The following is a 60,948-nucleotide window of genomic DNA, read 5'->3' on the forward strand; positions in this document are numbered from 1 at the left end:
GAGACTGATAGCTGTTGAGAATGACTTCTTTTTTTTTTTTTTTTAATTTGCATATCTTTTCCAACTCCGTTCTGACATGGCCTGCATGTTAAGCAGAGCTATATTAACGAAGGATTGGCATTATGTTTCATGGTCCCAGTCCCACTTGAAATGTCAAGTTCTCCAAGCAGACAAAATGAGGGGCAGGTACTTTTTCTTTGACGACTTGATATTCTCTGCCTTTCATTGTGAGGTCCCAGGTCTGAATCTCAACGGCGCATGGTTGGTTAAGGGTGGAAATTTTTCCAATCTTACAGGACAACATGTGTGCAAACCTGCTTGTGCAAGAAACCCCTTCATGTGCATCTACAAACAGAAGATCAAATACGCATGTTAAAGATCCTGTCGGTATTCGGTGGGTTATGGAAACAAGAACATACCCAGCATGCACCCTCCCAAAAACGGAGTATGGCTGCCTATGTGTCAGATATGTAAAAGCCCACTCGTGTACATACAAGTGAAGATGATTCTGCCTTAGCTGCATCCGAGAAGTCTAACTTTCTCAATTACTTTTATTCACCAATGTGCAAGCAGTTTCCACATGTTTGATGTATTGATATCCTACCAGTTATTTCCTCCCTCCTCACACACACACAGCAATTTTATTGGATGAAATTATTCAAGAGAACAAGTAGATTCTGGGTAAGAGGGGGGGCAGCTTCAATGGGTTGGGATGGAACTTGAAAGGTGACAGCATCTGTTGTCCTGCACTTGCTAATGTTGCTGCGTTAATTTGATAAATTTTGTTCTGCAAATTCAGGAGTTACTTTCAAGTTTCACAAGGTCATTTTCGTTTGAGCTGATTGCCTAAATGACAAGTATGCTTACAAATGTGTACCACATCGAAGTAAAATGAGTGCATCTAACACTTCTAGCCTCAATTTGATTTGTAAATTACATGATAATCTGAATAAAAAGCACAGTGGACATTCTGCCTGCACACTTGGACAGACTGTCCTGGCAAAGCACTTAATCATCTGTCTAAAACTGGGCGAACAGCTGCAACATCATCTGCTTGAACTCAGCTTTCCTTTCTTACCATGTTAACTTAATTATCACACTGAAGATATTTAAAAAAAAAAAAAAAAATTAAAGAGCAAAGTATGTATGCCAGCAGGTTTACAAAGTCTGCTGAACCTGAACAGATTCAGTTTTCAGATATATTAAGCTCATTTGAAGCCCCGAAAACGGAGTATGGTTGCTTACATGGCGGGGTAAGAATGGTCATACACGTAAAGCCCACTTGTATACATCCAAGTGTACGTGGGAGTTGCAGCCCACAAAGAAGAAGAACCCACTTTAAAACTTTAAATGACAAATTTCTTTTAAATAATAGATACTAATAGGAGGAGTTTGTATTATACTCCATGTTTGGTGTTAAATATACTTACCATGTCAAACTGATGCAAACTAGGCCTATTGGTTTGCTCTGCTTGGCCAAATTTCGCGCGGCTAACAGTGAAAAGACGGGCCCACCCGCTCTCAGCCAATCAAACGCCTCTAAAAACTATAAGCGCTTAATCATTCCGTGGCCATGAACAAAAATGCCCCATGAGAACCACGGCGGAGACGCGGGGACGGACGGGCGGGCATTCGAGTTTGACATGGTAAGTATATTTAACACCAAACATGGAGTATAATACAAACTCCTCCTTTTGGTGTCATATACTGTACCATGTCAAACTGATGCAGAATTTAAAGCAAATGGAGGAGGGCAACGCCTACTGGTTCATATGGGGAGCCCTTGTAACTGAGACGGCAGTGTTAGCCGCGACAAAGGAAATCCCCTTGGAACCGTCAGCCCTGGTCATACGGAAATTCCTGAGGTAGAAGTTGATGAAGGGATTCTCAGACCGCCAGAAGGCTGCCTCCAAGACATGCTGCGTTGGCACTGAGTGCTGGAAAGCAGCCGAAGTAGCTATGGCCTGCACTTCGTGTGCTCTGGGATGAAGACAGCTGATATCCCTGTGTGCATGAGAGTAGGCTCTACGAATGACTTGGGAAACCTGGCGGGAAATGGTGCCTGCAGCGATGTCTTTCTTGTAATTCTCATTGAGGGAGATGAGCAGACACCTCTGAGAAGAACGCCTATGGCGAGACCTATCCCAATAATATTTGAGACATCGAACAGGACAGGTGCCTATCCTCATCATCTTGGGCAAGAATATCAGACAAAGGTCTGACCCTTGGAGAGGGGGAAGGAACCTCAGGGTCTTGGTTCTTAGCCAGAAACTCTGGAAGGAAACGAATAGTGATGGAACCATCTCTGTGGAAGGCCAGATCTTGTGGCATTCCACTAAGCCCATGCAGCTCACTTCTACGACTGCCTGTGGCCAGCCACAGAAGGAAAGTGGTCTTGAGGGTGAGGATGTCAAAAGGAATAGTCCCCAATGGGTAGGAAGGGCTGTTTTCGAATGAAATCCAGCACCAGGAACAAGTCCCAGAGGGGCACTCTTCTGGGGTCTCTAGCTTCCTTCAGAGGGGCACCCCTAGCCACCTCTCTGAGCAGGCAATCCGCTTCAAAGGCGGAACCACCTAGCTGTTTGCATTGTGGTACAGAAGGCAGACCTGTACCCTCGCACAGAACTAGCAGACAGGATGAACCGAGGAGCAGAGAGCCAGAAAGTTGGCCAGCTGCATGCTCGTAAGGTTCGTAGGGGTAATGCCCTGAGCTGTACACCACCGCAACCATTTCTTCCAGCGAAAGTCATACAAAGTCTCCGTTCCCTGCCTCCTTGCTCTGGTGACTATGGAGAGGAGGTCAGAGGAGGCACACCCGTGGGTCAGCACAGCCGACACAGAGGCTGACCGAGGGGTCGAGGACTTCAATGGTGATGCTGACAGTTCCGACCAAACAGCAGCCATGCGTGCTGGTGGAGCAGTTGAGGATTGGAATGCGGAGTGCCCGAGCGAGGCTGCCTCAGCAGATGAGATTTGGTTTCAAGTTCCAGGGGTGGGAACATGTGTCAGGGACTGAAGGTCCGGAAACCAGGTCTGGGCTGGCCATTTCGGCGCAATGAGGATCGGCTGCGGGTGTTCCAATCTGTCTTTCCGTATCACCTTGGACAGAATTGGAAAGGGAGGAAACGCGGAGGCAATCAGACTGCTCCAATCTAGAGAGAGAGCATCCACTGCCCACGCTTCTGGGTCGGCAAACGAAGAGACGGAAGTGGGAAGTCTCTTGTTGAACAAGGTCCACCATCGGCTGAAACCACTGTTCCCACACCCCCTGAAGGCTGTCCTTGTCCAGGGTGCACTCTGTGCGTATGACACTCTTGGACCTGCTAAGAGCATCTGCCAAGAAGTTGGTTTTTCCTGCTCAGTGTCTCGCTGAAAGTGCAATGCCCTTGCTGTGGCACCAACGGAGGAGAGCCTTAGTCCGCATGGAGAGGTCTGCCGAGTGCGCTCCCCCCATTTGTTCACATAACATGCGACCGTCGTCTTGTCCGTGAACAAGCGGATGGTCTTGCCAGTGGCCTCCCCCATAAAGTGCAGGAGAGTCCTGCGAACTGCCTCCAGTTCCAGAACATTGATGTGGCATAGGCGCTCCTCCGGGGACCAAGTCCCTGCTGCATAGAGTGAGTCCATGTGGGCTCCCCAGCCCAGGGAGGAGGCGTCTGTGAAGAGTGCCACCTGAAGAGTAGGTGGGGCTAAGGGCACCCCCTGTGTCCGAAGGGGGGTGATTAACCACTCTGATGTCACCTCGAGGAACCACTCGCCCAGACATATCTGGGTATCCCATGGCTGAGTGCTCTGGGACCGGCGTAACCTCAGTGCCCTCTGGAGAGGGCACTTGAGAACCCTGTCCAGGGGAATGAGAGGTGCCGTGGACTCCATCATACCCAAGAGGGAAGAAAGTGTCTGCGCTGTATCTTGGGAGGAGTGGCGCCAGTGGCTGAGGAGGCCTGCCAGACGGTCCCAGTGAGACTATCATAGACCGCGTGTCGAATCTCATCCCTAAGAAGTCGAAGGACTGACGTGGGGACAGTTCGCATATCTGCTGGTCCATGAGGAAGCCCAGTTGGGAGCAAAGGTCTAGAAGTCTGGCCGTATGACTCAGGCACAGGGCCTGCAACTGGGCCAGGATAAGCAAGTCATCCAGGTACACACAGAGACAAATGGATTCCGAGCGGACGATGGACACCAATTCCCGCACCACCTTGGTAGACAGGAAAGGGGCAAGGGACAGACCAAATGGGAGGGCCGGGAACTGGAACCCCTTGTCCCTCCACACGAACCTCAGGTACCGACGGGATGCCGAATGGATGAGTATATGAAAATAAGCATCTTCCAGATCGATAGAGGTAGGCCAATCACCTTGTTGGATGGTCTCCCGAATCTGTGCCTGTGTGTCCATCTTGAATTTGATTTTGGGGAGGAATTTGTTGAGGGGGGACAAGTCCAAAACTGGTCTCCACCCTCCCGAGACCTTTGGAATCACCAACAACCAGCCGTAAAAACCGGGGCCCGGGTCCGAGAGTTGAGATATAGCCCCATGAGGAGTGGGTGCGATATCTCTTTTTCTAGGACGCTCTCCTGCTCCGTCGAGCTGGGCACCTAAGGAGGAGGAGTGGATCTTAGAGGGGGGAGGTCCTCCACCCAAGACAGCATGTACCCCGACTCTAGCACCGACATAATCCCGTCGTTGAGTCCCAGAGCACACCACTGATGTGCATGCCGGGACAAGTTTCCTACTTGGAGGGGCTGAACGACTGGCGGTGCTGAATCGGGGCCCAGTCATTGGGGGTGCTGCCTTCTGGCCTTGGGCATGGCCGGTCGGCTTGGACGGACCTAAGGTGGTTTATTCCTCTGCCACTGATTCAGCACACGCTGCCTTGACAGGCGGCGTGGTATATGGAGGGGCCCTGGTGTCCGGTCTCTTCAATGGCATAGAACCCTGGAGCCCATGAGAGGTGTGGGCCAAATATGAGGCCACCTCCCTGTTCGTCTCTGCCCTGTGGCTGACAAAATGTGGCGGGAACTGGCCGAAGAGGGAGTGCTGCTGTGCTGGGATGGACCGCAGGGCAGCCCTCTCCTCCACAGGAATGTTAGAGAGGCTGAAAATGGCATCACGCCGCGCTAGCACAGTATTGAAGTGAAGGCTGGTAGCTGTGTCTGCAGCTGCCGTGAGACCAGATGCTACCCTATTGCCAAAAGCGTGTAACCTCTGGTCGGTGAAGAGGCCCGGCAGGACAGAGGAAGGAGACCCCTTGTCCTGAGTAACCGGACACTGTTCCCACAGCTCATTGGCCCTGTGAAGGAACGTGTCGAAGGTGTACGCCGTGGAAACCTCGAGGGGGCAGCGGCAGGCCAATTTGTCCCACTCTGCTAACGTTTTAAAGGATAGGTTAGCTGAAGTGGGGAGGGTGGTGCACTGTGAGACCAACATCCTGTCCTGTGCGGAGGGCTCTGCTCCGCTGTAGGCAGGGTGGTCCTGTGTGTACCAGGACCACACCCCTCCCTTGGAGGAATCTTTAAGAAACTTTCCCGGGGAAAAGACGCCCGGGGCAGAGAGGGACTCCCTGCCTGGAGGAGGGATGGAAGCAGCACCCCTGACAGTGCGGGCTGACTTATTAAGCCATACCTGCACCATTTCTGGCACTCTGAGTTGCCTTGTGGTTCTGGAGTTAGAGTCACATGGCGTAAGGAGGGTCAAGGGTAACAAAGTAGCCTGAGGGACTGATTCGGCATACGTGACCCTATTGGGGAGGGTCAGTTCGAGCTCGGCAAAGTCCGAGTTTGGCTCAGGCTGGTCCCTAGGGAGGCACGGGCTCAATCTGTCCCCCCTGGGATGTGGGCGAAGAGTGCTCATCTGCTTGTTCGTCCTCATCCGAAGACATGGGCTCCCACTCTTGTTCGCAGTCCATCCACTGCTGGGTGCCATCCCAAGTGGATGTACCCACTGGGGCGTCCTGTGAGCTGTGGTCAGCCCAGCGGGATGAGCTGGGACGATCCCAAGCCGGGACCATGGCCGCCACTGTTATGTCCTTGACACCTGAAGCGGGTGGGGAGCGTGTGGACCGTAGGTCCAACCATGCTTGGGATGGTGGGTGCCACACCTTTTCAGAGAGGGCGTCCCTGGATGCAAGAGTGACCCACGAGTGCTGTGTGGGGACAAACACCCACTCATCTCACTGTAGGACCGAGGGCTGGGTAGGTGGGGACTGCCGGCTCCGCCGGGCCGAGTAGGGCCCCTGGGCAGCCGTCGGTCCTGACAAGGAGGCCGTTGTGACCGTGGAGGTCGCCTGTGGGTTGACAGAGGCCCGATTTGTGGACAGAGTGGCAATATTGGTCGAGGAGCTCGACCTGACCGACAAGAAGTCGATCCCACTTGTCGGGGCTGTGTGTGTCACCCTCTGAGATGTGCTGGGTTGGGTCCGGTGGGGAGCGGACAAGGGGCTGGCCCTTTGTGCTCCCGGCAACCCAGTGTGCACCCTAGGTGCGCCCCAGTACGGGTAGAATGGGGGTAACTACCCGTGGGCACCAGCCATACTGTGACCCAAACCCCAAGGGTCACTGGTGCGTTGACCTCCATGAAGGGAACAACCTGGCCAAGTCGGAGGGAGGTCAGGTCCGACTTGGGTGTCAGTCCCGCCCGAAGACGAGTGGGCTGACTGCCCGGAACCGCCTGACACGCACGGGCCTCCCCCAGCAGGGGAAACCGGCCGGATAGCGGGAAGACCTGCAGAGCAGGTTGCCACGCGCCCCGAATCCCCTCCCGTGGGGAGACTGGGGTGGCTTGGCCCGGGGTGGGCAAAGTAGAGATCCCCCCCCGGAACCAAATTTTTCTCCCCCACCAAAAGGAGGTGGGGGAGGGGGGTCGACAGAGGAGGGAGGAGGGGGAACAACAATGGGGCACGTGAGGGCCGTCTCCGAGTGGGGACCCGGGTAATGGCCGGGCGCGGCCTCCCCTTGGGAGTCCGCGCCTAGCTGCGAGTCCCCACAGCACGGAGATGACTTGCCATTCACCCTTCTCCCTGCCTCGCGCTGGGACACCTCGGGAGGCGACGCTCGTACCTCTTTCCCCCCGGTCCCCTTCATGACCGTTTTACTGGTACGAAAGTCGCCTCCGCGATCAGCGTCTAACGACGCATCGCCGCGGTCCGTATCAGGAGGAATCATGAGCTCCGGGCCTGGGAGAGTCTCTTACCGAGTCTCAATCCCAGCATCATGATCCCCTGCCTTCGTGGTATGGCACACGAGGCATGGAACCCGCGCTCAGGCACCCAGCGAAAATCCGACCCCCAACAGAGAAAGGAAAGACAGGATCGACTTAGAGGCAGAAAAAATCGAACAAATCGAGGGTGCCGAGTCGAATCGAGTACACAGAATGTAAGAATACAATAAACACAAGCTGCATGCAACAAAATAAGGCCAAAAGGATACGCTGAACAGCCGAAAAAAGCGTAAGACGAGACAGAGCGTAAACCTGACAAGATGGCGTGGAGAGCCTTGGCCAAAGGAATGCTTAAGCGCTTATAGTTTTTAGAGGTGTTTGATTGGCTGAGAGCGGGTGGGCCCGTCTTTTCACTGTTAGCCGCGCGAAATTTGGCCAAGCAGAGCAAACCAATAGGCCTAGTTTGCATCAGTTTGACATGGTACAGTATATGACACCAAAATTTTCTTTAAAACACAGTACACAAACTCAATGACCACAAAACCCTACCTTTTCATTTCTCTTGACCCAATAAATGGCTTTTTCTTTGACCATGAAATAACATTTATCCTGAATCTACAGGGCTTTGAAGATGTCAGGAGCTCAGTTACCATTTCTTAAAACGAAGCTGACCACAGAAGTCATATCAGACATCACAGTAAGACAAAAAATGCACAGTATCAAAGTTTGCTGACAGATTGTGTCCCAGAGTAATGCTGGCTGCCCCATCTTCCCAGCTGTCACACTGACAGTACTCCAGGGCAGCTCATCACAAGCTCCCCATACACACCACACCAAGGCCTTTTCTCTTGCTATCCACTTCCAACTGCCAGTAGTCTACCGCAAGCTTTTCTCTTATTTTGCTGCCTCCTTTCACTATTTCAGGTGCGCATCTCTCATGCTGCTCATTTCAAATACCTATACACAGACGCACCCTTGTTTGTCTGCCATGCTCCTAGTGTCAGTTGTCTACACAAACTTTCTGATACTTGATCACCATGAGGTGGCACCACCACCAGAGGAGATCCTACACTGCTTTCGAGTCATTCTGGTGGTGCTCAGTGCTTGGTCATGGAGCCATTTGAGTGAGTAACTCCTTAGAAACAAGACCACAATGTCCTCACAACAGCAGTCCCCTATGGATCTGCTGACATCACAAGACTAGGAAGAAGCCCACTTGAGTCATGTGAGTGGTATAAGGTTACATAGGCTTTTTATTGTTTGTGTTTTGTTTTGTTTTAATTCATTAAAAGAAGTCACAGAATCATAGCATTTGACCATTGCCAAGCTTTTAACACGCTGCACCCCAACCCGGCATTGCCTTCACATGAAGACAAAACATTTGCATCTTTAGATAAAACGTAACGGCAGTCATAACACTGCCCTGAAACCCTGAAGGTCATCTGTTACAACACACAGCTGTCACTGACCTATCATGTTCTACACTGATCTACACCACCCTTACATCATGAAATATCTGGACAGTCTGAGGCATCGTTCAGTGCCAAGTGAAATCTTGCCTACCAGAACTGAGTCACTGCTGATCCTGATCAGAAGATTCGACACAGCGGATACCATCACTCAATACGCTAAGTGAAAGGCTGCTAAACAGAACTGGTACAATCCACATTTATTGCTATTCTGAAGTACTGATGACAGCAGGAGGTGCAACATACATGGATCAATCTGTTCACTCTGATGCCTCTTTAAAACAGAAACTGAAGCCTTCTGCTGTATGAAATCTGAAGTGCTTAGCAGTAAATATTTACACACCACAAAAAAAGCATCGTTTAGGCACTTTAAACTGTGGTCAATGTTTCAAAAACAAAACCTGAACTTGGGTTTCTTTGCAACACAATTTACCTACAACATTTACAACTTGGACCATAAAACAAAATAGCAACAAAAAAAAAAAAAAAAAAAAAAAAAAAAAAAAGAAGCATCTAACTGGGAATTTTTACAAGTTATATTTGTATTTATACATCTGAGTATATGAATATGCAAATGTGATCATTTTCAAATCATGGAAATAAAAGGAGAACCATGTTCACGTGCACATACTACCTTGTGTTGGAACACACCCATTAACTCTCTGTCTCTCAGTGTCTCTGTCACATACACATACACACACACATTCTCTCAAATAACTGAGGGATAAATGTGTACTGTCATATGAACATGTTGATACAAGTTGTTCGAATACACAAAGTCAAGCAGCCTGTCCAATAAATCTGGCATGCAACGTAACAGATTCATCACAGAACACATAACAGTGCATATTTCTCCATCACACACACATACACTGACCACAACATAGTATATATCTGCATTCTCACTTTGTCAGATTTCATCAGTCTGCAAACTGGCTTGTCATTTTGGCCACCCCAAGCCCGGTAATTCATTTTGGCCTGTTTCCTTTTTTTCTCCAATTAATATTCATTTAGTCTTTTCCTTTGATTGTGTTTTGTCACAGCACCCATCATTCAACAACTTGTGTCCAGATCACTCTCATCTGCGAGTCACAAAAACTGTTACATATCTGAAATAATTCAAAATATGAACCATCCAACTGCAATTTGCATAAAGGGAATACAAGATTTATGAATATAAAATCTTATCTACATTTTTGTCCTTATTTAGTAGAAAGCTGAAATAACTGCACAAAATGAGGACTGTTCATGCATGCTCCAAGTTCATCCACATGGTTAGGAATACGATACACAACATACTTAACTTATCTTTTCAACTTGCATAGTATTGCGACAGGAAAGTGACCAAACCTCCACAGCACAAACTGAATGCATATAAACATTTTTTATGAACTGAAAAATACTATTTTAACTGAGTTTTGCAGCAGTTGAGACATAAGTTGATGAATCAACATATGCAATGAAAATCACTGAGACTGCAATGTTTTCAAAATAGTAAGCAAACCCAAACTCGAAACACATGTAAAAATAACACAATAAATAAGAGACTGGTGCAAAATTATCTTTTTTTCTGAGCATGTCAAGACCATGATAAATGGACACATAATTAGGCAAAACAAACATGACAAGTGTTTCAATAATTACATTATGACTGATGAACAGCCCTTCATAATTATCAGTTATGGATGAATTAAAAAGATAATAAACGAATACAGACATGCCAGAAATAAATACAGGTACATCATAAATGAACACACATATTTCATAAATCTACTTCCCTGTAAAACCAGCTGCTATAAAGGAAAAGCGCTTTCTTAAGTTGTGTGGAGCTTAAACTAACAAGCTTAGAGTTTGAAGTTTGAAGCCTGGGAAAGACCATTTTTATAATATTCAAGTTCTCTTCCAACACAAGTTTGGTTTTGCATACTGCTCTCTCCATTTTACTATCTATTACTCCTGATAAAAAAAAAAAAGTGTATTATTATCAAAGTTATCAATAGTAAAAAGTATCATGCGGCTGGCAATTTTGTTGAAAACTGCACCTGCCTCATTTTGTTCCTTAAACAATATTCATTCTTTGTGCAGATTTGTGCTTTGAGCCTGGCAGTTGATCAGGACAGGTGTACAACTCAATGTCCACAACAGCAATGTACCCCACGAATACCTCACTACTTCTCAAGTCAACCTACAACACACTACTTTTTGGCCTTTTATTCACACAAAAATAGTAACAAGATTAAGTCCCCATATATACATAGAAAAGTAGAAACATGTTCTAAGACTTGATTCACACATTCGCAGGAGGCACTTTTACCTTGACCACAGACTTTCACACGTTTCTGCGCAAAAAAAAAAAGGAAAAAATTCTCACAGCTATCTCCTTGAGTTTACCAGGAAACACAAACCAAATACATAAACCAAAGGAAAACATGAACTCTATGTGGTGGGAAACTTTGTGTGTGGACACAAGTAGAAAAGTTGAATGATATAAACACACATTATATTTTGAAACCATGTCCGAGTGACTTCCCAGCCATCAGAGACAACTGCTACTATTAACTACAACATCCACGTGGGTCTGACTTCAGTGAAGTCTGATGACAAGTAATTTGAATGAATTTCAAAGTTCCTGCACATCATTTGCAAGCACGTGGAGAGATCAGCCTCCGATTTCAACAGGTTTCAAATTTTCTTCTTGCTTTTAAGTCAAATAATGTTCCCATTTCACAATGTCAAAAATAAAACTTTACAAAATGCTGAGTTAGGTTGTCTACTGCATGACTAAATCAGCTTTTTTCACGACTAACACTAAAATCCATCAATCCCACAACAAACAAAAAAATACCTACAAAAAAAGCTAGCAAATCACAAGTTAAGCTTGCAAAATAAGTGCATGTAAGATTTCAGTGACAATCATGTTCATCTCTTTCCAACCAACAAAATGAAAAGGTGTGATAAATCATAATGTACCATGAATCCAGGTGTGAAACGCCCTTCCTAGTCAGGTGATTCCTGACACTAAACTCACAGCCAACTGCCCAACTCAATGACGTCTGACATGATTAATTCCTGAGACAGCCTACAACTGACCTCATGGACCCACTGAGTGACACCCCGCAAGGAACAGGTACACATAGAACTTCCACTTTTAAACAACACAAACACAAATTGTCATGCTTCAGATATCATATCACAACAAAGGCACTCAGAAAAAAAGGACAGCTAAATACCTTTTTTAAGTCTAACGACACAATTCTTTTTAGCTTGTTTCAAACACACACACTGAAGACTTACTCTGGTGATTTTTTAAGCTTCAAGAATGTTTTAACAATAATGCAAATAAAGATGTTACCACTCTAACTTTCTTCACAAGAAGAACGAGCATATTATCTGCAGCGAATTAAATAAATCCACCACTGTGACATACAGCAAATGATGTGAAAATGGTGGTTAAGCTCCAGATTAAGAACAGGGCTCCATTTTCTGGGGATCAGAATCAAAACTCTTTTTCATGACCGTACAACCTAAACTGAGGTCAAAGTTAAAGTAATCAGTTAATCAAACATATTTAAGATATACCCACTGGTCCAAGCCATGTTTATCAGTCCAGCAGTTTGTGAGAATTCCACACACACACACACACACACACACACACATGACACACAAGGCTCCCTTTAGCATAGTTTCTTCACCCTCAGTTCCAAGAACTGAAAAAAAAAAAAAAAAAACGAAAGAAAAGTAAAAGGATGACCATCCAGTACACATTCTGTCATCCTCACACAACCCATCCTTTGTACACAATCTGAATGATTTACATGTGTATAAATCATGCAGCAGTGGACCAGACAAGAAAGCCAACCACTGAATACTGACTTCCAAGTGGTCAGGAACTTGCCTTACCAGATGCATAGATTCCAATATTCATCAGAGTAGTAGAATACACACAAAAACTTACATTCCTTCTCAAGAACATCATATATTAAATCTGTTACAATTTCAAATCAAAACTGGTACATCAATTTACATGTCAAATCAACATTTACTGAAGCTTTACAATAATATAATCATCTTCTGTTTCTCTTCCATTCAGACCAAAATTACAATATATACATTTATCTTGTTACATTCATACAGAACTTAGAATATATGATTAATTTCTTACATTCATTTAGATATACAGGTACACAACATCCATTTCCCAAAAGGTTTTCATGCATATTCAATTATCGTAAGTAATGTATTTTTTTGCAATAAACAAAGCCTAAAACAAACTCCATGAACATGATCACCTTATTTACTCAAACTAGTGTGCCTTCAAATTAATTGGGTTTTTTTCTGACATGTATCAAAGAAGCGCATGCAGATGCAACACACACACACACACACACACACACCTCTACACACACACACACCTACACAAACACAACCAAATCATAATCAATTCAGATGGACTGTCAACACTTGTCAACAAAACAAAAGATGTATCCAAGACTTTCTGCAAGGTTGTTCATTCCTAGGACTTTCCCATCCTTGTACAGTTTGGATCAAACAATGTTTGATCATGCAAGAGGAAGAACACGGAGGAAGAGTTCACTTCTCACGTTATCATCAATACATGCCTTCCCCTATCACCCTGACTCTCTCCCTCAAAGAATTAAACAGCAAAAACCACAAAAAAAAACAAAACCACACACACAAAAAAGTGCTAGTGTTCATGCATACTTTGGGCCATATTTGTATTTGTATTTCTTTTCATCACAACAGATTTCTCTGTGTGAAATTTGGGCTGCTCTCCCAAGGGAGAGTGCGTCGCCATACTACAGCGTCACCCATTTTTTGTATTTTTTCCTGTGTGCAGTTTTGTTTGTTTTTCCTATCGAAGTGGCTTTTTCTACAGAATTTTGCCAGGAACAACCCTTTTGTTGCCGTGGGTTCTTTTACGTGCGCTAATATACCCATCCTGCATAGCTGCACAGTAACCACACACGGTTTTCTCCTTTGTTGATAACCTTGTGCAACAGTGTAACTTCCTCCGCTAACCCTCCTCCCCTCCCCACATGGAACCAATGCAGATGAAACACCTCCCCTCGTGGAACCAATGCAGATGAAACACCTCCCCTCGGGGAACCAATGCAGATGAAACACCTCCCCTCGGGGAACCAATGCAGATGAAACACCTCCCCCTCCCCACGTGAAACCAATGCAGGTGAAACGCCTCCCTATGTGGAACCAATGCAGATGAAACACCTCCCCTCGGGGAACCAATGCAGATGAAACACCTCCCCCTCCCCACGTGAAACCAATGCAGGTGAAACGCCTCCCTATGTGGAACCAATGCAGATGAAACACCTCCCCTCGGGGAACCAATGCAGATGAAACACCTCCCCTCGGGGAACCAATGCAGATGAAACACCTCCCCCTCCCCACGTGAAACCAATGCACCTCCCCACATGGAACCAATGCAGATGAAACACCTCCCCTCGTGGAACCAATGCAGATGAAACACCTCCCCCTCCCCACGTGAAACCAATGCACCTCCCCACATGGAACCAATGCAGATGAAACACCTCCCCATGAGGAACTAATGCAGATGAAACATTTTAGGAATATAAACTTTCTACTTGTTAGACACAGAATGGTCTTCTAATAACAATGATCACATTATACATATATGTATGTATGTATATATGTATATATATAGATAGATAGATAGATAGATAGATAGATATAGATATATATAGTGAACTTTCACTGTTTTTTGTTTCATTTTGTTTTTGTTATTTTTTTAACTGATAATTGTACATTCAAGTGAGGCTGGTAGAAAGGATATCTGCCGACTGAAGCCCACCCCTCCCCCTCCCCTGCCTCCCTCTTGTTTCCTCTTTTACTCCTCATCAAGAGAAGTGTGTGCCTTAAAAATGATGTCAAAGTTGGCAGGAACTGGTACTGATTTTTTCCACTCCCTCCCCTCAACTGACCACATTCCATTCAAGAAGCAAGTTTACCAATGACAATGAAATGACACGGCATGATGTAAACATAAATGCAACCATTTGTTAAAAGAAAGGAAAATTGTATTCAACAATCTTAATTTTGTTTTCCTAATTTGGAGAATATACATTGAAGGGGGGGGATGAGGATGGAGGAGTTTCCTGTAAATCTTGAAAAAAGGAGAAATGCGCAAAACCGAATTACTTCTTATTATTTTCATAATACAAAAATAGGACAAGTAATCCTGGAAGAGAACACTTTTCACACACAGGAGACTGAGGAAAGCCTGCCACACATGGCAGCTTTATGAAAGCATGTTCCCAACATGTGTGCAAGTCTAAACATGACTAATGACTGCTGACCTTCCCATGTCAATCCACTGTGGTCGGCTGGGCTCTTTCATCCAAGCCAAACTGAACTGACCTGATCCAAACCTTCCACTGGAAAGCAGTACCCAAGAAGCAGGAAGCAAGGGAGACATTGCCATGCTCCTCTGCCTCCCGGTCTGTGATGGCCATGCAACACTGACAGCGTGTTGTGAGCTCAGTTCACACCTGGTCACTCTCGGCAGGAGTGGTCAAGTTTGTTTGTAGGCTGGGAGTACAAGTCACCAGTCACCGTTTTCTGAGAGGGGTTGAGTGATGGCAGGAGTGGGAGGCAGTATTAAAATCATTCCGTATCCAGTTTACACGCAAGAACGTTGACAAGAGATTCAATCACATCTGTCAGCACTGTTAACATATGCCTGTCCCTAAACATTACTTTTAATGTCACATATTTACCATGACTCACCAGCACTGTTTTTCATAGTGTTGCAGTATTTTCAAATGCAAGTCACTGAAAGACACCATTTCCAAGACCTCTATCAAAAGCATTTTTCTTCTTTTTCTTTCATTTTTTTGTTTTTGCATCACTAAAACTATTTAAAAAAAACAGGTGAAGTATTTCCAGAATGGAATCATTATTTTCATTTCATTTTTCTATTTCTCTATTTGTGGATAATTGAAATTTGTCATTTCCAAGAAATGGGAGGGGGGGGGGGGGAAATTATATGTCACACTGCATGAGTTGAAACTATTCACTTGGTATTTATATCAGTACATTCAAATCACCTTTAAACAAAAATTCCTGTTTCTCTTCACTTCCACATCAAGATTCTATAAGCAGCATTCAAAAACAATGACACATAACAGAAAAAAGCAATAGTGAAACAAAAAAGCATAGCCTGCACCTAACTCCCACTTGGTTCATATACAAAAATTAGAAATATTCAGCAACAAATCTATTACATCCCTGTATAAGTTATCTGACTAGCAAACTTTCATATCATTGAATAATCACAATGGTGTTAATAACACAAATATCAATATTAAACAGAAATCCCGCTGAATATTCAAACTGGGGTAAATAACACAAATATCAATAATGAACAGAAATCGTGATATTTGTTAAAAATCTATGTACGTCAAAACACCTATTTACTCTGGCATTTACACACCACATGAAAGTATGTAAATTCTGACAACCATACAGACATAAAAATGCAATGGTTTAATGCTGATCATAATCTATCATCTACATGCTGGAATTTGTTTTCTTGAGACCAAGACTAAAGTAAAACCCTGCAGCAATTTGAAATAATTTAGCTTGACATGGCTATAATCCTACATTCACTGTTAGCGGCTAGCCTCAATACACATTCAGAATTATTAAAAATAAATGAGATTTTCCAGACTTTGTTCGCTAGATACTTCTTTTTTCAATCCTACTCTTTGCAAGTGAAATAAATGATAATAAATCTTGTTCCTATTTATGAAAAAAAAGAATAGATTTGTGTGTGTGTGTGTGTGTGTGTGTGTGTGTGTGTGTGTGTGTGTGTATGTAAAAACCCATTGAAATTCTCAAATACTGCTAAAAAAATAATTCATGAATGACAGTTAATGCCCCTGATCAACTTTTTAGGACAGTGTTCAGGAGGCAAACAAAAACCCTTTCCATGCTAAGTCTGCAACTATTGAAACTCCCAAGGAAAATCACAAGAAAGATAAAGCTGCAGGCCCTTTTTTTTTGTTTTTGTTTTTGTTTTGCATCAGAAATGCAGACACCACGCACCAACAAGACATGAATTTCAACAACACTCAAGTTACACGACGGTGAAAATATAACAGGTGGGAAAATCCTTTACAAGCAGCACACTAAGGCAAAGTTGGAACCATCATCATTCATCTGTATCTCAGCTGCCTTAATTGTCCTCAATCATCCACAGCTCCATAATGTAACACATAACTGTTACGGGAAACTGGCACTCACAATTTCTCTACATAAAAAATGAGGATGAGTGGATGGATAAGTGATTCAAACAGAAACGGTGTGTGTGTGTGTGTGTGTGTGTGAATGCATACATATACCTGTTCTTCAGATGTTTTTCCAATAATCACACAAAATGAGTTGATGAATAAATAATTCAAAGAGAAAAAAGATTTTAAAAAATGCAAACATGCTCACACATACATATATACCTGTCACGCAGATGTGTTTCAAATATCACACAAAATAATGAGTTCCAGCCACAACAAAACTTCTTTAGAATGTTCCAACTGAATACAGAAGAATACAGAGAACAGTCCACTGCCATTACTTGTCTAACCAACTGTGTGTGTCTCGGCACTATGAGTCATCTGCAGTCATCCAGGGCCCTTCATAGACATCTTTGCTTTACAGTCCATACAGTATTTGCATACTTTTTGATTGGCAACTTCATTCATTTGTTGTTTACACTAATTTAATCAAGTGAAGGATTTTAATGCTGATACACATTTTTCAGTATATGAAGTTTGTAAGCCACAAAAATATCACTGATGAAGTCATTTTGACTCCACCACATATTAGTGGTAGTTCTTTGCATGATGCTTTGGAGACACACACACACACACACATACACACACACATTGGGTATTTTTGTTCTTTCAAAGTAACTGCTTAGAAAAAACAAACAAGTGATAATCGAGAATGTCCATATACAGCTTACTTTCTTTTTTTGTTTTGTTGAAGTGAGTTATAACTTCTTTTTTTCCCTTGCAGTTCATGTTTATGCTCTTTGGCACATGATCTTTGTCACATGTTCACAGCTCACGTCTCAATATCAGTGAGTTCATGCTCTTTTAGTTCTACACATCTTTCTTAAAATGTTCCCGACTCATTATTTCTGAGGTATTTCATTTAATATAAAACTCACGGGTGCAAACCTACCTTCAAGATACACAAGCTTCAAGCAGTCGCTGCCCTGATTATTTTCTCTTTCAAAATAAATTAACAGATAAACACAATTCTTTAAGACATAAAGTGTGAGTGCTACCTGTCTTCATCTATATTTCTGAAATGTGAAATGACTGTCAAGTGAAGTCACTAACACGCTTACAAGTAGTGCAACATTTAAAGTGATAGTGAAGATAAAAATGTCTTAATGATTTATGTTCTGACAGAAACTTCCATTTCTTCCATTATCTGTGTAATACTATTTGATATATTTCGAATTGTTTCTGTTAATCATTCAATATAACTGTGGCTTTCTTTATCAGGAAAAGCAAGCAAGTAGCTAACACAAAGATGGTGACAACAAACAGAGACGACTGTGTTATTCTGTCAGGTTGACAAAGGAAGATGTGTAAATCAACTGGAATGGAAAATAAACATCAGCTGGACATTCAGGCACAGGTGAACAGGTGTGACATACCAACAGTGCTCAGCTGAACCTGCAAGCTTTCAGCCACACATAAACCTGACAAGAACTACTCATATATGCCACAGCCAGTCCATACTGTAATTCAGATGTTGTTTTTCAAAGCAACAGTTAACGAAACAACCAAAACCATAGCTGTACAACTTCACAAACTATTACAATGATATGAATGTGAAATGAAAAGATATCACAATGTTTCATGTCTAATACTAGATGTGGTAGTGCCACACTCAAGTCCTGTCACGAACTATTCCAGTGCTATATATTTTGGGGTGTGAAAGGCTATAGTCCCTCATCACAGAGCAAAGAAAGCCAGCAATAATTAAAATCTTGATCCTCGGTAAGCAGACCCCCCAAAGTTCTGCATAAACAATAACTGAATAAGCTGTATGTCAGAATAAAAAAGATCAATACATATCAATCATAATCAAATTTGAGTAACCTTTCATTACAAATGTCAATAATTCAACCATCCAAATACAAGTATACACAATATGCATACATTATCCCAATCTTTATACAGCCGCTAAAAGAAACCAAAATCATATATTAAGCTTAAAGCCTTATAATCTAATACCTGAAAGACGAAACATGTCATGAACTGGGATCCCCAGCTCTTTACCACTCACAAAAAAAAAAAAAAAAAAAAAAAAAAAATCGCTGAAATACTGAAGAATCCTGGAAACAGTACCGCAATATCAACCACTGTGATAAAGAACTGGCAATAAAAAAAAATATATATCAAGTCTTCAACCTGTGGAATGCAACAAGGTAAAAAGGAAAGAGTCACAGCCTGACGAGTCATATGTCCTTGAAGGCAGTGGGAGCACTGTGCACCTGTTTCGCCCACAACAGGAGTGTCATCCCCACCCTCCCATTCTCACTGCTTCACGTTGCCAAAGGATGAGAAAGCCTGGTCCGTACGCTGCTGGAATGATGAGGGTGTGGAGCTGGCTGGCTGGGCTCCCATCATGCCACTGGTCATGGGCCCCGAGGGCATCCCCATGCCGTAGCCTGAAGGCATACAATGACTCTTTGTCACTATGGTTAGTCTTCACTGTTAACGTCATGTCACCACCATGCCGTAGCCTGAAGGCATACAATGACTGTCACTATGGGTAGTCTTCACTGTTAACGTCATGTCACCACCATTCTGTAGCCTGAAGACATACAATGACTCTTTGTCACTATGGGTAGTCTTCACTGTTAACGTCATGTCACCCCCATGCCATAGCCTGAAGGCATACAATGACTGTCACTATGGGTAGTCTTCACTGTTAACGTCATGTCACCACCATGCTGTAGCCTGAAGGCATACAATGACTGTCACTATGGGTAGTCTTCACTGTTAACGTCATGTCATCCCCATGCCATAGCCTGAAGGCATACAATGACTGTCACTATGGGTAGTCTTCACTGTTAACGTCATGTCACCACCATGCTGTAGCCTGAAGGCATACAATGACTGTCACTATGGGTAGTCTTCACTGTTAACGTCATGTCATCCCCATGCCATAGCCTGAAGGCATACAATGACTGTCACTATGGGTAGTCTTCACTGTTAACGTCATGTCACCACCATGCTGTAGCCTGAAGGCATACAATGACTGTCACTATGGGTAGTCTTCACTGTTAACGTCATGTCATCCCCATGCCATAGCCTGAAGGCATACAATGACTTTGTCACTATGGTTAGTCTTCACTGTTAACGTCATGTCACCCCCATGCCATAGCCTGAAGGCATACAATGACTGTCACTATGGGTAGTCTTCACTGTTAACGTCATGTCATCCCCATGCCATAGCCTGAAGGCATACAATGACTGTCACTATGGGTAGTCTTCACTGTTAACGTCATGTCATCCCCATGCCATAGCCTGAAGGCATACAATGACTGTCACTATGGTTAGTCTTCACTGTTAACGTCATGTCACCCCCATGCTGTAGACTGAAGGCATACAATGACTCTTTGTCACTATGGGTAGTCTTCACTGTTAACGTCATGTCACCACCATTCTGTAGCCTGAAGACATACAATGACTCTTTGTCACTATGGGTAGTCTTCACTGTTAACGTCATGTCACCCCCATGCCATAGCCTGAAGGCATACAATGACTCTTTGTCACTATGGTTAATCTTCACTGTTAACATCATGTTGTCATGTCTATGCACTGCCAGGTTTAACGCTCAGTCGCTGTAGTGGTGAATGATCAGTAAGTACAGCATCTCACCATTAACTTGATAGTTTGCAGCGTGGGATACAGCACACACACACACACACACACACACACACACACACACACACACACACACAGAGTCTTCCCACCTGCAAATGAAAGCTAGGCAAAATGACACTCATGAGCTGCTTCTATTTACAGTTTTACAAGTTTTATCTTCTTTATCTTTATCAACCTCAAGTAACTTGAATCATCAGAGAAAGTTATCCACAAGCCATTTGTTTGTTTGCTACCCTTCCTACCTTCCTCTATCGCATACACGCCTAATATTCAGAGAGAACGTTCACACCCAATATTCATAACATTTACAAATAATATTCCTGACATTCACACCTAACATTCCTGACAGTGACTATCACATGCACACCTAATATTCAGAGAGAACGTTCACACCCAATATTCATAATATTCACAAATAGCATTCACATCCAACATTCCTAACACTGACACCCCTAACATTCCCATTGCCCAAGCATGGAACAGACCAGGCGACCCCCAGCACTAACCCATGGACTGGCCCATCATGGGTCGTGGCCCCATCATGGTCATGCCGCTCGCTGGTCCCTGCAGGTTCATGGCCGCCATGCCCTGGTTCACTCCCGCCATGCTGCTTCCCATCATGCCTGGCTGCATTCCTGGATTTCCCATCATGCCTGGGTTTCCCATCATGCCTGGGTTTCCCATCATGCCTGGCTGCATCCCTTGGTTTCCCATCATGCCTGGGTTTCCCATCATGCCTGGCTGCATCCCTTGGTTTCCCATCATGCCTGGGTTTCCCATCATGCCTGGCTGCATCCCTTGGTTTCCCATCATGCCCGGTCCTCCCATGGTGCCCTGAGCCATCATTGGTTGAGTTGCTCCCGACGGTGCTGTCGTCTGCCCGGCCATCATACCTTGGTTCACTGAAAAAAGGACAGGATATCCATCTTTACTCCACTACCGTACTCCCTGCTGGCAAAGAGTGAATAAGAAATGGTTCTGCACAAAGCACTTTTAACTGCATTTGTCATGCCCAGTACATATTGCACACACTTTATATTCATCAGACATATGCTTTTGTGTAAACTCTGAATATTCGGGCTATGTGACAGAACATTAACTACACAGATGTAGGTAAACTAGGCATCACAAAAATGTTAAAACCCTTTGAGTGCCATAGTACGTACTACTACATATGTGCACAATGACATTACCTATGACATCATCAAAAGAAGGGAAATAAATCTGTAAGGCTGAAAGTTCACACACGAATCAAGAGTGGTACATCCTCAGAAACAATTTTATCAGTTTTCGGCAGATCGTTCTGGATGTTAACCAGTTGAGTGCCTATAAGACGTCAGCTGACGTCCTAAAGAAGTGTTGCCATAGTGCCTATAAGACTTACGTCATGCATGTATTTTGATTTTTCCTTTATAAAAGTTTGGTACAATAATATAAACAGACTGAATGGTTAATCTAATGTGTCTGGATTAAAACATGTTATTTGAGTGAGCATTTGTCAGATAGAAACCCCTTTTTTTCTCAATAATAATTGAAACTGGACCACTTGGACGCACATGTAAAAAAGGGTTTGCCACACATGCCAAAAAAACATCAAACACTTCATCAAGTCAGCGGATTTACACAACTTTGCAAGCTGTGCTGATGATTATGTAGGAGTATGACAATGAGGGACAGCAACATTCAACACTTTCTTCAGTCCATCTATTCAATCTGACATCATTTCTGATCAAGTGATGATCATGGTGACTAAAGTGAAGGCGTGGTACTTTCACGCAATTTGAGAAGAGGGGGAGGAGAGATAGAAGAGTGGTGTAAGACAATACGTCGAAGGCCAGACAGAGGGCGGGTAAGGGGGCAGGGCACTGACCTGTCAGTCAACTGTCTTTTCACAGTGATCAACTGCCAGGAATGGCAACAGCCAATCATCCACAATTTCCTTCAGTTTCAGGGATGACAGACGCTAGACGGGAATCACATGGTTTTGGGGTTGGTTTTTTTTGTTGTTTTTTTTACTTTTTCATGCTTTTGTCAATGATCAGTTGACCAAGTTCTTTACAGAGGAGACAAACCAGATTCACACCAAACACTTTGTCGGATCAGTTACAAACAGGAGGAAGGGAATATTACCAAAGTACTCTCTCCTCTAAAGTGGGATACTCGGTGTAAGAAAAGCTTGATGGTTCACTCTGTCTCTGTGAGAGCATGATTGACTTTATCTTGACCGAACCTATATATGTCATTGCGGGGACAGTTATTCACTTACATGACTACACATGCAGTGGTTATCATAAACTTGCAAGCTATTTTACTTTCTTTTACAGGTTTTTATCACACAATGAGCATTTATTTCCAGCTGTGTTTTTTCTTTCTTTCTGAGTATCATTCTGTGGAAGTGAAAACAGAATTTTTTTTTAATGCATAAAATTATCATCTTCACTTTGAAATGCCTGAACAGTTATCTAGAATTTTTTTCAGATAGGGCGAAAAAGCCCAGATTTAGAATCCACATTCATTTTCCCTCACAAAAATGTTTACTTTCACTCTGTATCTCCTGTGGTTTTTGAATGAGAATTCTTTAAATTTATTAGCCCTGAATCCCCAAAATTCATGGGCAAGGGGAGACCACTTTTTACATAACAAAATTCTCTGGCACTGAACTGGTTAATGTAAAGCATCTGCACAGATCCAGGTTTCCCCAAAAATGTCTGTGAAAAAAATGTCTCTGTGAAGATATCCTTTATGTATGAACCTGTTTATTTTGTAAACAAGTCATGTTTTAGCTTATGCACTGAACAGATCTGGTTTACAGCAATTTTCGTCATGTTTAAAGCCGAGCTTAGTAGCGGTCATCTTGTAGGTATTTTACCGCAGAAATTCTGTTTCAAACTGTATTTCTCATTTTCTGTTAGAGGCGTGTTTCTGATCTGGACAATTCTTACAGTTCTTGGACATCATCATTGTCTGGTGTGCTGTTTACACACAATGTTCTAGGCAGTCTCATGTTTGTTCACGGAAATGTAAACCAAAGGCTCTTTACACTTAACTTTTAGCAGGTGTTATTTCCCATAAGTTTGACTGAACACATCTTTCAGTTGTTGAAAATCATTCCCCATTTATTTTTTAACAATTCTGGCCAATCTTGGACTGATATCTATGAGTCTTCTAAAAGATTTTTCTGGCCACTGACTGCTTCATGATCAATCATTCATTCGCAACACAGTGAATCATAAAAATATAAGAATAAAAAAAAATATGCCACTGACTGCTTCATGATCAATCATTCATTCGCAATACACTTAATCATAAAAATATAAGAATTGAAAAAATATATACATATTAAAGCAGGTCATCAAAATGCAACCAAATGCCGATATTACAAGACAATTAACTGCAACTGTGGATCCCACAAAGAAATATACAGCAAGTTGCAGCAAACAAAATGCACTTCTTCCACCACCAGAACACAAAGTGTATTCCTGCTCACATGCGCCTACATACACATGCATACACTTCCTGGTCGTCATTTTCCCACCCATATACAAATAAAGGTCACAATGAATCGAGTAAGAAAATGTTCAGTTAGAATGAACATGGTGTCATACATTGAGAAAAGAATCAGAAACAAACTTGTTTTATGTAATTAGTAAATTTATGTAATAAAATCATTTGCATTATTTACCCAATAAACTGAATAATAAATTCAATATCTTCTGATTAATATGCATGAGCAACTTGCCTCTAGAACAAAAAAGAAATGAGAAAAAGAATGAACCTTTATGATTTTACACTGTACACCTGCAAGCAGGAAACACAATGAACTGAAACTGAACAGTGAAAAGAATGCTCCAGGGTTCACCCAGGGTGGCTGGACAAACAAGAACAAAGGTAAGAAAAAGGAAAATGGGAGTTGGAAAAGAATATAATCAGCACACTCATGCATGGGAAATGTTTCCTGATTTCCACTACAGTGTAGACACCTCTAAAGTGCTATAATTTATATCACTGGAGCTTACAGCAGTCATCAATGAAAAATGATGATAAATCGCACCGGATGCAACTGTAACTTGCTGTGTTTTAGTGTTGAGTGCTGGCCTAGTGGTAACACGTCCACACAGGAAGCGAGAGAATCTGAACACACTGGTTCAAATTCCACAGTTGCCAGTATTCCCCCTCTGCACTAGACCTTGAGTGGTGATCTGGATGCTAGTCATTCAAATGAGACGATAAACCGAGGTCCTGTGTGCAGATGCACTTAGCGCAAGTAAAAAGAAACTGCAACAAAAGGGTCTTCCCTGGCAAAATTCTGTAGAAAAGTCCACTTTGACAAGCAAAAAAATTGCAGCCAGGGAAAAATACAGAAAAAAAGGGTGGCGCTCAGTGAAGTGACATGCTGTCCCTGGGGAGAACAACCATAATTTCACACAGAGTAATCTGTTGTGATAAAAAGAGCAATACAATACAATACAATACAATAATGAATGAACAATACATTATTGTGCAGTTTACACAACTGCACCTCTATTTTCTATCACCATTTTGGCGCAACACTACAGAGACTGGAATTTGCACATGCCTAGTAAGACACTGCTTCAGGAAAATGTGGGGATGTGACTACTGCCCAATGGGTGCAACAGCCATGATGTCGGAGCACAATCCTGGTATTGGTGCCTGGTGGACTAAGGGCGGAGATTCTTCCAATCTCCCTGGTTCGACATGAGGAAACTTGATAGTGCCTTAATTCCCTTTATGGTTATACACATGCAGAAGATCAAATATATATGTTTAAGATCCCATAACTATTCAGTTTGTAATGGAAACAGAAACATACTCCTCATACACTCCCAAAATAGAAGATTGGCTGACCATATGGCAGGTCTAAAAATGATCATACATACATGTAGATGCCCAGTCATGGAATGGAATACAAGTGAGCATGGTAGTTGTAGCCCATTAATGCAGAAACGACTTGTCATGTTAGCTACTTGAATCACTGACATTAAAATAATATTTTTAGCTGAGATTCAGAATAATTTTACATGGGCTAGATTTCTCAAAGTGTTTGACAACAACAAACAAAAAAATCCAAATTACTGGTGCAGTAAAACAAGAAAAAATGCCCCAAACAATGTTTAACACAGAGAATTTAAGTGTGTGATGACAGTGCAGTCAGAGAACTTTTAACCCATTTCATCATAAGTAATTTTCAAACAGTGAAGTCAGAAAAACAAACAGTAACATTTCTTTCCAGAATGGACTGTTGTCAGCATTGGTGTGCACGCTGTAAAGTAACTGATGAGGCATGTGTGCAGGATAATTCCAGTTTGTATGTACTATGACAAACAAGAGAAAACTATAAGTGTGCTTCAAGACACAAGTTCCTTGTCCTGCTGTCTCTGTAAGCATACACTTTGATTATGGAGAGCACAAGGTGCCATAAGCAATAAGACATCTCCCTTCAATTAAGAAAGTTAAGCAGACAAATCAGTTTTCGTGCACAAGAACTGAAAATGCTGTTTAAGATGCAAGATCCTCATCCTACTGTCTCTGTAAGTCTACACTCATGTCACATGGGATGTCCCTTGTGACAATGGATGCAATGTATAAAATGCTCTAACATTCATTGGGTCTGCAGCAGAACCTCATGCTGTTTATCATATAATCACTGTCACGACCATCACAGAAAAACAATAGGTAAATGTTCATAACAGAACATTTCTTCTTGTCTGGCGGATATGTAAATGAAAATGAGACCTCAGCATTTTGTAAGGTTTGTGGCGTACATGGTTCTTTGCATTACTTTCCATAAAATTTGCTATAGAAAAGGTTTTCTCAATCTTTCAACCAGTTTTTAAGGAGATAAGCGTGTGTGATTGTGATTCTTTTTTGTTGTTTTTACAACAGGCTCTGGCTTTTGTGTGAATAAAATCCAGCAAACTATGCACCTGAAAAGATTCTGTCATATTATTTCATCTGATGAAATAACATTTGTAATTCTTAAAAAAATATCACTTATAAAACTGACAAATTCAAATGAAGTGAGACAAAAACATTCCCTTATGCTGCAAAGGCCAGGCATCCTAGACACTAGAAAAACATACTTCCAATACTTTGTAAACAATGGTTTAAGCAAAAGGAATAAATACGTTGAAATCATGCATCTGAGATGAACACTGAAAGTATCATCAATGCATTTTGATCCTTTACATGAAGAAAAAGTGTTTGGCGCATGAGATGAACACAGAGTATCATCAATGCATTTTGATCCTTTACATGAAGAAAAAGTGTTTGGCACATGAGATGAACACAGAGTATCATCAATGCATTTTGATCCTTTACATGAAGAAAAAGTGCCAGAGTATCATCAATGCATTTTGATCCTTTACATGAAGAAAAAGTGTTTGGCGCATGAGATGAACACAGAGTATCATCAATGCATTTTGATCCTTTACATGAAGAAAAAGTGTTTGGCGCATGAGATGAACACAGAGTATCATCAATGCATTTTGATCCTTTACATGATGAAAAAGTGTTTGGCACATGAGATGAACACTGAGAGTATCATCAATGCATTTTGATCCTTCACATGAAGAAAAAGTGTTTGGCGCAAGTCACAAAAGAGCATTCCAGTCCCCCCAAGCTACTCATGACAAAAAGTAACCACCAATACATGACCAAAGAGAATGATCAGCGCATGCACTTTGGGAGTGTAAAGGCAGGTGATAAGACTGCCGGACATGCCCAAGAATATCACACAGCCGTACACACCTGAACTGGCTCTGAACAGGAACCACCTTACATTGCCTTGCATGCCTAAATACAGTGTGTAAGTGTTAGCAGTGTCATCACATTGTCTCACATGCCAAAACAAATCTGTAGCCTCTGTTATTACACACAGGCCACTTGTCACTGCCCTGCATGCCAAAGCACAGTCTGTCAGCACTGACATCACAGAGAACACCTTACAATAACACAGCCAAAGCACAGTCTGTCAGCACTGACATCACAGAGACCACCTTACAATAACACAGCCAAAACACAGTCTGTCAGCACTGACATTACAGAGACCACCTTACAATAACACAGCCAAAGCACAGTCTGTCAGCACTGACATTACAGAGAACACCTTACAATAACACAGCCAAAGCACAGTCTGTTAGCACTGACATTACAGAGAACACCTTACAATAACACAGCCAAAGCACAGTCTGTTAGCACTGACATTACAGAGAACACCTTACAATAACACAACCAAAACAAAGTCTGTTAGCACTGACATTACAGAGAACACCTTACAATAACACAGCCAAAACACAGTCTGTTAGCACTGACATTACAGAGAACACCTCACAATGACACAACCAAAACACAGTATGTTAGCACTGACATTACAGAGACCACCTTACAATAACACAGCCAAAACACAGTCTGTTAGCACTGACATTACAGAGACCACCTTACAATAACACAGCCAAAACACAGTCTGTTAGCACTGACATTACAGAGAACACCTTACAATAACACAGCCAAAACACAGTCTGTCAGCACTGACATTACAGAGACCACCTTACAATAACACAGCCAAAACACAGTCTGTTAGCACTGACATTACAGAGACCACTTTACCATAACACAGCCAAAACACAGTCTGTTAGCACTGACATAACAAAGATCACCTTAAAATAACACAGCCAAAACACAGTCTCTTAGCACTGACATTACAGAGACCACCTTACAATAACACTGCCAAAACACAGTCTGTTAGCACTGTCATCACACATAGACCACTTTACAATAACACAGCCTTCCATACCAAAACATGCAGTCTGTTAGTGCTAGCACTGTCATCACACACAGAACATCTTGCAACAAAACAGCTTCCATGCCAAAACACAAAGTCAAAAATGTTATATACAGACGCACCTTACAGTAAGACAATCTTCCATACCAAAACACAGATTGCAATGTTACACCCAGAACACCTTACAGCAACATAGCCTTGCATGCTAAAACAAACTGTCTGATAATACTGTTATACAATCTTATAGAGTCTTGCATGCCAACACTGTTTGCATTATTGCAACACACAGACCACCTTACAGCAACACAGCCTTGTCTGCTAAAACAAACTGTTCACACTGCTATAATACAGACAACTTTACTGTCTTGTATGCAAAAATTTGTTTGCATTATCATAACACGCAAACTACCTTACAGCAACAAAGCCCTGCATGTCAAAACAGTCTGCCTGTTAACACAGCTATACACACAACTTTACAGTCTTGAATACTAGAACAAACTGCATCATTATAACACACAGACCACCTTACAGTAATACAGCCTGTCATCCCAAAACAAACTGTTAACACTCTTATACACACAACTTTACAGTCTGAATCCCAAAACAAACTGTTAACACTGCTATACACAGCCAACTTTACAGTCTGAATCCCAAAACAAACTGTTTGCATTATTATAACACACAGACCACCTTACACAGCCTTGCATGCCAAAACACAAACACTGTCTGCAGCTTCAAACAAGGCCTCCAAGTATATAACCAAACTGATTCAAGTAATTTCCAGTTTGCAGAACACATCAAATCTTTGGCACACTACAGGCAAAAACACAATGGCACAAAACAGGACATCAAGACAGCAAAAACCACCACAAATAACAAACAAGCAAACTGTCATGCGCAACACTTGTCCACAAAAAAAACAGGAACAAACTGTTTCACAACAAAGAAACAAATCTAGACTGCACTCTGTCCGTGCTGTTGAGGGAAATGGTACACTAAAGCACTATGATATCATTATCATGTAACTGCCATGAGTCAACCCCATCAACAACAAAATCAAGAAATAAAGTGGAAAAATCAGACTATGCTTCCAGACTCAACCAAGAACAAGAAAAGAAATGAACTAATCACCAATGAAGTGTGTTGCAGTAATTCTCATCTGCAAAAGGCACTGACACAGACTAGATAGCTGGTGACAATTACTGCGCTCTGCTGGAGATCACTGACATTTCTGGAATGCAAGGCACTTCTGAACCCAATTTTAGAAGAAAAAAAAATCATTAAAAAAATCCTGCAATAAGGCACACTTATGTACTAGCCTGTCAAATTACGATCAACCTGGCAAAACTCGAGGACACTTAAAAACTCACAAACCCTGGCTTAACAAAACTAACCAACTTTCAACACAGTTCATTTTTGCAAGTACACAAAATGAAGAAAAATAGACAGAAAAATAGACCTTCTCACTCATGAACTGAATTCATCATTATTCAGCGACAAGCCCAATAATCTGAAAATAAACCTCTTCCGACAGGCTGCCATTCAAACTGAAGGTGGCAGTGCTGACTATAATGAGTGAGAGAGAGAGAGAGAGAGAGAGAGAGGAGGGATTCAACAAACCATTCTTTTATCCCCGTACTCTGTGAGAGAGTGGAGGTATTCAACAACGCATCCTTGTTATCCTCAGACCTTAGTGAGAAAGAGGAGATATTCAAAAAAGCATTGTTGTTAGCCCCTGACTACAGTGAGAGAGTGCAGGAGTTCAACAATGCATCCTAGTTATATCCTGACCAGTGAGAGAAAATCCATCCCAGATATCCTCATACTTCAGTGAGACAGAGAGACTGGAGATATTCAACAATCAATCCTTAAGCGATGACCTGAAGTTAACGCGTCCGCCTTGGAATCAAGGTTTGAATCCCGGCACAGTCGCCAGTATTTTCTTTCCTTCCACTAGACTCTAAGTGGTGGTCTGGACGCTAGTCATTCGGATGAGATGATAAACCAAGGTCCCATGTGCAGCATGCACTTAGCGCATGTAAAAGAACCCACAACAACAAAGCGTTTGTCCCTGGCAAAATTATGTAGAAAAATCCATTTCAACAGGAAAGCAATTAAAAAAAAAAACACAGGCAGGAAAAAAATACCAAAAAAATGGGTGTCGCTCTCAGTGTTACAACGCACTCTCTCCCTATGCATAAGAGCAGCCTGATTTTCACACAGGGAAATCTGTTGTGACAGAAAAAAAGAGCAACTACAATACAATATATTGATACCCTTGGACTTACCAGGACTGGCTGGCGAGGGTTTGACCTGCTGCATCTGGTTCATGCTGGGTGTGGCCGGTTTGTTCTGACGACTGGCAGGGTTCAGGGCGTCAAGGTTGATGTCCACTTTGGAATCTGACCAGGTACTTGGCATGGTCTGTTGACACACACAATTCAAGTGATGAAATGATTATCTCCTTTGCCTGCTGTCTCAGTCATGCTCACACACACCCAAATTCAGACTTAAAGCTTTTAACATGTTTACTATCTGACACTATCAAATCTTTCCAACATTTGGCTTTCTTTCCTTTGTTGGCTGACCTCAAAAGAACAAAGATATTTGAACGTGATTCATACCCCTGTGAGAGAGAGAGAGAGAGTGTATGTGTGAATGAGTGAGTGAGTGAGTGAGTGAGTGAGAGTGTGTGTGTGTGTGTGTGTGTGTGTGTGTGTGTATGTGTGTGTGTGTGTGTGTGTGTGTGTGTGTGTGTGTGTGTGTGTGTGAACTTAACAAACACAAACCCTTTGTGTGAGAGACAGAGATAGAGAGAGGAGACATTAGAGCCAGATGGGCAGACAGGCCAGCATGCATACATTTCTGTCTGCATCTACGGAGAGTGGCAACAAAGCATTACTCTATAGGGAAATCAACAGCCAGTTCTGAAAGCAGCAAGATGTGGCAAGAGACAGCCACAAAAAGAGAGATACCTGCTTATAACTTTGATTATCATAAAATAAAGATACACAGCCAATGTTTCTTCCATCAATGTCAAGGCAATTTCTGCAATGCAAATACCAAAATACTATATCAGTTTTATTACTTGCACAATTTCTGCAGTGCTTATTGAAAAGCATTTATATATACTTTAATTGTCATAATCTGGTTTCAAATGAGAATTATCCATTGGTGCATAGACATCAATTTTGAAGGAAATGGAATTATCAGAGAGTGACAACGTAAATTTTGCAGTATAGTACTTTAAAATGACAGCATTAACAACAGGTTTTGGCACAGCCCAGCAAATCAGAAATTCTGGCATGGCTTTGCTGTAGTGGTGAATGAAATGTATGAATATTTATAATATGGTGTTGACTAAAACTAAAAGCACTGTTATTTAGAATTTGATTGACATAACACTTTAATGCCATTTTTTTTACATTATATCATTATTGGCAAAACTACTTATATTCGTGTAAAATGAGAAAAAATACCTTTTGATAATATTTCTTAGTATGCTTAAAAGCATAGGCACAAGACAGAACAATACACATTGTGATTAAAGTTGCGATATCCTGATTTTGATAAGTTTATGCTGAAAACAAGAAAATGAAATATGTTTATCTTTACCATGTAACATAACAAATTTGAGGCCAGAAATTGTGATTCCCATTGGAAACAGTGAGTTTTAACTGCAGCCTATAGGTCGACCCATAATAGAGTCCCACTCATACATGAATGCTCTGATTTTTTTTTTTTTTTTTTTGAAAGATTTTCCCCCAGATATATGTATTCACATCTTACCCCCCCCCCCCCCCCCCCCCCCCCGCCCCCCCAAACACACACCCTACAAAATCCACATCAAAATCAAGCCAAAACTTGCTGAGATATTGCTTCAAACACGATTCAAGGCAGTCGCCATTTGGAAGGAAGTAAGGATTCAAATACTAAACTGTTCATAATGCAGTTACCCCTAAACCACGGATATATATATCCACTGTCAGAAGTGAAAGGCTTAATGGTCACAGAAGGCAGTACATAAGATGATATACCGAACCTACAGTTAACACATATTATGAAATATTGTATGGGTACAGAAAAGAGATATATGGAATGACCATGTGTATAGGGGAATGGGGGGGAGTGTGTATTGCAGTAACAGGTTGTAGGCCAATAATGCAGTGAAGGGGGTTGGGATATATATGCAAGTACCAAAGGCAATGTGTGTAACCTAAGATGACAGGAGTGAGAAGGATGTATCAGATGTATATGAGAGAAAACACACATTCAAGTATTCATGTAAGGAAGTAAAACGCAAGCACTGGAGGGAAACAAAAAACAGGTACACAGAGCAGGGGATGAATGTGAACTGAGTGATGGGGAAGGATCTGCCTTTGAGACACAGACCAAATAACACCACACAACATGTCATTCACACAATGATCACAAGGGTCAGCTCTGAAAGGTAATGACTTAAGAGGAAATGAAGCCATACAATATCAAGCCACTCAGTTTGCTATCTCAGGTCCTCTAGACCTATCTCTGTGACACTGTGAACATGACCAGTCTGTACATTTATTTTCTTTCTGGCAGTCACAAAGCGATCAAAGAGAAACATACTGATCTATTCTCTGTCACTGTTTTGTTTAATGTGGGTTCTGGTTATGGAATGTCCCTTTTCTAAGGCCTCTTCTTGCATCAGTGACCTGATATACTATCCAGAATCATGATTGTGATCCTGAGCTGCAGGTATCCCTGAGAACACATTTTATACTATTATTTTCCAACCCATATATACTTTCACTCATCCCCTACATACACAAGACATCTTGCTATGATTGAAGTATGTTTTCTTCTGTTGTTGTTTTTTTTTTGTTTTTGTTTTTTTCCCCCTGATAGGCTTTTAAGGAGACCGCATTTCTTCCACGGATAGGCTGGTTGACTGCTCGCTCTCTATCTCCTCTCCCTCCCTCACTCTCCCTCCTCTTTCACTGTCTCTCCCCTCCTCTCCCTCACTCTCCTCCCTCCCTGTTCCTCTCCCCTCCCTCCCTCTCTCTCTCATACAAATTTTAAGTTGTACTTCGTGTATCACTGAACACATATTAATAAAAGAAATTTCTTTCTCTGAAGATAAATGACATGAACCCTATTCCTTCAAAAACATACGCATAAGGCTTTATTTTCAGTGATTCCCATAATTCTAGATTATGAAATCACAAAAAGAGAAAAAGAGAGAGGGAGAGAGGAAGAGAGAGAGAGAGGACGAGTGAGTATATGTGTGTGAGAGAGAGAGAGAGAAAGAGAGTGAGTGTGTGTGTGTGTGTGTGTGTGTGTGTGTGTGTGTGTGTGTGTGTGTGTGTGTGGTGTGGTGTGGTGTGGTGTGGTGTGGTGTGGTGTGGTGTGGTGTGGTGTGGTGTGTGGGTGTGTGTGTGTGTGTGTGTGTGTGTGTGTGTGTGTGTGTGGTGTGGTGTGGTGTGGTGTGGTGTGGTGTGGGGTGTGTGTGTCTGTGTGTTTGTGTGTTTGTGTGTCTGCTTGCTTGGGTCAAGCAAAATCAGTCATAATTCATCACTGAAGTCCCAGAGATACGGGATGCATAGTAGTCAAATTTAGAAAGACAAGCAGGCAAAGTAAACCTGATACATCCTCCGATACATGGAACATGTAAAGAGTGCAAGATTTAAAGATTTGACTTTAAGAAAACCCATGAACCTAGTGTATAAGAAAACAGTATGAAGGACCTAAGCATTTCTGCATTTCATATCTACTGCTGTTAGTGAAGCACCTTCTAATGTCAAAGAAGTATAACCATCACATGTACCCATTACACTGGTAACAAGAAACTTCTGCTAAAAACAATACTCGCATAACTATTCTGAAAGAAATCCTGAAACTTAAACGAAGTTCCACAGGTATTTTTAAAGAAATCCTGAAACAAACTTAATATCTGTTCCACAGATATTTTCTCCACTCAAAGATGATGACAGTGGATAGACAAATTGTTTAGTAAAACAATGAACAAATCAACATTCCTGTTAATCTTGTTATTCAATCATTCATTAAAATATAAAACATATCTTTAATATGCCTGTTAAGCTTTAATCAATCATGAATCAGTAAAGAAAGCAAAGAAGAAGTCCTTAACATTCCTGTTAATGTCATTTAATCAATCAGTAAGTAACAGATAAAGTTTGTCATCCCTGTTAATATCATTATTGAATCAATCAACGTTATCAGCAAGACAAGATAACATGACACCATCACAAAATTTGTTTTGTAAGGTACAGGAAATACACAAGTATTGACAGAACAGAAATAAGACCACCAGTACTGGCATACAGACACACTCATGTTCATAAACCATGTCCCCACACTTTCAAACAGCAGCAGGAATGCTACTTTTTTCTAATATTCAATCTGTTCAACGAACCTGTATTCTTGTATCATTTTATCGGTAAAACAACACAAAACCAGCAAGTACCAGAAAATGCAAACATACCAAATGCAATATCTACCAACCCACCTGTTTGGTACAGCATGTACCACAACCTTCAACAGTAACTGACTATATGACATCTATGTTATAAAGCATGCTAAAACCAGAACCACTGACAACCCACATATATATGTGAAAACAACCCTTTGTCCTCAAGTCGTTACTCTGGGCATCAGAATTGTCACAAATCTGAACAACAACTACAGTGATGTTTTAATTCAAGCCTCCTTCAGCATCACAGGAATGGGTCAAAGAAAAACAAAAAAGGAAACAAGCACCATTAAAACAACCAAGTTTTATTTTTCAATACAAAACATCAGCAAGACAAACTTCCACAATCGCTGGTTTGGTTTGATTGTTGATGTTTTTTTTAAAACTGATTTATGTCTGTGTGTTACACAACCAGCCATGGCCTCATCACAATGTGTGAGAGATCATTGACAGTCGACATTTATAAAACAGCCTTTACCTTAGGAAAATGTGTTTACCTTTAAAATTTTGGATGTTCCCTCTGAAAATCAAACCTGTCTTACAATTCTGATGCCACCAAAGGAACAACAATCATATGCAAGCAGGTTTTTCCGCCAAAAGGGGTCCTAAGCCTCAAGCACAAAGCAGTGTGATGCCCAACTATCATGCACCAACAAGGGAGAAAACAACAAGTTGGGTTCACTCAGCGAGTTGGGTAAATCTCACTGCCCAGAGGGACAAACCTTGGGAGTGGCCACTGAACTATCGTCACCAACTGTCTCAGTGGCACAGGTTACAGCGACAGTAGTAGCTGCCTGGTAAGAAACCATTGTCCACAATCACATCTACACTTTCGACCACACAAGAGAAATGGGAACTGCTCCACCCCCTTTTTTCAGAACAACAGTTCATGTACCACTTGTGATATCAACAATGACTTTTTCTGAAAAACAGACAGCTCTTTTGTGGGGAGAAGGGGTGTGTATGTGTATACGATATTACAGCAACTACTTTTGTAATAAGGTACTGATCAACCAGAATCACATCAAAATCACATCAAAATCTCAAATAATTTTGCACCACCATTACTTCGGGATTGTTAAAACACTTCAAATCAGAACATTTTACAAATTATAAGCAATATGTTTAACGAAAGCAATGAACATTTGAATGGGGGAGAATATGAGCAATTCCCATCTCTTTAAATGCACCCACATTATTTGTGACAAAACCCGTCACATAAACACACACACTCCAACCTGAGCGCCACAACAAACCTCTATAAAATCACAACAAAATAATTTGTACATAAAAAACACCAATGCTCTTGTCCTCGGCACAGGTCATCTAGCTCTTAAAAAAAAAAAAATCAAGGAATGTGATTTCAATCTCAATGTGGGCATTTAGACTTTCGCTGGACTCTCCTTTACTACCTTGTAGAAACAAAACAAAAAAAAACAAAAAAAACCAGAAAACTGGACTGTCCTTTACTACCTTGTGGAAACAAAATAAATCAAAAACAAAAAACAAACAGAAAAAAAAACTATAAATATAATTACACACACACACACACACACAGATGTCAGAATTATCAACAAGACAGACTTATAGCAACATTCTGATGACCCAAACTTTTGCTTTTTAGATTGCAACCTTTAATTCTTTCTGTTTGTTTGTTGTTGGTTTTTTTTTTTTTTTTGGTTTTTTTAAAAATTCAAATGAAAAATTGTGAAATCCTACTTTCTGTGATTTTTCATGAAGACATACGTGTAAATCTAAACATATTTCAATGCCTGTACACTATCGCTATGAAAATATGTGCTGCAGAACACCACCAGTATTACTTGTTGATTCTTTCACTTTGCGTCATAGGAGAGTAAAAGCAGTAAAAAGTTAAGTGTGAATCAAAAGCTGCCAGAACCTGTCACGGCACACCTTAAAATTTCAAAACATCACACAAAACTAAATATCAAGGAACTTAACAAAAGAAACTTTCGCGCTAAAGAAGGACAAGAGCATTCAAATGAAAATAATGTTCAGTACACATTCACATCATGTGAAAACACAAGCTGCCCGAATCTCTGAACCTAACACAGCACTCTCACTGCAATCCGGTTTTTTTGGGTTTTTTGGGTTTGTTTTTTTTTTCAGTTCGAAAGACAGACAAGAAGGGGAAAAGGCAACAAAAAATAACAGTGAAATTCCACACAATATTTCACCAGAACTGCACAAAAGATAGTAAATTCAAGCACCCACAAGACCATGATAAAACAAATCTTAAGTATAATTCAATCATTTATTTTTTTTAATTTTAAATGTCTACAGAATTCAACAAATGCCTGATTTCACTGCACGTGTGTGTGTGTGCCCATGCCAACATACACCTGCACATATATGATTAAAATTTCTGTACTACATTTTCATGTCTTTTCATACATTACATATGTGTTCATATGTTGTGCATATTATACATCTGATTACATTTACAAGCAAAAACAAAGTGAACAAAAATAACATGCTTAAAAATCAAAAGAGCTAACTAAAAAATACACACTCTGAAGTGAATCTATCAATGGATAGAATGAAACTTTTGTAACCTCTTTGAATTGCAACACTCCAAATAAAGTAAATATAAGACAAAACAAACAAAACATTCAGAAAAAACACAGAAACAAACAACAAAATAAGTGACAGTGCAGAAAATACTGAGAGAAATATGGATGGAGCAAAACCAGAAACAAAATGAAAAAAAAGTCCCACCTGTGGAGTCAATCCCCATCCTATGTTAGCGGCAGGGGTCATGGGGGTCATAGGAGCCATAACACCAGCCATACCCATACCTGAACCCTGTAGGAAAATAAAAACACTCCCTACTCTACATCCAGCTACTACAAAAACTCAAAACACGCTAACAAACTCAAGAATACTGGCTACAAAACATCACTATCACCTGCACCGAAACAAATTAAAGAACTCCGAAAAAAGCATATTAACTGGAATACCTCAACATCAACAGCATATCCATACACAAGTTATCATAACTGATAAAAAGAAGAAGAACAGCACCACATCAAGACAAGGACATGGTGAGGGTGGGAGGGGAGAGTGGGTTCTGAAAAAAAAAAAAAAAAAAGCATATATGCACATCCACAGTGAATGTTCAAAGCAGGAAAACTACTGACACATACCAAGCAGATGACTTCAAACCATTTCAAAAGAAAGCAGGGTGGGCACAAAAAAAAAAAAAAAAAAAAAAAAAAAGGCAGTACTGCCAGCCACACAATGAACCATTATTCCTTTAAGTCCTATAAGTGGAGTGATGGCCTAGAGGTAAGGCGTCCGCCTTGGAAGTGAGAGAATCTGAGCGCGCTGGTTCGAATCACGGCTCAGTCGCCGGTATTTTCTCCCCCTCCACTAGACCTTGAGTGGTGGTCTGGACACTAGTCATTCAGATGAGATGATATACCGAGGTCCTGTGTGCAGCATGCACTTCCCGCACATAAAAGAACCCACAGCAACAAAAGGGTTGTTCCCGGCAAAATTATGTAGAAAAAATCCACTTAGACAGGAAAAACAAATAAAATTTAAAAAACCTGCATGCAGGAAAAAATACAAAAAAATGGGTGACGCTGTAGTGTAGCGACACGCTCTCCCTGGGGAGAGCAGCGCGAATTTCACACAGAGAAATCTGTTGTGATAAAAAGAAATACAAATACAAAACAAATACACACAGAGAGTGTGTTCCCCCCCCCCCCCCCCCCCAATGGATGCTGGTGCTTTTCTAGCCTTTTTTCTGTCTGTCTTTTTTTTCTTTCTTTAAGGTTTTTTGTGTGTGTGTTGTTTTTTTAATAAAAAAAAGGGGGGGGTTAATAATGACAGGACAGGAGCCTACAGAGATTTTTTTCCTATTATCTTTCTGTTCCTATCTCTATATTAATACCAAGGGAAACTGCACATGGGCAATTACCTAAAATTAAGGGACAAGTGCATGTTACAGATTTGAAAGTAAATGATTACTTATGATGTTATTCTCTCTGTTTTTATCTTAACTTCAAACAGTCATTCATTACAATGTCAGCACACACACACACACACACACACACACACATTCACGCATGCATGCACACACACACTCACACACTCGCACACACACACTCTCACACTCCCTCTCTCTCACAGTCACACACAATATAAGACCAAAAAAACCATGGATGAGGGAATACCTGAGGCATCATGCCAGGAGCCATGTTGGCCTGCATAGGCATAGTGCCTTGCATTCCCATACCCACTGGACCCATCTGTAACACACAATTCACCTTGATGCCAACACTGATGGCACACATGCACACACACATGCACACTCACACACATAAACAAACACACATATATACACATACATGCATTCACATCAGACATATTTTGACACTGCAGGTATCTTTCCCACAGATGAAAAAATGGTGACTGCTGGACCTTTTAAAACGAAGTTAAAAAGGGTAAAAGATGGTTTAAAATCAAATGTACCTTAAGATGAAGATAAAAGCAATGTTTCGAGTCATAAACTCTTTGTCAAGTGATGCGGTGAGGAAGTGCTGGCAAGTCTCAGCAGTCTGTACTGAAGAGGTGAGCATATCTCAGTGACTGGAAACTGCTGCTCTGCTCACTGTTTTGTTGGAGCAGAGGGGGGTGGGAGGAAGATGAGTGTGGGATGCAAGGACAGGAGGGTGGGTGTGAAGAGAGAGAGAGGGGTGTGGGGGTGTCTGTGGGGGACAAAGAGTTTATGACTTGAAACACCGTTTTTATCTTCATCTTAAGGTACTTTTGATTTTAAACCTATTTTCCCCACTATTTCCTGGAGAGGCCAGCCCTACTGCTTGTACTTAAACTCACTGATAGAGCTGACTCCACATATCAAACAGGTGCTGTGGCAGAATCTGTTAGATGTTGGAAATCTGATCCAGTATCTTCACCAGGAATCATGGTTTGAGGCCCTGTTTCATCAAGGTGTTGTGTCTTTGGGAAAGTCACTGTATTCTGATTTTCCTTATTCCACCTACGTGTGAATGCATACCCAACTTTGGTTTGGGTAGGTTAAAATGGCAAAGGGTGATGACTGGGCACTGCCTTCCAATGCCAAGCCCTAAAAACATCGGACTCCCAGAGTCTGCACTAGTGGGTCACGGTTAAGTATGTGTAGTGAAAACAGTAATAAATATGATTATGAATTCACTGCCTAGCTGGTCTTTAAAGGCTAAGGGACATTTAACTTCAACTCTGTGTCTGCCAGATTTATTGCTTTTATTAGCCAAATATATTTCTCTTCAGGCTCTATTAATATTTCCAAACATATATATGATATGGCCTCTTTTCTGAACAAATGAAACTTATCCACAAGAGATTACCCAGGTTTACACCTGACTCGAATATGAGGACTGCCAACTGATGACAAAACAACAGTCAGTGGAAAGATTCACTTGACACTGTGCCAACTTTGCGCTTGCACCCATTAAAAACACATTCTCTTCAATCTACAGCCAATACTTGACCAATTCAACAAATACAACAACAAAAAACACAAAAGACACATTCTCTTCAATCTAATGTCTATACTTTTTATTACTAACCAACTCAACTACAAAAACCACAAAAACACATTCTGGTCAGTCTACAGTAACCAACGCAACAACAACAACAAAAGCACCATACATGCTCTTCAGTCCACTGTCAATGCTATCTCTACCCCTCAAGACTAAGTGACTAACTGCCCATTCTCCAGGCCCCAGCTGCACAAGCAATTCTTAGTAGTGCTAAGTTTGCTTAGCAGTAAGAAATTTCCAAAATTTGTATGAAATTAGCCAAGACTTAGGAAAATTCTCAACACTAAACAACTCAAGTTAAAATTTTTTATCATTTCATGTGAGACATCATATTGTGTTTTTAAACATTCAAAAGAAACATTTATCATTAAAAATGGTTTAAAAAGTCAGATGGAATGTAATATGCTATAATCATACATCAAAAATTACAAGTTACACATTTACAAGTATGTTACAATTACAAATCAATCAACAGCAACAACAACAAAAATAAACTCAAAACTGCTTCAATCACTTGTGCAACCCAATCCTGATGAAGGGAGCTGATAGACCAATGACCGACCCACAGACAAACAGATGGACATGACAGACTGGCTGACAGACAGAACAACAAACAGGCTGGCTGGACAGACCAACAGAGAGACAGATGAACAGGACAGACAGACTGACAGACAGGTGGACAGGACAGACAGGTAGGTGGACAGAACACAGACAAGTGGACAGAACAGACAGGTGGACAGGACAGACAGACAGAGAGGTGGACACAGAGGTGGACAGGACAGACAGGTGGACAGAACACAGACAGGTAGGTGGACAGAACACAGACAGGCAGGTGGACAGAACACAGACAGGCAGGTGGACAGAACACAGACAGGCAGGTGGACAGAACACAGACAGGCGGACATGACAGACAGACAAGACAGCACCAGCTGTACTGACCCCCATGGGCATGGTCATGCCGGCAGACATGGACACCTGGTTGGTGGCCGTCATGTTCATACTCATGTTGCTGCTGGCAGCAGGGGTGGCAGAGGCAGAGGCAGGGGCAGGGGAGGCAAACACGTCAAACAGGTCACCCGAGCCGCCAGGAGCCACTGACTGCCCTGCCCCTGGTGCTGATGATGCGGTGGGGGGCAGTGCTGAACTGAGTAAAGTCCGCAAAGCCTTGGCTCCTGTTGGGTAGACCAAAAAAAGTGAATGAAAACCACTTCTACCACTGACAGAGTGGATTTCTACAGGACTGGGCGTTGGACACACCACATAAAGTGAATGAAAACCACTTCTACCACTGACAGAGTGGATTTCTACAGGACTGGGCGTTGGACACACCACATAAAGTGAATGAAAATCACTTCTACTACTGACAGAGTGGATTTCTACAGGACTGGGCGTTGGACACACCACATAAAGTGAATGAAAATCACTTCTACTACTGACAGAGTGGATTTCTACAGGACTGGGCGTTGGATGCACCACATAAAGTGAATGAAAACCACTTCTACTACTGACAGAGTGGATTTCTACAGGACTGGGCGTTGGATGCACCACATAAAGTGAATGAAAACCACTTCTACTACTGACAGAGTGGATTTCTACAGGACTGGGCGTTGGGTACACCACATAAAGTGAATGAAACCCACTTCTACTACTGACAGAGTGGATTTCTACAGGACTGGGCGTTGGATACACACATAAAGTGAATGAAAACCACTTCTACTACTGACAGAGTGGATTTCTACAGGACTGGGCGTTGGACACACCACATAAAGTGAATGAAAACCACTTCTACTACTGACAGAGTGGATTTCTACAGGACTGGGCGTTGGACACACCACACAGAGTGAATGAAAACCACTTCTACTACTGACAGAGTGGATTTCTACAGGGACTGGGCGTTGGACACACCACATAAAGTGAATGAAAACCACTTCTACTACTGACAGAGTGGATTTCTATAGGACTGGGCGTTGGACACACCACATAAAGTGAATGAAAACCACTTCTACTGCTGACAGAGTGGATTTCTACAGGGACTGGGCGTTGGATGCACCACATAAAGTGAATGAAAACCACTTCTACTACTGACAGAGTGGATTTCTACAGGACTGGGCGCTGAACACACCACAAAGTGAATGAAAACCACTTCTACTACTGACAGAGTGGATTTCTATAGGACCAGGTGTGTGTGAGCAAGACTGACACACAACATAACAACCCACACTAGGGTTTGTAAGAGCACTTGCTAAACATGATAAAATTGCAAAGATGTTGTCCAGAATAGAAAACTCACAGAAAAAGAATTATGCATGGAGGCTTTGTCATTCTCTCTCTCCTATTTGGATGTTTCTTTTATCTTCGTTTTTTTTGGTTGTTTTTCATTGTGTTTTGTTGTTGCTGTTGCTGCTGTTAGTTTTGTTATGTCATGTTTTCTGCAATAAATATATGTGTAGCACTATCTAAAAAAAAAAGAACAATGTAGATCAGGGCAACAAAATTATGTATGCATGATTTTTTATGCAAAATTATTCAGATATCAGTGTCACGAACCCAACCTGAGTCTAGCCTTTGTCAGTTCTGTAAACCTATTGATACTGATAAACTTTTAACACTAATAACAGAATACATTTTGCTGTTAATAACAAAGATTCCAATCAAAATATGTTTCACCCATATGAATACCATCAGATACCATGTACCAGAAAACTAAGATGTTAACTGCACTACTATGAACACGAGCACCAGGCAAACAAAGAAAAGCAAGGGGGAAGGGGGTCTTCAACTTCACTGGCTCAGATCTGCAGAAATTAAAAGTCAGTATATCAAGGAAAGGACATGAATTCATTGAATCTGACAGTCCACAGCAACCAATTATGATCAACAAGCCAAACAAAACTTTACTTCAGGCTAGTTTGTGTCTAAAATAAAATCTATAAAAAAAAATAATATAAAACATACCCTGTAGGTGAAGCAGCATTGCCGCTTTGGAACTGGCCAAAGTCTCCAAATTCATTGTTACTAGCTGAGCCTGCACAAAGGATACACAAAGGAAAATAACTACCACTATCCAGTCTGCTACAGGACCTGTCAGAGACCATTCTCTCTCTTGAACACACACACACACACACACACACACACACAAACACACACTTCCTTGAAACAGCACAGTGAGAGACCACTCTTTCTCTTGGGAGACACACACACACACACACACACACACACACACACACATACACACAACTGAAACAGCAAAGCATATTCTGAAAGACAACAAGATTCTCTCTTTCTTATTACATTCAAGTCTTGGACTTTTTTTGATCATTGCTGACTTATTACTTCAAGAGTAGTTCAGCATGAAAAATATTAAGTTCTGCATCTATAGAAAAAAAATTTTAACAACACACACGCACGCACACACACACACACACACACACACACACACAGACACAAAACTAAAAACACATGAACAGAGACTGATAAACTCATTTCTCACACACACACACAGACACAAAACCAAAAACACATGAACAGAGACTGATAAAAACTCATTTCTCATTACTAACTCTCCCACTTTATTTCAGTCACAGACATGCTCTTTAGTACCCCCCCCACCCCACCCCACCCCACTTTTTTTTTTAAATCAATGCCGTGCTGATATAGCCGTGTGCAGTCAGCTCAACTGCAAGCACAATGTCAAAGGTCAAACATTTTAATTCAATCAGTTTTTTTTTCTTCCTTGTGTTAAATTTATTTCATTTACATACATTCACATACATAGTTATGCACATTATACATTCAACAAAATTCACTCTCACCTTGCAAACTTCCTGACCCTCTTGGGTCAAAATCATCGCCAGTACTCTGAAAGGCGGAGAAATCGGCAAAGTCACTGCCATTGCTCTGTCCTGATGGGCCCATGTCAATCAGGCTGGACCCACCGGACTCACCTGTCTGACTCTGTTCGACAGGACAAACACAACACCTGTTATACAAGGCAGCGACAGAGGACACAGGTAAAGATGGACAGGATAAATGTAGATATTACAAGAGACAGAGACAGAGACAGAGACACACAGAGAGAATGAAAGAGAAATAGGGTTTTTTAAAAAGTATTAAAACAGTTTTAGGTTCAATTTCAAAGTGTTAATGTGTACAGAATGATCTACGTATGATAAACAACATCTGCAATAAAAAAAACTATATTTCATACAAACAAGCCACAGATGCCTGACTTAATGCACTGAATGGGCCTTGAAAGCCTACCCCAGGTCTGTGTAGAACATTAACATGAAATGAAAGATATCCAGAAGCCAAATAACTTACATAATATGGGAACAAACATGGCCCACGCTCAGCAAACTAGCACACATTCACACATTTATCCAAGGTCACACAAAGTCACACAAGCATATAACATTAACCAATTCTAAAAAATGAGAAAAAAAGCAGACACTGTTAAACAGAGTGAGCAAGTGGGTAAAGAGATCATACCATCCTGTTAAATCTGGTTTCATGTAGACATTGTCTTTCACCAGTCAAAGACTACAATCTGTCTGACCAAACAATACAACTGACCTGACAATACAATACAATATTCTGAGCCATTTTTATTTCACTGAAACTTTTCAGTACTTCCACTTGCCCAAATGAAATTGAACTGCCAAAAGCAAATTTTAAATGATGAAAGGCTGTGTAACCACTACTAGGAAACTGACATTAAAAACAAAAATTAAAATGCTTCTCAGTTTTTATTTACTTCTCCGCTAAATATCTATCACCTCTCTTCAACAAAAACTGATCACCTAACAACCCCTTGAGAAAAAAACCTTTGTGTGTTTCACTTACTTTTCTCCCCTTTCTTTTCATCATTTGTTCATTTCATGACTTGTGTGCGTGTGCGTGTGCGTGTGTCCTCTATACTGTACCTGGTACATCACATATCAAGCAATAGCAAGTACAGTAGCTTTAAATCTTATGAAAAAACAAAACAAAAAAAAAAAGCCAATACTGATCAGCACTAAAAAGTATATCTGGAAAAAATACAAAACCTTTTTTCACAATTCTATACTTCTCTACAGAACATAAATACAAAAGATGTCTACAGAACATAGGTACAAGACATTAATCATCATTTCTGCGACTGAGCAATTTTCTTTAATTGTTATTTCAGCAATCCAATTAACTTCCAATTACAATTCATTACCTTTGTGCCCGTTTCAGTGTCCAACACAGACACAGCTCCAGCCAAGTCCAGCTTCTTGCCCACAGAGCGGGTGCGCCGATTGGTCACAATTTTCTCTGTGCGCGTTGTCTGTGTCTGTTCAACGGAGGTGTATTCATCATTGTCTCTGAACTCATCCTTGAACTGACGATCTCGCCGGCGCTCACGATCACCAAATTCATTGTCTGAGTCACGACTTCTCCCACTGTCTCTGCTGCCACGGCTCCAATCACCGTCATAGAAGTCCTTGTCTCTGCCGCGGTACTCTTTGAAGTCATTGTCATTATCATCTTCACTGAAACAGGTAAACAGGATAGTGAGCACATCTCTGTCATTTAGTCAAACTAAAAGCAATAACTCTCAACAATAATATGGATGAAATATATTTTTGTAATTCTGCATTTGATCACATATAATTGTTTTAAAATATAGTTAAATGTTGCCACTTCCAACATCTACATTCTATCCAAGGTCACACTCACAGAACACATTGATCACAAATACGTTTATGACAAAGTGACCGCGCAATATGTATGTGAAATGCATTTTGTTAAAACATGCTGCATTCATAATTTTTATCTACACAATACTCTTGACAGAAGACAGCAATGTTCTCTGAACACAGATACAGACATTGAAAGGGTCACATCCACAATTTGAAAACACACATTACACTGAAAGAGTTACATCCACAATTTGAAAACACATGTTACACTGAAAGAGTCACATACACTATTTGAAAACACACATTACACTGGAAGTCATGTCTACAATTTGAAAACATATACATTACACTGAAAAAGTCATGTCCACAATTTGAAAACACACATTACACTGAAAGAGTCACATACACTATTTGAAAACACACATTACACTGGAAGTCATGTCTACAATTTGAAAACATATACATTACACTGAAAAAGTCATGTCCACAATTTGAAAACACACATTACACTGAAAAAGTCATGTCCACAATTTGAAAACACACATTACACTGGAAGTCATGTCCACAATTTGAAAACACAAATTACACTGAAAAAGTCATGTCCACAATTTGAAAACACACATTACACTGAAAGAGTCGTATTCACAATTTGAAAACACACATTACACTGAAAGAGTCAAGTCCACAATTTGAAAACACACATTACACTGAAAGAGTGACATCCACAATTTGAAAACACACATTACACTGAAAGAGTCACATCCACAATTTGAAAACACACATTACACTGAAAGAGTTACATCCACAATTTGAAAACACACATTACACTGAAAGAGTCACATACACTATTTGAAAACACACATTACACTGGAAGTCATGTCCACAATTTGAAAACACACATTACACTGAAAAAGTCATGTCCACAATTTGAAAACACACATTACACTGAAAAAGTCATGTCCACAATTTGAAAACACACATTACACTGAAAGAGTTACATCCACAATTTGAAAACACATGTTACACTGAAAGAGTCACATACACTATTTGAAAACACACATTACACTGGAAGTCATGTCCACAATATGAAAACACACATTACACTGAAAAAGTCATGTCCACAATTTGAAAACACACATTACACTGAAAAAGTCATGTCCACAATTTGAAAACACACATTACACTGGAAGTCATGTCCACAATTTGAAAACACAAATTACACTGAAAAAGTCATGTCCACAATTTGAAAACACACATTACACTGAAAGAGTCGTATTCACAATTTGAAAACACACATTACACTGAAAGAGTCAAGTCCACAATTTGAAAACACACATTACACTGAAAGAGTGATATCCACAATTTGAAAACACACATTACACTGAAAGAGCCACGTCCGCAATATGAAAACACACATTACACTGAAAGAGTCACATCCACAATTTGAAAGCACACGTTACACTGAAAGAGCCATGTCCACAATATGAAAACACAGTTTGCTTCTGGTTGCTGTCTTTGCTGCAACCGATCAATTCAAACTTACAAAATCAAAGTTAATGAGATCTTTTAGCAAAGACAGAACACATGCTGGTGCAGACTTCAAAGAGGCATTAACTCATGATCACAACTAGAAGTGCCTGGCAATGCAGGCCAGGATGGACCAGCACAATGGTCAGACAGTGGAAGGGAAGTCACAGGGCAGGACAACAACAACACAAACTGCAGTGGAGAAAAATCACTGCAGGTACACCAACAGGGGGGAGGAACACAATCATATGAACAAAACAACAATACACAGAGAGCGGCATGAAAGACAGCAGTAACTTACTCGGAGACAAATACTTTTCTGTAGGGAAATCATGGACAGTAGTGTGGATATAAACAGACTCAGGATACAGAAATACCTTTCTGTAGGGAAACTATGGACATGGTAATGTGGAGAATAAACAAAGGAGACAAGAAACCATTTTCTGTTGGGAAAATATGGACAGAGAAACTGAGTACTGACAAACCCGGGAAACAAATAATTTTCTACAGGGAAAGTCAAAGACAGTAAGGGAAGTGCAAATACATTCAAAAGACAGGAATGACTATACATATAGAAGGTCCAGCAAGGAAAGAAGTAGGAATAATAATAAAACTGAGAGACAGAAAATACTTTCTGAAGTAAAAGTATGACAGCATGAGAAGTGGAAGTATTAATAAAAGAAATTCCATCCATCAAATCAATTATCTTTACAGGTACAAATACAGATATTTGTTTTCTGTTTGTTTGGTGATGGGTGTTCTGCGGAACTTTCTATCCCTCCATCCCCCACCCCCTCTCCTCCATCTCTGCCCATCTTGTTTAAAAACATGCTCCATGTCATGAATTGATCCCCACAAAAGAAAACAAAGATGATAACTGAATAAACAAAAGCCACAGCATGTCTAAGTGAGTACATGTCCTTTCAGAAAAACTCAAATACCATGTGCATATATTGATATAAATGTGTTTTTATCATTCAAACAAACAAACAAAAACCTTCAAAAACAATACAGACTAATACTAATAGAAGAGTGCATTGAACTAAAAGCACATATCCATTAACATCCAACACAAGGAAAGCTCAAACACCATACCATATTTTACATAAAAATATACTGCACCATGAAACACATCCCTCACTTTCATAATAACTTCACATATATAAGCTGATACTACATTTTATTTTATCACAAAGCCACTAAGAATTTCTAGCGCATTACACCAATTAAGTCATGCAAGACATTCTGTTCATTCGTGTCTATAAATGCTACCATACTATTTTCCAAGCTTTATACTGAATAATCCAAAACCCAGTCATTCAACACTTTCCTTTCTTAACCCCTAGGCTACCTATATGACGAGATAACTCGTCATGGCAAGCATGTACGCTTCGCTGCCACAATGACAAGATAACTCGTCATCAAAATATTCTGACTTTTCCCTGCTTTGCATTCAGTTCGTTGACAAAAATGCTGGTAACTTTAGCTTGGGGAATCTTTCTAGATTCTATTCATAGCTAGAAACCCCGTCTACGTAATGAGGCAGTCCTTTATTTGAACGTTTTGGTTGGGTTACTGTCCCAGTGTTTGCCTGGCTCCTCTCCTCGCTCGCTCAACAAAATGTTGGACTGACGCCGTGCTCAAGACATGCGATCGTAGCGAACTAAATCAACCAAGATTGCTTTCTTTAGCTGATGCTCAGAAAGAATTGAAACATAAATTCGAAGAAGACTGTGATGAACATTTATAGGACGATTTGATAGAAAATAAAGGGAGCAATCAAGAGAGTGGCCAAGATACGACTATCAGTGAGTGATACCGGCTGTGCAAACCTTAGCAGACAACAGAAAGTGACTGAATTATTAGCAGGTCACAGTGTGAGTGATTTTCTTGGCACTCAGCCAATGCGGTCTGATGAGAACTGGATAAAGTGACCGTGTGAGAGGGGTGAAGAGGAGGGGGTGGAGACTGAGGGGGCATGGCCCCTCATCTACATTATCACTTGGAGAAGTCACAATGCATTGTGTATCTATCTCTTTTTTTTTTATTTTTTTTCTTTTTTTTTATTGTGGTTGTTCTAGTATGATTTTGTGTGTGCAGAAATCCATTTGTCCAGAAAATATGATAGTTTAGTGCAAATTACCTGACTAATGTTTGTAATGAACAAGTTGAAAATGTGACAAAAAACAAAAAACTGATTTCAAAACAACAGCATGTCACTAAAAAATATATAAAATAGGAAAACATCATGTGTTTTGTGTTCTTTATTCATTTACCTTTCAGAAAATGTATACTTTTATGGGTCTTTCTCCAATAACAAAGAGCACAGAATTTTTTGAAAATTTATACCTGTTTTTTGTGGAAAAAACCCTGGCAAATAGATTTCACTTAAATCTTATTTTCCTGGCAGCGAAAGGGTTAAATGTTTCAGTGTACATCCAGCCACTACAAAGTACAATGACTATTCCTTCTTAAAATTATATATATAAACAGTATGACTATTATTAAAAATGCTTCATTCCCCCTTTTTTTGTTTCAAGCAGCAGCAATATCAGAAAAAAAGACTGATTTATCCATGAAACAACTCTATGCTGGAGAGGACAGCAAAGAGAGCTGCACTCGGCCAGCCATGTTTATTTAGCTGAGTGAGATGTAACATGGTCCAGATTGCCCACCTTGGTGACACCATTTAAAGAACTACTCCACCTAGTTTATGAGAAGAGGAAGAAGGAAGAGAAAGCCTGGTCATGTCAAACACTGGGTGAAGCCAAACTGTTTGGCCTACTGGAAAGCCTAATACCGATACTGTAAGAGTAACTGCATTTCAAATGTAAAATTCAAATCTGCATCTTTAATCTTGTTTGTTTTTTGTTGTTGTTGTTGTTGAAATTTTTTATGCTGCTGAAATCTACACACAGGTTTAATTTTACAGTCAACATACAAAAAATAGTTCTGAATAGATTTGGAAATTCTTTGTTAATCCTCTCTTTAGCTTACTGACTCCAAAATAATAAACACCCAAACTGTTGGAAAACAAAGCCAATGACACAAAAACACATACAGTCTGTACACAAACGTTTTCCATAAAATATTTCTCACAAATTATAACTCCAGTAAATATACTACAGCTTTTTTCCTTTTCTTTTTTTTCCCGAACACACACAGACAAGATCATTCCAGTACAAAAAATGACTCCATATCCACAAGTAACCAAAAAAGTGGGTGCTACGTAAATGTGGAAGAGAGAAAAAGAACAGATGTGCAGCACCACAACACAGGTAGGCAGGCTGGCAGGCAGGCAGACTGGCAGGCAGGGAAAGAGACACTGCACCATGCAAACCAACGTACTAGTCATACTTATCAGGGCCACGGCGGCCAGAAGCTCGGTTCCACAGGTCCTTGGCTTTGTCAAATGCTTCCCCAACCACCGACTTCTTCCCGTCATTCCAGTCATCAATCTCGTTCATGCCACCACGAGTTCCTCTTGGACCCTCCTCATATCTGTCACCTGTTTAAAAACAAAAGTGTGATCCGTCAATTCTGTATACAGTTAAAAGGGGGAAAAAAAAGGTTTATTTCTGTACTGTAACAAACATTTATTGTTTTGTCTAAGTGGTTGGTTCCTCGTCATATCTGTCACCTATTCAAAAACAAAAGTGTGACCGGTCAATTATGTGTACTGTAAAAAGAAAAAGAAAAAAAAAAGTTTTATTTTCTGCAATGTAACAAACATTTATTGGTGTTTTTAAAGTGGTTGGTTCTTTTTACCTCCAAAGTAGTCATTAAAAGAAAAAGTGACTCGTTCTTTTGATGAACAATAAATAGCCATTTATTCCTCACAAATAACATGTTATTTTATCTGTGACAGTAAATTAGCAGTAACTTAAAAGTTGGGTTTTTTTTTAAAGAAGGACATGTCAGTTAACCCCTAAATACAAGAAAGCTCCAACATTTAGGAGCTGCATTATTGACTCAATTCGTTCACCATCACAGAATTGCTCAACACACACACACACACACACCACACACACACACACACACACACACTAAAACTAACACACACTAACACTAACACACATACCAACACACAAAAACTCTCTATATCTTAGACACCAGTACGCTATACCACAGTCATCTTATTCAGCCTAGTCCACAAGAATGTCTTCGTCCACTCACTGTATCTGAAGCCTCCTCCCCCCTGCACATCACTGGACACCCCAACAAACTTGTCTTTGTTCTTCTTGGCTTTCTTCCTCTCATCCCTCAGTCTGTCGTCGTCCTGGATGAAATCCAGCAGTTCCTTCACTTTGTGTCTCACTGTGAACAGAAGGACCACACCTTTCAATGCCATCTATTAGCAGTGCTTTCATTTTTTACACACTCATTATGACACTATGCTTTAATTTCACCTATATAATATCTCCATATTTTCTATCTTATCTATATAATACAGTTCTTTCACATTATTTCTGGTTTGCCAAAACTCCATTTGGAGGCAATAAAATGAATAATGTTACATTATTTTTTTATGTTTAGGGCATTACACACAGTATTTTCATATTACTGTCTTTGTCACCATTTGTATACATGTATAATACTTTCCTTACCTTCTTTGTAACTGTATGTAATTCACTTTCCTTACCTTCTTCATAACTGTATGTAATTCTTTGCTTATTTTGATTAATATTCAATGCCTTAAAACTGCTGACTCATAACTGGACATACCGTACTGTATCTTCTATATTTTTTACTTTCACTTGATTTCCTGCATCACTATGTAACACTTCTGCAATACTTTTTGCATAAAATCTTACTTTGTTATGCTACACTTTCAACTATTTTTCTGTCATTATACTTCTATGGATTTATACAGATTTCTATTCATTTGATACAATATTTTCAAATTACTTTACACAGACAGTTTTTCTTCACTGTACTATCATTTTTCTTATATATCACTTTTAAAAGAAACAACACATTGTCTACCCAATAATCTATCCCAAAAGGCTTTTTACATAATACAATGTTTAAACTGATATTTCAAGTCACTAGACAGTATTAGCATTTCATTCACTTTTTACTGTCACCAGTTCATTCTCTACCACATTTGAAACAACTTTCAGGAAATAATACAGAACTCACAGTCAAGAACATGGAAATCATTAGTGCTACAAATTCAATAAATGGAAGATATGTTGAATGACTAAATAACAACATGCTGAAAAATACCATTGAGTCCTTGATCTTTGCCATTTTCATCTGTGAAGGAATAGTTCTCCAGCCCTCTCAGGTCATAGATATGTTCCCTGGCACTTGTGACAACACGCTCTGACCCGTTCTTTACCAAGTAGGACAACAGGAGCAAAGACTGTAAAAAAAACAAATCATAACTTTCAGAGATTAGAATCAACAAAGCTGAGCAGTACCTGATGTAATAAACTAATCATGTGCCATACTATTAATATTAAAAAGTCTGACTCCACCAAATCTACTGATACCAATGTTATATAAACATTTACCACACAAATAATATGTCAAATTAAACTAATGCATTCATTTAATAATTCTGAAAGTTCATGCAATAATAGTTTCATTACTTAACTGTGACAGTTTTATTTTATATCATTATCATCAAGCAATACACTATATTAGTCTATAGCAATTAGCATACAATATTTGCATCAGTGAATAACTAACTAAATGATGAAAAATATAAAGTCTGCCACCATACTTCTGAAGGCTGTATCTGTGTACGCATCTGATCACCATACTTCTAAAGAATGTAAATGGGTAAGCCTTTAATAAAAATAATAATAATAATAATAATAATTTAAATAATAATAATAAAATCTGCTGACCAATTACAAAACACAATATCTGACAATTTCAAGTTGTGCTGTTGCCTGTTCCACAATCCTATCTCTTACTTAAATCAAGAGCTCAAGATGTTTTATCCATATATATAAATCATAATCATTTCAAAACTTGTTTTCTAAATAGATCATCATACAAATGAATCACACACACTGACACATACCTCTGACATAACCATCATACAGATAATCAAACAATGAAACAGAATTAAAAAGGAACATGTTTTCTGACCAAAGCATAGTTAATACTATCTCTTTTAAGTTCCAATCACTCTCACTAGTTGTCAACATTCTCCGTCCAGTTCTTTGAACAAACCAAAGAGAGAAAGAGAAAAAAAAAATACTGTGAAAGAGAATGGCTTTATTTAAAACTAAAAGAAAACTAAGTAATGAAAATAATAAGCAACAAAAAGCAAACCAAAGCAAGCAACTGCTGCTTCTTCATCAGGTAACATACACAGTCATGATAACAGATACATCAGTATTTAGGGTCAGTATATTTCCATTTTGTTTTTTTTCTTTAGCTGACACATCTGTCCTCTGTTATCTAAACTGACAGCTCAGTTTCTGACATAAGACCCGGTACCAAAAAACAGAAATAGAATAGCACAGAAACACACACACACACACACACACACACACACACACACACACACACACATATATATATATATATATATATATATATATATATATTACCAAGAGTACTGAGGTCACAAGTAATATTGAGGGGTGGGGGAGGGCAGTACATAAAAAATACAAAACATAAAAATAATAAATAAAAAATCTTATACTTAAACAGTTAAGACATATATATACATATATGTATGTATCCACTTGCCCAAACACACATGCAGGCGCGGACACACACACACACTCAGAGCATGTCAACATATATGCTCACTTGGCAATTGGACATATGCCACAAGGTACAATACTTGCTTGCCTGAAAGAGTGCAATCAAGAAGCCACACCAAATCTAAAAGTGATATCTCAAATAGTTTTTTGAGGTATTGAGTTTTGAATTTCCAAAAATTTGGGAATCTCACCAAATAGCATGTTAGAGCCCAAGCAGAATTGCAACCAATAATATATTCCCAATCCCATAGTCAAAACTCTTCAGACATGATACATACTAATACAGTATAGAGAATACCTCCATTTTTTCAGTAGGCTGTTTAATGTTACTGGCTGAATGCCAGTGTAATAAAATCTGGGGAAATGCTATCTTTTTTTTTATTTTCTGCGTGTCCAATCCTGTAGGTTTTGATGGTAGTGTTACTGAAATGGGAAAATGCTTATAAAAATCTTTTTATTTTCTGCATGTCCGATCCTGCAGTTTTGATGGTACTGTTACATGTACTAAAATAACTGTAACTGTAAGACTAACTCAAAAACTATTGCATGGACCTACATAAACATTTTAATTTACAGGCTCAGGAAAGACTTTAGACTTACAAAACAGCAAATATTAATCATATATATATATATTGATAAATGACTGCTTTTGACATGATTACATGAAAAAATATGTTTGATTCAAGACGATAGGGGATAATGTGCACCATTCAGTGATTAATGTTAAAAATAATTCATCCTTTCAGATATTTTTCAGGTTGTTTTTTTTTTCCAACATGAAGTTAAATCAAATGCATGCATCACTTTATCTAACTGTTTTCTTGTTTACACTTCTTGTTCTATTAATCAGTTCAGCTGATCATACCTTTCATCCAGTTCTAAAGTACAGTCAAAATATCCGCAACCTATTTTTGTCACAAATCCTCTTTCAGACCAGAAGCAGACATCGGCAAACTTTTGCAGCGCGGCTGTTTGGAGAGCGAAGGGTATCCCACTTCAGGCATTCAGAATCTCAAACACTCCCTCACATGCAAAAACAAAACACTGAGGAAAGTACTAAGGTTGTTTAATTTTCTGATATATTTTTCAACCCGATGCATGCAGTTTTGCACTTGCTATGACTTAAGTGAAAAGTGAAAAAAATATAATGGTCCATCAGCCACTGTTTTACAGCATTATATAGCAGCCGGACCTACCAACTTTTAAAAAGTTTTATACATTTTGGGTTGGTTCACTGACTGCTTTAGGAAAGAAGCTATTGGCAAAGCAATTGGTTTTGGTCCTAATACATCAGTACTGATGACCTGAGGGGAGCATCTCAATGTGATTAATTCTGGCTGATTGATTTTGTTTTGAATAACTGCTTGTGGTATATCTTCCAGAAATGCATCTCGATGTGATTAATTCTGGTTGATTGATATTGCTTTGGATAACTGCTTGTGGCATATCTTCTAGAGATGGCAGTACTAAGTCAGACCTGATAATCTTGGGAGCAGTTTTTCCAATTCTGTACAGAGCTGTGATTTATGCCTTGGAAATGTTTCTGTACCAAACAGTAATAGCAAAGGTTAACATACTTTCAATGACAGCTCTGTAGAAGGCAACCAATATTTCTTTTTTAGTCCAAACCTTCCGAGGGGCTGAAGAAAAGTACAGGTGCTGTGGTGTGGTGCTTTCGTAACTTTATTTTTTTCTGAATTTTCTCCCATTTCGAAGCATTAGAAATCAGTCTGAGAAATCTAAATCCACTGATGATCTCTATCTGCTTGTCTTTAAACTTTAATGACAAGTGGTAAGGGGTCAAACTTGGTCAACTTAAAATAAAAAATAAGTTCTTTTGTTTTTGATACACTGACTGAGTTCCAAGTTGTTTTGATCACACCAGCTGACAAGTTCCAGTACTTCTTCCCTGTTTCTCGACCATCACATCACTGTTTGTAATCAGCCCTTTTATAATAGTGTCATCAGCAAACTTAACGATGATGTTATATTCATTATGCGCTGCACAGTGTGTTTATATGAATACAACAGTGGGGATAGAACACATCCTTGTGGTGCACCTATGTTGAGAATACAGGCGGAGGATGCAAGGTCACCACCATTAACTATTTCAGGTCTGTATCTTAGAAAATCTAGGATCCATGTGCATATTTATTCAGGCAATGACTTGATTTCAAACAACAAAACAAGAAACAAGGTAGTTCCGCTTGAAAACACTGAAGTCATGAATGTACTGAAAAGCAATAAAAGAAGGCAGAAAAAAATGGGGAGAAAAATAGCACACACAAACACACACAACAATACAGTTATGGGATCTTTGTTCTTGGTTCTAACAAGGGAAAAGCACAGTTTCTGACTGCAACCAATGGTTTCTCTCTCAGTCGGATGAGAAGACTCACTTTGGCTATGAGACCGAGTTGATAGCTAGTGAAAATTACAAGACAGAGACTGACAGAACAGATTCTGCAGACAGGGTTTTTGGCAGAGTCAATAAAGACTTAAAGTCCTTTCTGCCAAGATAAACCATACTTGTAATGTTGTAAACTTGTAATGACACCTCCTGCACAACAGTGGAAACCCGAAAGTGGTCAACTTACTTTGTACACTCTGCGCCAGTTCTTCTTGTTCTCATGGAACATACGTTTCCACAGCATGCCCATGACTTCTGGGAAGTGTTCATAGGTGAAGGTGTACTGGGCTATCTCTTTCATGATCTGCCCATGGGGACCCCAGGCGTCGTCGTTGGTCGCTTCTCTCACTTTGGTCTCCACCTCGGAGTAGTTCATCACAACATTGGTGCTGCACAACACAAATGATGATTATAAATATAATTCAACAATCTAGTTTAAAGATTTGCATGGATTACTATCTTTCCATCTGTTTTTCTCAATAGGACACATGGGTACATTAAAATTCATATACACTCTCAAATCTCATGATACTGTTTAATATTCATGAGCCAGGGTTGGAAAAAAAAAAAAAAAAGTTCTCTCAAAAAAAGTTTTAACGTAAAATGTCTTATTCTGTAGGGTTGGACTTGAACTTTCACACTCACACTGACACACTCACAGTATTCTAAAACTAGTATAAGCACACTGGTACACACACACTGACGCAAACTGACAAAGGCACTGATATGGCTTCTTTCTCTTCTGAGTCTGTCATTCTCTAGAGAGCTCCGAGTTTCTCGCTCAAGATAATAATGTGTGTTTGTGTGTTGGGGGGGGGGGGGGGGGGGGGGGGAGAATGAGAGAGAGGGAGAGAGACTCAGAGGGAGAGTTTGTACTAAAATGCAAATCACACTACAAGTATGTGTGTTTACAACTTGATTAAAGAGTCAAATGCTGGTGACTGAACTGACAATGACACACATATAAATAGTGTACACCCACAAGCCTGGCCAGTTTGTCAATCATGAATCTATCCAGATGTTCAGATTATGATCAGCACACACACACACACACACACACACACACACACACACACACACACACACACACACACACACACAGACCAAAAGAAAGAGAGAGAGGGAGGGAGATAGACTTGAGACAGGGAGAGACCTGTCTTAGGTTTAAACATGAAAAAAAATACAGAAACAAAACAGAACTTGAATTACAAATGTGTTTTTTTCATTTGTCAAAATGAAATACTTTTAAATAAAATTTAAATTGCAACCAAATACTGTGTGATGAATTAACACTGACGCAGTGAATGTCACTACTAGTAAGTATAAGTATTTTTTCAAAACTGATCAGTAATGTATCATATTCATAATTCAATGAACAATCTTCACATCTTATTCATGCTAACAAATCATTTAATGCTTAATGCTAAAAGACAGTTCACATATTATTGTTACATTTATAACCTGTGTTAATTACTGTCCTTTTGTAATTTTACATACCACTCAAGTTCTTTTTTACTTGTGAGACTTGGGCAGAAGGCAATCACTAACTTCTAGGCCCAACACTTCGCTTATATCAGAGACTGACATAAGCCTACAGCTAAAGGTTGGGCCCACAGCAAAGTGAGAACTATATAATCAATGGTTTATCCCGTTTGCAATTGGAATTCATTTACACAAATTACAGATCAGTCTTTTATGAAGGACAATGACTCTCAAACTTGGAGGCAAGCTGGTGCTGACTCTAAGTGCTGCAGCTTTGGGGGGTTGTTGGCCTTTGGGCACCATTCACCAGTCAAATGCTGACTGTTCTACAGCCATCTTAGCCAAGAGAGTGGGGTGTAACTTGGGCAAGAAACTCTCCACTATAATAAAATCCTAGCCCAGATATTCAGGACAGCAGCTGCCTCACCTGCTGTTTTGATGGTCATGGTCAGACACAACTGACTATCATGTATTTTTTCAGATCTTTATGGCCTTACAAAAAAATACATTTCCATATCAACTTGACAACTGCCATGCTTACATAATATTAATATAAACAAAAAATTAAACTACGCACCACAAACGTTAACGATCAACAGGTCTACCAGTCAATATTTACAGAAGAAAATTCAGTTTACAACTGAGGAAAGACTGGCTGATTTCATAAATAATAGTTATTAGTATCCTCCTAAACAAGTTTATGTACTGTATAACATGTAATTCCAACATAAAACAATGTAACTAAAAGGTGGAAAACATTGTTGCTTCTGAGACTGAACAGGGTTTATAAAATAATAAAACATACAAATAGATAAAAACATACACCCACAGACACTATTTTCTCTGTGTGTGTGTGTGTGTGTGTGTGTGTGGTGCTGTGTGGTGTGGTGTGGTGTGTAATGTGTGTGTGTCCAGCCTGTGCCATTATGAACTGGGGAAATGGGAGGGGAGGGGGACCTTTCTGTGCACATGTGTGAAGTACATGTATGTACTTGTGTGCACAAATATGTATCTTTACCGTGTGTGTATGTGTGCGTGTGCGTGAGTGTGTGTGCGCACGCTTGTGTGCATGTGTGTGTGTGTGTGTGTGTGTCAGTGTGTGTGTGTCACTCTGTGTGTGTGTGTGTGTGTGTGTGTGTTCGTACGTGTGCGTGTGAACAGTGATGCTGATAGAAGAAAGCAGTTTCTGAGGGAAAAGTCAGTTTATGAGTGAAAAAAAAAAAACCCGTTAAATTCATACAAGCTTTTACGGTCTGCACCCAACGAATGTTTAAGAGCGGCAACCAACTAATTTTCAAGGGTGTGTAACTGTGTTGTTGTTGTTTTGAGAAATAGCTGGGGTTAACATTTACATGAGTAGTTGAAATTATACATCTTTTCCAAATGGGGTTTTCAGTTTACGTGGAAACAATTTTTCAAAAATCGCAAAATCAGAAATGGGAGGGGCAGTCTTTTCGTTCCTCAAGACAGAAGAGATTTTTTAATGTTCTGACAATGAGTTTCTTTTCTTGGTCCTGAGGCTTGGTCAGCAAGAATAAGCGATTCCTTCCACCACTGTGTCTTGTTAAGTTCATTCTGAGACCTAGCATAAAGTGGGTCGCCTTATCAAGTTTTAGTCGTCTTTCGTGTACTCGTGTCAAACAGGAACCGGACATCTTGTCAACAACTCGAGGGGGGCAACTCCTCCACCTACAGACTTAAAGCCAACAGCAAAATATACTTACACCTTGTCGGTCAGTTCGCGAATTTTCCACATACTGATCATAACAGTGTTTTTCTAACAATTTTTGGGCTTCTTGAAAAGTTTCCACACACAAACAACCAGATGAAGTCTGATTTCGGATGGCTGAATCCGCAGCGGAAGCCTGCCTTGCCACAAACGACGACGAAATTGTTGATCACGTGACGAGCCAGACTTGCAGGGCAGAACCAGAATCGAAAGTTCAAAGCTGTTGTGTTTTGTTCTGATTGTTTTTTCCCTGTTACTTCAGTTTGAGCAGGATGTGTGTTTGATACTGTCATACGTGAGTGGGTGGATGACACAACAGTGTGTCGGTGCGTGTGGCTGTGTCTGTGTGTGACACTCGTTAAACCGGCAGTCGAAAAAAAATTCCGATTCATCGGGCAAAGATAAAGCTTAAAAGCCGTTACACTGATAAAAGGTGTGTGTGTGTGTGTGTGTGTGTGTGTTAGAGCACGGTGAATGTGTGAGCCAGCGTGGTTGCCGCTTAACGCAGGAGGTCGTGGTGTGGCCGGGTGCATCAAGTTGTTTCTCCGCTTGTGAGGAAGTGGTAGAATGGTTAAGACGCTTATCACTGATGTCTGCCCACGGACTTAAAATGACACGTCCGTGTGTCTGCCAATACACTCTCCGTGAGGGTCTAGGTTCGAATCCCGTCTCGCCCTTTCTCCTGGGTCAGGTTTTACAGGAAAATCAAACTGAGTGTCTAGTCGTTCGGGCCGGGTGCACTGACTCGGAGCACTTGGCGCACAGTGAAAAACGGCTGACTGAGAACCCGGCCATTGCAACAAAAGTGTTTTCAGTCCTATGGCAAAAAATAAAATAAAATAAAAACAGAAGAAATCATCACTGATCATCGATCATCATCATCAAGCGCTCAGTGGTCATTATCATCATCATCATTTATGAACACTTATTCAGTTAGCTCTTTTTCCTGAAATAAAGCCCACCTCGCTTGGA

At 40.4% G+C, this 60,948-nt stretch overlaps 1 protein-coding gene across 1 annotated transcript; it reads right to left on the minus strand.

Annotated features, from left to right (window-relative positions):
• Positions 1–10,821: 10,821 nt before the first annotated feature.
• LOC143299028 (clathrin interactor 1-like) lies at positions 10,822–60,256 on the minus strand. The gene is given in 17 exon segments (XM_076612113.1): positions 10,822–13,974; positions 14,193–19,369; positions 21,098–21,493; positions 30,681–30,816; positions 35,584–35,655; positions 37,601–37,687; positions 39,064–39,138; positions 41,374–41,529; positions 41,531–41,606; positions 43,390–43,459; positions 44,247–44,388; positions 45,635–45,947; positions 50,973–51,132; positions 51,801–51,941; positions 52,854–52,992; positions 56,953–57,154; positions 59,972–60,256. Coding segments are annotated over 16 exon segments (2,331 nt in total). The 5' UTR covers positions 60,004–60,256; the 3' UTR covers positions 10,822–13,974; positions 14,193–19,235.
• Between the last annotated feature and the right edge of the window lie 692 nt (positions 60,257–60,948).

The sequence above is a fragment of the Babylonia areolata genome, chromosome 2 (genome assembly GCF_041734735.1).
Source record: "Babylonia areolata isolate BAREFJ2019XMU chromosome 2, ASM4173473v1, whole genome shotgun sequence".
NCBI lineage: Eukaryota > Metazoa > Mollusca > Gastropoda > Neogastropoda > Buccinidae > Babylonia > Babylonia areolata.